This window comes from Aedes albopictus, chromosome 1 (assembly GCF_035046485.1).
Source record: "Aedes albopictus strain Foshan chromosome 1, AalbF5, whole genome shotgun sequence".
NCBI classification, from domain to species: Eukaryota; Metazoa; Arthropoda; class Insecta; order Diptera; family Culicidae; genus Aedes; species Aedes albopictus.
The window spans coordinates 119,810,300-119,877,490 of NC_085136.1; the positions used below are offsets into that span (position 1 = coordinate 119,810,300).

The following is a 67,191-nucleotide window of genomic DNA, read 5'->3' on the forward strand; positions in this document are numbered from 1 at the left end:
CATTTTGTTTACCAAAGATCACAAAGATAGAATTTATGTGTGGGCTGTTATTATTTTTAACTATAGGACGATAATTATACTTTTTATGTTTGACCAAACATAAAAAGCATTGATATAGTTTTAAGATTTATGTTTGCAAATATAACAATAATCCTCGAATGGTCTTATAAAAGGTATGTTTCGTGGTCCAATAAATTTTAACTTTGCATTTTTATCGGTGTAGAAGCTTCAGTTTTGGCCAGTCCGGAGTTTTGGTCATAGTGCGGTATTGAGCCTGTTGCGATCTAAATCAGCGTAAATTTATTTTTTACTAGTAGATCCTAATACAATATGATGATAACAGCTGTGAAAACCACACATTTTGATTAAAAACTGGAAGAAAAAAATATATTTCCTTAAAAAATCTGCTCCCATATATCTATTTTGGCCAGGGTGCTTCTAATTTGGCCACTCCCATAAGAAATACACGTTATTGGCCAAAATAGAAACCAAACTTAAGAATATGGCCAAAACTGCGGCAGAGCTTCTATTTTGGCCAGTGCCACTTTTAATACAAAAATCAAGTATTGGCATGATTTCTGCATTTTTCCTTCAAAATATAGATTGAAACCTTTCTTTTGCGTCGGTTGTTTTCATAGGATTATTGGTTATTTTTATAAAAATGATTTCCCTTAGACTGGCCAAAACCGGTGCCCGCACCCTATTTATATTTTCTTACTTTTCCAGTTGATTTTCGTAACTTTTTGTACATATAAACACAACCACCACCAATACGAATCGAACCGTGCAAGAGTCATGCTTATCGGTTCATCCGTTCTTGAGTTTTGTTGCCTCAAAGGAACTTCAAACTCATTTTTATATACATAGATAGATTATTATCTTGTCTAACATTAATTGAATTATAGTTATATGCTAATTTGTAGGAGTAAGCCTAAAATACACTAATTTGTAGCGATTAAGGTCAGAAGCAGGTCGGAGACTGAATTGTAAGTGCAACGTATATCTACACTGAGGGGATTTTCCGTATAGTTAATATGTGTGAAACTACATATTTTTTTGCAATTTGCCATCACCTTTAAAAAATATACCCAGAAACATAAATGTTATAAAATTTCTCACAAATGAAAATTATGTTTAAATGAAATGAAGTTTATGAGAATGCTTAATAAAGTTTATGTGTAGGATTTATAACATTTATACATACGTCATATATAACAATTATGAATCAGTTGCACATAAAAATCATATTTCAAGCAATAATCTAACAAAAAAACAAAAAATCTTACCAAAAATCTATAATTGTTTATTTATTAACGATTAAAAATAAAAAATTTCATTATGAACAACACAAATTGTAAACATTTCTGCTATTCCCGTGTTGCAGAAACTAGTGATTATGTTTATCATATTCCACTAGGGACCACACTCCGGACTAGGTACCGATTGCTGGTGTCCACGGAAGGTCGTCGTTCCGGACAGGATTCCGGACACGTTTCCGGAGGATGCTGCCAACCTAGTCAAACCACCAGATTCTTTGCAGCGTTTCGGGGATGTCTCACAACACTATACGAGGAAGGAGGAGAACGGTAAAAGGATTGATTCCGGATTGTCCATGTTTCGAGTATACCTGTTGCACCCAAAGTTCCCCTGTCGGTTCCAACGTGTTTTTCGTTGATTCTGAAATAAATCCAGGATGATGTTTTTTTTTTTTCATTCCGTGGGTTCTAGGAGGCATACTGGCGTGATTCCGTTCCTTTCCACATGGAGGTTCAACCAGGCATTTTGGTCCTCGCGTTCTGGTTGAATTGATGCTGGAAATAATCGAAAACTTTAAACAAACCCGATCGATACATAAGATATTGAAATTACCTGCTAGAAAATGGAGATCAGGTTGTGAAAATTGTGCACAACTGCTCTCAGTTTCTCCTTGTGGCCATTTTGTTTACCAAAGATCACAAAGATAGAATTTATGTGTGGGCTGTTATTATTTTTAACTATAGGACGATAATTATACTTTTTATGTTTGACCAAACATAAAAAGCATTGATATAGTTTTAAGATTTATGTTTGCAAATATAACAATAATCCTCGAATGGTCTTATAAAAGGTATGTTTCGTGGTCCAATAAATTTTAACTTTGCATTTTTATCGGTGTATCCTAACTGTAAACATATCTAAATAAGTATATTACATGTTTTAGCTTTAAGCTGATTATCACCGAATCGGGAGCAATTTGATATCTGATGGAAGAACTCCATCGACCTATCGCAACAATAATGGATAACTGACACTGAGGAAGATTACAAGTGGTAGTCGCGTATCTGTCAAAGGATAAGCATTTAGGGCGGAATTAAGAGGTACAAAACTGATAACACTCATTCGAAGAGGGTATTCTGCTCGGTACAAGGAAACAAACTCATTTAGACGGTCGTCCAAGGCGTGCATTGCATTGGTCGCATTACCAAGAAAACCAACTGATCCAAACGGTCGTCCAACGCTTTGGTTCTATCACCATGAAAACCAGCTTATTCATATGTAGATCTAGATGGCTAGATGGTCTAGGTTGCATTGCCAGGAAATCCAACTATTCAGACGGTCGTTAAAATCGGTAAACAAACTCACTCACATAGTCGTATCGACTGCATTGGCAAGGAAACCAACCGATTCAGACGGTCGTCCAGCGTTTCTATAAGTTCTATCACTTATGTGAAGAATTAGCTTAAGTTATACCGCATTTAGTCCACCACTGGACTGCGCTCAGTGCAGTCTTCATAAGTGCGAAAACGTAAATAAAACTGCGCGATTGCATCAAATCAAATTTATGTCTTCGGCGCACTAATTCTTTGATGTACGCTGAATAAGTGCTCTGAAGACACCGATTCGATTGGATGCAATCGCGCACTTTTATTTGCGTTTTCGCATTCTTGAAAACTAGTGCGATAATCCAGTGATGAACTGAATGCGCTATAATATTCACGAAAAACAACACCACCACCAGGAAAACCAAGGACGGTCGTCCAACTCGTCTATACACTGAACGAAACCCCCCGCCTAAGATCGACTGAGAGGCGATACGATCACGCCCCTTAACGACATTTGGTCGCAAACCGTATGGTCCACCGACCGAATGATGTCATCCTAAAACCGGATGACAGTGATATGAAAATTGAATGTCGACCATATGGTCGAGCAACCATGTTTTTTAGCGATTGATAATAATAATGTCACCGCTATCTTTTGCAAAAAAAAATGATGTGCTTAGTGACCAGGATACCCTCGCGGGCATCCTTTTCAAAAAAAGTTAGTATGTCCAAGACATGCGATGCGAAATCGTCAACGACCCGGGTGTCACGATCAAGGAACATGTTACGCTATCGATGAATAAATTCGGTGTATCTGAGCGTCCTTCGCTCTGCAGCTAATATTCATTCACATGGCGTGCGTCGACTCATACGGGAACAAGATGATCGTCATCCGCTTTTTAGGATGATTGCCGTATGACTGATCCGTCATTCGAAAACACGATTTTGGTAATTTGGAATGGATGGTCGGACAAATCAGTCGATTTCGGGATGGGGTTTTCGTTCAGTGTAGATTCGATCACCAGGAAAACTACCTAATCCAGGTAGTCCAACGCGTAATTATTGTTCCTAACCGTCGTCGTCTATCGTATATCGAACACCATGGATATGGGCTCAATAAGAGGGGTCGTCCAACGCGTCTATCAGATGATCACCATAAACTCTAACTATTCACGTGGTCGTACAAATCGTTTTTACATCATTAGATAAAACAGTTTATTTAGGCGGTCGTCCAACGCTTCTATCGGTTTTCACTAGAGGAAAAAATCACTTAGACGATCCAATGAATCACGGCACATCCAATGCGTTTGACACTAGCCAATCAGAAGGCCGGCTCCAGTCTGGAGCCTCCAGAAGCACGTTATTCTCCATTTGGGACATTTCTGCAATTTTGCTGATTGAGTAAATGTTTAAAACTGTATTGGCTGCTGACAAGGCGATTTTTACATTGACCATTACAGGGCATTATGTACCGCAGCCGCACCATGCGGACAAATGCCCGTCGGTCAAGTCCCGAAATAAACATGTCACGGTGGTGCAGTGTAACCAAAGAACGAAATTGAAACAAAAACTGGTGGCTGACAAGTGTCCTCTTGCACATGATTTGCTTTGAAATCCTTTACTTCTGTGAAAAGAAAAAAAAAACGTCAAAGAAATAGATCCAACATAATCGGTTTTTATCCTTTCGTTATGTAACCGGACTTAATACTAAATAATAGAAGAGTAAGGAAGGGAGGGTCGCAAGCTGTTTCGGGTGCTAAAATCTCTGACCGGATCATTGGCTTTGGGTTCGGTGGGTATGAAATCAAAACGATTGTGTTGCTCGTTCTGTTATTTTTCTTTCTCTTGTTTCTTTGTAAAACTGCTGGACTTGACCTGACTTGAGGATGATAGCACGAGCAGGATGCTGGGGACAAAAAAGAAACGGAGAAGACATCAAAGTTTATGAGGATTGTCTTTGACTTGTTTTGGCGGTTGAACTTTCCGTCGAAAGGGCCCACCAACCATCATCATCCAGATTGAGCGGCGGCAACCAGGCAGAAAGTTTCCACCCCTATCTGTTGCAAGAAAAAATCCGGTTGATTGATTTAGGGTTCGATTCTTCCCCTAAGCCCTTTTAGGTGTCAAAGAGATGTTTTGAAGGGTGGATTTTCACTTTATTGAATTGATGGTGTTGAACCAGCGCAGATTAAGCTTGTTATAATAATGACGATAATTCGCTTGGACGTTTTTGAACGTTTCAGCATCATTGATTTAGATTTGAGGCTTTGATTGACGCATTTGTGTCAGTCGTTGCTAATTCACTAGACATGGGATGGTTTTATCAGTTTTATCAGGTGAATAGACTCTTGGAATTCATCGAATTGCTCCATGTATTCACTGAGCGTGACTTTAAGGTGTGCTGTAATTGAAATTGACAGCAGATGTTACTTGGTTGGAACATTCAGCTCACCAGAAACGTACCCAATAAACATTATTGCTGTACAACAGATGAAAAAGCCGCTCTTAAGCTTGATTTTGGCTGAATTAGCTGTTACAAGCTGTTAGAAAATCACGTAAAAAAATGTTGCAAAATGAAATTGCGTAGAAAAGTCGTGTAAACAAAGAATTAGTGCATTATAACTCATTTCAGCACAATTTTATTGTCGAATCTGAAAACTGTCGAAAAGACAAAGAAATGCAAACATGAAACGCTTGAAAAAAACAAATCACTTCTCCAGTCTCATGCTGCTCAGCTCCAGATCCTTCAGGGTGATACCGTACTTGGCCAACTTGGCTTCCATCATCGACAGCAAGTCGTCGTACATCTTGCTGACGCGGGCCAGCTCGTACCGCAGGTCCTGGATTTTGTCGTTCTTCTGTACCAGAAGCTTTTCGATGCGAATGCTCAACGATTGCGGTTCGATACCTGCCAGCGAAAGCACCTCCCCTAAAATGGCTTCCCGTTGTTCCGTTTGCTTCTCGATGTACTCCAGTTTTCGTTCCAGTAGGGAATTTTTCAAACCTTTCGGAAAGAAGAAATATAAGAAACGTCATACAGTCGTTACAAACATTCTTTAACATTACCTGATTTCTGCTGCAACTCCAGTATAGACTTCTCGAACATGTTCTTCAGCTGATCGCGTTCTTCGACCAACTTTTCACAGCGCATCTGCAGCACGTCCGATTCAAGCTTCAAGCTACTGAGCTGTTTCTGCGTTGCGCCGAGGCGAGTTTTCACTCGATTAAGCGTAGCCTTATCGCGGTCGTAGTACTGCAACTTCTTGCGCAGCTCCACCAACTCTGATTGGGACTGTTTCAACGGTTCAACGAGCCTCCTGTTTTCGGCCATCACCTCCGAATTGTTCTTCAAATCCTTGTCCGACTGAATTCGCAACTCTTCCATCTGTTCCTTCATGCTGTTGATCAGTGCCAAATTGTTCAGGGTAATGTCGTTGTAGTAACCCTTCATCTCTTTGTAGGCGTTCTCGTTGGTTTGAATCAGTTCCGAAATCTGGCCGTTCTTTCGTTCTTCAACCTCTGACAACTCCATTTCGTGGCGCACTTCAGCTTCTTCCTTGTAGCTCTGTAGCCGCTGCTCGAACAGCTTTGTCATGGCGTCGATTTCCTCTTTAAACTTGGCACGCTCTTGGCTCAGCAGTTCGCTGTGCTTCAGCTTGAGCTGCTGCACCTCCAACTCGGAGTTTTCTTCCTTCTCACGCAGCAACCGTCGCAAGTCCCGTTTGTCGTTGAGCAGCTCCCGCTCCTGCAGAGAGTGATCTTCCTGGGCCATCTTCAGCTGTGTCATCATTTCCGCCTTCAGCTCCCCGATGTGCGACTGATGCTCGTACTGGAGATGTTTCATCTCCTGCATCACGTTCTTCGTGTCCTGATCGGCCAGTTCCTGGGCCACCTCAACGTCACGTTCTTTGTTGCGAATCACGGCCTTCGCCTCCTCCAGCTGTTTGCGCGTGATTTCCCAGAACGTGCGCAGTTTGTCCCGCTCCAGCTGGAAGAAGTTTCGCTCCTCGCGTTCCCGTTCCATCTCGTTGCGAAGCCGGAGCGCAAACTGCTCTAGCTGCTCGCGGGACATACTGGATGTGTCCACCCCATCGATGACCGCTTTTTTTTGTTTTGGATTAAGGATAGATAAGGAATATAAAAACGCATATTTTTCAGGTTATTCGTGATCTAAAATTATACTCACTGCTTCCTTTCGCTTTTTTGGGTCCCTGTTGAATAAATGTAAAGAAAATTAGCTTTAGCTGATAATCATAAAAGGGCATGGAAATTACTATTAAAATTAGAAATCTCTAGAAGCCATTCATTTCAGCAACGAGGAGACAGCTATAATGTATGTAGCTGCATAAAAAAACTCATCAACTACCAAGACAAAAAAATATATTGGAAAGAAACGATTGCAAAAATAGAGCATATGTATCGAAACTAAGCACATCTTAGGATGACCTCCAAGCACTCTTTGAGTGTTCGACTCTAGACCCAAAACATTATATTAAACGGTGTTGAACGGTCCAATTTGTTCAACTACTTCGGCAGAATTCGAACAAAAGTTTCGAATCTTCATTCCGGCCATGGAAAATTTACTTCTTGAATCAGTTCCACTTTTACCGTATCTGCGCTGTCGAGGTAGTCATCAACGCAGTGCTCTTCGATTAATGCTTTTGTCGCTTCGGGAAACTGTTCTGCATATTCCTTCTGCAGTGGCCATATAATACGTGTATCCTTTCTCAACGTACTCCGCTATTTGTTCCCAAACATTTCTGTCCAGAAAACTGTATTTTGTCAATTTCCTCTACGGAGCCACCATTCGTCAAACCGACGCACCTGGGACAACTATCCGGCAGATACGGTTCTTCATATCGCCACAGCTGTCCAGTTTCAAATCTTCCATTTACTCGTCGGAGAAAGCGACTCGTTAGGTCCTACTACACCAAGCAGGTTGGCTACCTCGGCCTCAAGCATGGTTGACGAAGAACCATCATCATCATCTAGAATCGCGTATTGATCCACGCTCTCGCCGGCGATAGCGCTCTCACCGTTCCCATACAACATGACGGCATCGTAGTAAGGCAAAGGAGGCTGATAAAAAAACACTTTTGGAACTGGAAGAAGCTGTACTGGACTCAGATGGTCTGATGTGCAGCATTGGGTAATGGCGCATGCGACAGTCTTCAACTCCACTTTCCTGCTTGGAACGACTCGGCCATGCTCGATGAGGTATTGGCGCCGTCTGCAATACGATGGGTTGTTTTGCAGCAATTCGTGCGCGGTTTAGCAGCTAGAATGGGCGATTGGGTTCACTCAATCCGGATGGCTTCAAAGATTGTTGGTGGACATCACGTATGGCATGGACTCAGGAGTTGTTGAAAAAGCTGAAGAATAGAGGCACAGGTAAATTTGCATTCTGAGCATGTCAGGGCTAGCCTCTGTGACCGTCTTGATGGCTACTGTCGGGATACCGTCCGGACCCGGAGCCTTGTTCAGCTTAACCTTCCTTGTTAGTTGGGGTTGTTGTTGCTGTTAGGGTCATTTTTTACCCAAACCGTACACTACGTCAGCGAGCTGTTTACAACATGATGCATTAGGAAGGTTAAGCGACTTCGCTATTGTGATGAGCTCGTCGTTTGTCACCGTGGCGAACTCGCTTTGGCTGGTTTGGCCATAGGAGACGGCGGTCTATGGTCCTATATGTAGATATAGTGATGCGGGAACTATGCGGGAAAATATTGCTTCGTTATTTAATAAAAAATCAAAAACCAAAAAGTGAGGAAATGCTTCCAGTTTCGCCTTAAGTGGTCGCGGAGAGGAAGTCCTGGAAGCGGTGCTGTCGTGGCGTAGGTCTACTGGGTTGGATCCGAGCCCGCGGTTAGAAAGGGGTCCCCGGTAGGGGCCCGGGCAGGTGGAGACCCTACTGTCAGCAACCTTCTGGTGCAGCTGATAGGGCCTGAAGGGTAGTGATATCCTTGCCTTCAACAGGTCAGATCTGGTTGCACGTAGGCATCAGTTGTTGATGTTTGCAAAACAGTTGAGCGCGGGCGTGAGGTTGACCCTGCCCACCTTCCAATGTCAAAGGGAATGGTGAGGACCACTCAAGAAACTGGCTAAGCACCAGCATGCTACCGTGATGGACTCTCCAAAGCGAGTCATCGATGGTCGTTGCTGCAGACTACGCAGCTAACCTTGGAGGTGCGATGTTCACTACCCCTCTCTGAAACAATGCCATCTTGGTGATTCTGGAGAGACGAAGGGTTTGGCGACCATAGGAATGTTGTTTAGTGGGTCGAGGAGAGAGTAGTCCTGGCTTTTACTTTTGTTATAAAAGACGGTGGGTTACACTACCCGGACCTTCCTGTTCAGGTGTCTCCCTCATCGGTGCGAGCTCTTTGTATCCTCCTTCTTGCTCTTAGGCAGGATCAGTAGGTCGGCTCCAGAGGCAGGATACGTTGAGTTCTGCGATTTCTGGATACCACCAGTATATCGGTTTGCGTCCATTTCTGAATAAGGATCGCCTTGGCATTGTGGCTTTACATGCACAGCTTAGGGTGCCGACTAGATCATCGCTGGATAGATCTCGTTGTTACCAATGTTGTTACCCTCCATAAGTAATCGCTCCACAAATTCCGGCTTATCAAAGCGCGAGGTCAGCCATCCCCGATGACCTTCGGCTGTGGCCGTCTTTCTCCGTGATCCATCCTGTATCGAATCGCCATATGGTCACTGTGTGTGTATCCATCGACAACCCTCCAGTCCGAGCTAGGGTTTAGGTCCGGGCTCCATAAGGTCACATCAATGATGGAATCTGCACCGTTACTACCGTAGATTTTCTGTCGCCTACGTGTGTGACATCCACGCTCAGTCTTGCTATAGCTTCGAGTAAAGCCCAGCCACTCGCGTTAGTTGAGCGTCTATCCCACTCAATCGCTCAAACGTTGAAGGCTCCACCGATGACCACGGGACTCGCGGTTGGTTCGACCTCCACGTCCGTCTGGATAGTTGGGCCCGCCCGTCATGTGGCATTTGTCGTGCAAATCAGGTGTTTTAGTGTCGAGTTGCACTCCCTCAAGATGTGGCCTTCCACTCCTCACTTCCTGCAAAGTTTGCTCTAGTCAGAGCCTGTACACGCCTACGACTAGTGTCCTTGCTCTTGAGCAAGCACTTGAAACACGCCACTAGTGGCTCGTATATGCTGAGCGGGCACACTGATCAGCCTACCTTGATCTTGCCGACAGCAGTCGCCTTACGTTCACCTTCCCTACAGGGAGCTTGACCGTGGCGATCAGCGTGCCTGCCGGGCCCTTTCGCAGGCACATCGATGCACTTGGTGCATCTATCTCGCACTGCTGTTTAAGTGCGTCTGTGAGCTTCTCTGCGTCCAGGTTTTGGCACTGGAGAGTCACCTCCACCGTTAGGGCTCTCACCTGCACCTTTTCGCCCAATACCTCCTGAGTTAGTGCCTAGTAGCCTTTCTTGGACGCACTAGCACCATCTCTCCAGTCCTGGTGCATCATTTGATGCATTGTACTTCCGCCCCTAGCGTTGAGAGACGATTTTTGCCTCGCACGGCCCTCAGCACCTTAGCGTATGTACGCGCCTTAGTGTAGCGTATGTACGCGCCTTAGTGTTGAAGACCAACGCGTCGCTCCGTTCACGCAACTTCTTCTTTCTAATCAGGGTTCTTCCCTTGGTCCGGTTGGCCCTTGTTTCTCTTAGGGTTGGCCTCCTATGGCTTTGCTTCTCTTCGAATTTCCGCCCGCCTCATGCAGCTCGAGCCGTAGGGCGGTTTGACTTTCCCGTTAAGGCTCCGGCGAGCTGCATGATCTCATGCGCCATCGTCGTGTTACCAGCAAAACAGAAGCTGTCCGTTTGGGTGGAACGCTTTTCCCTGCCGTATTTCGCACTTCGAGTAGGAGATCGTACTCCTTCTTGGCCAAAGCTAGCAATTTTTGGAGCTTCAGCAGGCCTTGTTACAGGGCTTGTGATGCCGATCATCTCATTCAGCTGTTCGGCTGTTCAGCTGCTCGGCTACTACCAGCTCCTGTTGCGGTTTAGCGTAAGATCAGCATTTGCGTTTCCTCGGCCGGTGCTATGCCACCTTGTACTCTTCCTGTTGGATCTCCTGCAGCTTGCTCGCTAGTAGGTACACCCCCTCTTAATGGCGATCTCGCCTATTCTCCCTGCACGAACGGGTTCAGCGCCGTTCCCGTTTTCGATCACTTGGATATGGGATTTAGTGCTCATTGTTGTTGGGTCCCCCCTGGAGCCACTATTCCTCGCTGCCAGTGAAGTAGTCGCCAATGATTCTTCTTCTTCTTCTTATTTATGGCTCTACGTCCCCACTGGGACTTGGCCTGCCTCGCTTCAACTTGGTGTTCTTTGAGCATTTCCACAGTTATTAATTGAAGGGCATTCTTTGCCTGCCATTGCATGAATTGTGAGGCAAGTACAATGATACACTATGCCCAGGGAGTCGAGAAAATTTCCCCGACCGGAACGGGAATCGAACCCGCCGTCTCCGGATTGGCGATCCATAGCCTTAACCACTAGGCTAACTGGAGACCCCCGCCAATGATCCTGATGGTTATCTACGCAAGCAAGGAGGCCACCCGAGGGTCGGCACAGTCCCTTATGGGGAATGAGCTCAGAGCCGGATCAGCGCTAATCAGGAGTGTTCATTCCACCCAGTTAGTGTCCCAAGCTGGGTACAAATCAGGAACGTATTTAAGGGCCACGCCACGGTTATATAGGACTTAAGATAGCGCCGCTATTGGCCCATTCGCCGTTTCAAGTCAGTTCAACCAATATTACTAAGATTATAGAATGCCGTCCCTACCAGTACACTTGTGCGTAGTTACCCAAACGTGTAGTGTCTCAGTTACTAAATATAAAGCAAGACAAGTATGCCGTAGTCAGGAACTTACTAGCGTCGTTTATGATGTGCCCGAGACACTACCAGCTGGTCTGTAACACTTTGAAAGCGGTGCCGTATCGATTTTACAAAGTTGCTTCCGGAATTGTGGAATTACTGAGAAGAGGCCCAGCAGATCCTATTGCTGGGCCCCCGCCACGCCTAGGATTACTGCGTTTGCCCGGTGCCGACTGACTGATCGGACTGACTCTTTACTTACCTTACCGATCAGGTTGAGGCCTGGGTGGCCTCTGCTCTACATAGTAGCCGTCACTATTCTACTCGGCCCATGGCTATATGTCTATAGTTCCACACTCTGCGAAGGGTCCGCAAAACGTCCTCCACTTGATCGACCCACCTAGCTCGCTGCGCACCACGTCTTCTTGTACCGGTCGGATGACTCACGAGAACTATTTTAGTTGGGTTGCTATCCGTCATCCTGATGACGTGACCTGCCCACTGTAGCCTCCTGATTTTCGCGGTGTGGATGATGGTTGGTTCTCTCCGTAGCTGATACAGTTCGGAGTTCATTCGCCTCCTCCAAGTCCCGTCTTCCATCTGCACTCCGTCGTTGATGGTACGCAGCATCTTCTTCCGGGTGGCGGGCGCGGTGATTCATCCCTGGAGCCCTTTGCCATAATGTACTTTAACTTCGACACATTAATGACTAATCCGATTCGCCTGGCTTCATTCTTCAGTCGGATGTACGTTTCCGCCATCGTCTCAAATTTACGAGCTATAATATCAATATCATCAGCGAAACCAAGCAGCTGAACAGACTTCGTGAAAATCGTTCCACTCATGTTTACCCCCGCTTTCCTTATTACACCCTCTAAAGTAATGTTGAACAGCAAGCACGACAGACCATCGTATCAGTTTATCCGGGAATCCGTATTCATGCATAATCTGTCATAGCGGAACATGATACGCCGATTTATAATCGATGAACAAGTGATGTGTGGGCACTAGAGATGGGAAAACTGATTCAATTTTGAGAGTGAATCGCTACCGATTCACTCTCAAAAAGGAGTCGACTCTTTTGATCGATTCAGTAACTCATTTCCGGGATTTGAAGAAAATGTCGATTTTCGATGTGAGTCAACTTCTTTTCGTACAAAATTTACTTGCATGGCATGGTATATTGACGATTTGCACAAACGTCTGAGCTTAACGTAGTGAAATACACAATTCGCAGGTTTTCGTTAATTTTTCCGAAGAATCGAATTGTTGGTGCGAGCCAGTCATATAATATAAGTACCTATGGAAACAAAATTCATTCTCAAAGATTGCAATGTTCTGCGTCGAATCATCATGAAGTGCGTAGTCATACACACATACACATCGTAATGAACATCAGCGAATCGTGACTCTTTTTAAAAGAGTCATGGCTCACTCACTCGGTTTAGCGAATCGATTCTTTGAGTCGATTCGCGAGTGAGTTACCCACCTCTAGTGGGCACGTTGTATTCACGGCATTTCTGCAACACCTGGCGGATGGCGAACATCTGGTCCGTTGTGGCGCGTTCACGCATGAATCCAGCCTGATATTGTCCCACGAACACTCTTGCAATCGGTGATAAACGGCGGCATAAAATTTGAGAGAGTATTTTGTAGGCAGGGCTTAGTAGTGTGATCGCACGATAGTTCCCGCAATCTAACTTGTCACCCTTTTTTTTTCTCCGGTAAGACTTTCTCCTCCCAAATCTTGATAATGGCCCAGTGTAGTGCTCTCTCCAGTGCTTTTCCACCGTATTTTAGAAGCTCGCTTGGAAGTTGGTCTCCTCCAGCGGCTTTGTTGTTTTTCAACCGGCCAACCTGCTCCTCAATCTCTAGGAGATTAGGGGCCGGAAGTCATTTGCCCTGCGCACGTACTCCTAAATCGTGGAGAGTTTAGGAAACCTGCCATTCATCATTAGGAACGTAGTCAATTTGTGATTCCGTCTGCTGAACAGGTACGAGCTCCACAAATTGAGAGAGAGTCAAAAGAACTTTTCCTAAAACCTTACCTACATTGTATGCATAATATAGTGAAGAATTCTATGCCAAGGCATAACCATACTCTAGCATCAACTAACATGGCATTCTCCACACATTGTACCTTGAAATGACATCCGTTCAATACACCTCTATTAATTCTTTTCATTCATTCTTGTTGTAAAAAATAACAACTCCTAATGTAGGCAAAGGCCATTTCTGGTTAGAACTATGCCAAGGCTCCTTCCATATATACCAATGATAAAGGGCAATCAACTTCACTTTCCGCTGTTATTTAATCGGGAGTAACCATAGCAGTATACTATAGTCATTTGTCCGTGGAACGAAGGGTGAGGGTAGCTTGATATGAGAAGGTTTTTCGCGAATCATTGCTGTATGGTTTTATATTTATTGTGAATTGCCGGATAATGCCGTTGTTTCTCTGGATCGAACACGTTATGAATATAACTAGTTCTTCCAGGATACGATATTGTAACCTGAAAAAAATGGAATGCACAAATTTTAATAGCAATAACGCAACTGAAAAATTCGACTAATCCGGCACATGCCAATCAGCTTCATAAACTACTTCAGATCCTGCTGATGGCAGCGAACTTTGCATTCGCTGAATTAGATTAACGCAATTAAACAAATCGAAAAACCGCCAATGCTGCGAACTTTGTGCGATTGTGACCGAGCAAAATCCAACGGGCAACGTCATTGTCTGTCCCTCTTTGCATGGCAGGCAAGGACACATATGGCATTGTGGCCATACATATGCAACACGATGTATCCGCTCACCGCGTTCGTTACGACCTTTCACGGTAAAAGTCAGACACTGCAAAACGTTATTCTAGGGGAGGGGTTCGCAACCAAAGAACTCGGGAACCTGGATATTAGAGTGGCCCACATATGAAAAACAAAAACATTGAAAAATGCTAACCCAACTAACAATCGCAAGCCGCAAACAAGCATGCATGCTGAATTGTTGCTCAATAATAGTTATTATAGCTGAACTAAAATTATGCTGTACACATTACTGTACAAATGCATTTTCAATTGAAAAAGTAGCCAATGTTCAACTTTTCGTATCGGTATTAACAATGATAATTTAAATCACTTTTCAAGCGTTTAATAAGATTTTCATTCGACTCGCAGTAATTCCTTTACAATATAGTTTAACAAGACCCTTTTATGCTTCTTGTTAAGTTCATGTAAAAATTAGCACATGTATCTGTATAATGTGTTTTTCACAAGTCAAATAAGCGCTTTCATTTCATCATACTTCGACTTATGATGATACATGATGAAAACACGTGTTTTTTTTTCTCTGAATAACAGCTGAATTAATCTGTTGTTCAGTTGTTAACCATAATGTTCTGTGCTAATTCACCAGTGCTGATCCTTATTAAACCACGGGAAGTTTATGTTTTGATTTGAGCGCTGCAATTCATCATCTCTATGATGACGTAGTTGGCACGGTAAAGGCTGGGTATGCTGCGCAATTCAGATCCCATTGTGATCCACTAGCCTCTGCCCAGCAACTCCTATCCCTACCTCCACGCGGTACCGGCCGGAAACTATGAGCAACCTTAGGGAAGATCGGGTAACCAACCCCGGTGGGAACTTTGGTCGTAGGCTGACAGGGAAGGGGGGGTTTGCTTCGGCAAACCTGAGCGTCTGTTCTCCAGGAGGAGCGGCTCACAACAGCGTCTGATCCCCATGTTAGGGGCGGCTGATCTACGTCCGAGTGCCAGGGAAGGACTCTAAGCTCAACTGTGCACTATGGTCCTCCGGAAAGTAGGGGGTTGGTGTCAGGCCCTACGAGCCAGCCGTAAAAAAACATTGTAACGGAAAATCAGCAACAGAATAATACGAACCGAGACCAACGGCAACGACCCCAGCGAACAAAAAGGACTTGCGATTGGAAACTCGGTACGTGGAACTGCGATCTCTCAACTTCATTGGGAGCACCCGCATACTCGCCGATCTACTGAAGGACCGCGGGTTCAGCATCGTAGCGCTGCAGGAGGTGTGTTGGACAGGATCCATGGTGCGAACGTTTAGAGGTAATCATACCATCTACCAGAGCTGCGGCAACACACGCGAGCTGGGAACAGCTTTCATCGTGATGGGTGATATGCAGAGGCGCGTGATCGGTTGGTGGCCGATCGACGAAAGAATGTGCAGGTTGAGGATCAAGGGCCGATTCTTCAACTTCAGCATAATAAACGTGCACAGCCCACACTCCGGAAGTACTGATGATGACAAGGACGCATTTTACGCGCAGCTCGAACGCGAGTACGATCGCTGCCCAAGCCACGACGTCAAGATCATCATAGGAGATTTGAACGCTCAGGTAGGCCAGGAGGAGGAATTCAGACCGACGATTGGTAAGTTCAGCGCCCACCAGCAAACGAACGAAAACGGCCTTTGACTCATTGATTTCGCCGCCTCCAAAAATATGGCCATACGTAGCACCTTTTTCCAACACAGCCTCCCTTATCGTTACACCTGGAGATCACCACAGCAGACGGAATCTCAAATCGCCCACGTTCTGATTGACGGACGGCACTTCTCCGACATTATCGACGTCAGGACCTATCGTGGCGCCAACATCGACTCCGATCACTATCTGGTGATGGTCAAACTGCGCCCAAAACTCTCTGTCATCAACAATGTACGGTACCGGCGACCGCCACGGTACAACCTAGAGCGACTGAAGCAACCGGATGTCGCCTCAGCATACGCGCAGAATCTCGAAGCCGCGTTGCCAGACGAGGGCGAGCTCGATGAGGCCCCTCTAGAGGACTGCTGGAGTACAGTGAAAGCAGCCATCAACGACGCAGCCGAGAGCACCATCGGATACGTGGAACGGAATCGACGGAACGAATGGTTCGACGAAGAATGCAGAACGGTTTTGGAGGAGAAGAACGCAGCGAGGGCGGTAATGCTGCAGCAAGGGACTCGACAGAACGTGGAACGTTACAAACAGAAGCGGAAACAGCAGACCCGCCTCTTTCGGGAGAAAAAGCGCCGCCTGGAAGAAGCGGAGTGTGAAGAAATGGAACTGCTGTGCCGTTCCCAAGAAACACGGAAGTTCTATCAGAAGCTCAACGCATCCCGCAACGGCTTCGTGCCGCGAGCCGAAATATGCAGGGATAAAGACGGAGGCCTCTTGACGTACGGACGTGAGGTGATCGAAAGGTGGAAGCAGCACTTCGATCAGCACCTGAACGGCGTGGAGAACGTAGGCACGGGAGCCCACGGCAACGGAAGGAACGACGACGCCAGTGCAGCGGAGGACGGAAATGAACCAACTCCCACGCTGAGGGAAGTTAAGGATGCCATTCACCAGCTCAAAACCAACAAAGCAGCTGGTAAGGATGGTATCGCAGCTGAACTCATCAAGATGGGCCCAGAAAAGTTGGCCACCTGTCTGCATCGGCTGATAGTCAGGATCTGGGAAACCGAACAGCTACCGGAGGAGTGGAAGGAAGGGGTAATCTGCCCCATTCACAAGAAAGGCGACCATTTGGAATGTGAGAACTTCAGGGCGATCACTATTTTCAATGCTGCCTACAAAGTGCTATCCCAGATCATCTTCCGTCGTCTGTCACCTAAAACAAATGAGTTCGTGGGAAGTTATCAAGCCGGCTTCATCGACGGCCGGTCGACAACGGACCAGATCTTTACCATACGGCAAATCCTCCAGAAATGCCGTGAATACCAGGTCCCAACGCACCACCTGTTCATCGACTTCAAAGCGGCATACGATAGTATCGACCGCGCAGAGCTATGGAGAATCATGGACGAAAACGGCTTTCCTGGGAAGCTGACTAGACTGATTAAAGCAACGATGGACGGTGTGCAAAACTGCGTAAGGGTGCCGTTATAGTTACGCGTGAGAGTGGGAGTGCGCGTGTGCGAAGCCGCAAAGAAGAATATCAACAATAGCAAATTCACGAAAATCCTATGTACGCGCACTTTCACTCTCACTTTGAAGCGGCACTATGTCATCGCCGTAAGGGTTTCGGGTGAACTATCTAGTTCATTCGAATCTCGCCGGGGACTGCGACAAGGTGACGGACTCTCATGTCTACTCTTCAACATCGCGCTGGAAGGTGTGATGCGACGAGCCGGGCTCAACAGCCGGGGAACGATTTTCACAAAATCCGGTCAATTTGTGTGCTTTGCGGACGACATGGACATTATCGCTAGAACATTTGGAACGGTGGCAGAACTGTACACCCGCCTGAAACGCGAAGCAGCAAAGGTCGGACTGGTGGTGAATGCCTCAAAAACAAAGTACATGCTGGTAGGCGGAACCGAAAACGACCGGATCCGTCTGGGTAGTAATGTTACGATAGACGGGGATACTTTCGAGGTGGCGGAGGAATTCGTCTACCTCGGATCCTTACTGACGGCTGACAACAACGTGAGCCGAGAAATTCGGAGGCGCATCATCAGCGGAAGTCGGGCCTACTACGGGCTCCAGAAGAAACTGCGGTCGAAAAAGATTCACCCACGCACCAAATGCACCATGTACAAAACGCTGATAAGACCGGTGATCCTCTACGGGCACGAGACATGGACCATGCTCGAGGAGGACCTGCAAGCACTCGGAGTTTTCGAGCGACGCGTGCTAAGGACGATCTTCGGCGGTGTGTGGCGGAGAAGAATGAACCACGAGCTCGCTGCACTTTACGGCGAACCCAGCATCCAGAAGGTGGCTAAAGCCGGAAGGATACGTTGGGCAGGGCATGTTGCAAGAATGCCGGACAACAACCCTGCAAAGCTGGTGTTTGCAACGGATCCGGTTGGCACAAGAAGGCGTGGAGCGCAGAGAGCACGATGGGCGGACCAGGTGGAGCGTGACTTGGCGAGCATTGGGCGCGACCGAGGATGGAGAGCGGCAGCCACAAACCGAGTATTGTGGCGTACTATTGTTGATTATGTCTTGTCTTAATGATGTTGAACAAATAAATGTATGTATGTATGTATGATGACGTAGTTAGGAAGGCATGCGGCTGGCAATCGATGAGACCCAGGTTCGAATCTTGAATTAGGTAAATTTATGTGTAGTTATTATTTCACAATAGTTGTTCACAGCATAAGTGCCAACCATAAACTCTCGTGGAAATTGAAAAAAATTGCATTTTATTTTTAATCAAACAACAACAACAAACAGTTCAGTTGGTACACAACACTATGCACAGTGTACAAATTCGAGCAAAAAAACGGACGCAATTCAGTTCCGGCCGCTAAGCAAACGACAGATACCCATTCCTAAGCAAAAAACTCCGGGGAATCGAATGGTGCCAACCCCTTTCCTGAAAACCATCGCCAAGTGTCTCATTTTTGCCATTTTCCCCTAAATTTGTCAAAAATACTTGAATATATCAAACTTAAATCCAAAAAAGTTGGGAGAAACAATGAATATTTCAATAAATTCCATGTAGCAATGTTAGACTACTTGGTTTAGTAAATGTTTTTCACTTTTGATCACAATAAGTGTCTCATTTTGTCCAATATCCCCTATAAAATGAGAATATTTCAGAATTTCGGATGAATTGGAACAAAATACCATGAAAAGTCGTTAAAAATCATGCTACTGCATGGAGCAACGCCAAACGGGTTGTGTCTTGTCCATCACATTCAGAGATGATGTCCCATTTTGTCCAATATCCCCTATAAATAAGGAATATTTGAGAATTTTGAATGAATTTCAACAAGAAACCATGCAAAGCCAACTTTTGAACGTGGTACTGAATGGAGAAACTCTAAACAAATCATCTCTTGTCCATCGCATTCAATGATGTTGTCTCATTTCGCCCAACATCCCCTATTAATTAAGAATATTTAAGAATGTCAGATAAATTTCAATAAAAACCATACAAAGTCGTTCAAAAATCTGATATTTTTTGTCTTTGAATATTTTTTAATTTGTAGGGGAAAAAGGACAGAATGAGACATCGAATATAATAAACAAGAGATGATCTGTTTGGGGTTTTACCATTAAGTAGCACGACTTTTTGGTTTTTGATTTTTTATAAAATAACGAAGCAATATTTTCAAAATCGGTTTTCGTGCACATGTAGAGGATGAATCAAGGTATCTCCTGATTTTTTTCCAGATGGAAAATATTTTTCGTTTTTTCAGAAACCATTTTTAAACAAAAAAACATTTTCTATCTGGAAAAAAATTAGGAGATACCTTGATCCACCCTCTACATGTGCACGAAACCCGATTTTGAAAATATTGCTTCGTTATTTTATAAAAAAAATCAAAAAACAAAAATATGAGGAAATGCTTCCAGTTTCGCCTGAAGTTAAAATTCACAAATAAAAAAATGAAATTCATCTGAAATTCTCAAATATTTTTAATTTATAGGGGATGTTAGATAAAATGAGACAACATCATTGAATGTAATAGACAAGAGACGATCTATTTGGGGTTTCTCCATTCAGTATCACGACTTTTGAACGACTTGGCATGGTTTTCTATTGTAATTCATCTGAAATTCTCAAATATTCTTTATTTATAGGGGATAGTGGACAAAATGGGACATCATCTCTGAATGTGATGGACAAGACACGATTCGTTTCGGGGTTTACCATTAAGTAGCATGACTTTTGAAAGACTTTGCATGGTTTTTATTGAAATTCATCAGAAATTCTCAAATATCCTTAATTTATGGGGATACTGGACAAAATGGAACACCATCTCTGATTGTGATTGACGAGACACGACCCGTCATCATTTCTGGATGCGATGGACAATAGATGATTTGTTTAGAGTTTCTCCATTCAGTATCACGTTCAAAAGTCGGCTTTGCATGGTTTTTTGTTGAAATTCATTCAAAATTCTCAAATATTCCTTATTTATAGGGGATATTGGACAAAATGGGACATCATCTCTGAATGTGATGGACAAGACACAACCCGTTTGGCGTTTCTCCATGCAGTAGCATGATTTTTAACGACTTTGCATGGTATTTTGTTCCAATTCATCAGAAATTCTCAAATATTATTTATTTATAGGGGATATTGGACAAAATGGGACATCATCTCTGAATGTGATGCACAAGAGACGATCTGTTTGGCATTTCTCCATACAGTAGCACAACTTTTGAACGGTTTTACATGGTTTTCATTGAAAATCATCCGAACTTCTCAAATATTCTCATTTTATAGGGGATATTGGACAAAATGAGACACTTATTGTGATCAAAAGTGAAAAATATTTGCTAAACCAAGTTGCTTGTCATTGGTACATGAAGTTTTTTGAAATATTCAGGGTTCCTCCCAACTTTTTTGGGTTTAAGTTTGATATGTTCAAGTATTTTTAACAAATTTAGGGGAAAATGGCCAAAATGAGACACTTGGCGACGTTTTTATGGAAAGGGGTTGGCACCATTCGATTCCCCGGCGTTTTTTGCTTAGGAATGGGTATCTGTCGTTTGCTTAGCGACCGGAACTGAATTGCGTCCGTTTTTTTGATCGAATTTGTACACTGTGCTATGCTTTATAGTTTCTCCAAATTTGTGTGAATAAACCCCGATCGAATTATCCAAATGTTATCCAGCATCATGCTGAAAAAGTTCGTCGAAATGGTGCTTGTAAAAGGAGTGATTGTTACTGAATCGGTTGTTTTGAACTCCCTGAAGCTACGTTCTAAATTTGAGCAAAATCGATTAAGTCTAAGGGGGCGCTCAAAGTGCTTGAAGTTTGTATGAGAAAACGTGGTCAAATGTATGCAGAAATTTTAAGTTTAATATTTTTACCGCTATGTGGCGCTGTTAGCGTTTAGTGATAAAACCCTTTGGTATTTGTAGGTATTTGTATGCCAAACAACTTTGTCGATGACCACAAAGTGAAACGACGCCTATTAAAAAAGTTACACCCTGGATAAAGTGAGGCGAGACATAATGGTTTTTATCCAGTAGGTACATGTAAAGGAATAATATCAATAGTGAATTCTCAATACTTCGCTTCACTTTTCCTAGGGTATTACTTTTCTCACAGGCGTCGGATCACTTTGCGGTCTTCGACAAAGTTGTTTGGCATATAGTCACCTACAATAATACCTAAGGGTTTTATCATTAAACGCTTACAGCGCCACCTAGCGGCAAAATCGAAAACATAAGATTTATGCATACATTTGGCCACGTTTTGCCATACAAACTTTAAGCATTTTGAGCGCCCCCTTAGGCTTAATCGATTTTGCTCAAATTTTGAATGTAGCTTCTGGGAGTCCAAAAAAACGATTCCTGAATCGTAAGAATTGGCATTTTTCAAAGTTTTTGTTTTTCATATAAGTTTGGGCCACCCTACTGGATACCAATCAATTTCAACAGAAATGGATCCTGGACAGCACCCGTTTGGGAACCTCTGAACCAAACAGCCATCGGAATAATCGGTCAAGCATCCCCCGAAACAAAAAAAAATCAAAAATTGCAAAAGCTTACCATTTTTATTGTTTAGCTGCGAGCTGATATTTGCTTATAATCCCGTTTTATTGCACTGCGTGTCGTCGTAGCTCTAGTATCCTAGTGTTTGCTCTTTGTGTCCACCACTATTGGCGGCGGGTATCTCCGCCGGACGGGAACCGACTTTCCCGGGCCTGTCGAACCGTCTCTAAAAACTGTCCAGCACTAATTCCTATCGGCGATGAATTTGAAGCAAAAAAAAACGATAGAAACGTCCGTTAAAAATTGTGCAAACTTAATTGGACCATATTCTATGGTGCGCGCGCGGGACACAAACGACGACGGCAGCCCAGAAGAGGAGAGTCAAGCGAAACAGTGCGTTCGGTTTGACCAGCAGTAGAAAAATAAATTGATAAATCACATAAATAAATAATCCGACCGTTGGGACCAATTTGCAAACGCGCGGTAGTCTTCGGTTGTCTCCGCACCGCCGAACTGACGACACACGGGACGTTTTGATAAGTTGATTTTACTTTTTCTCCAGCTTGCGAGAGCGGAGAAAAAACGGATTGCATCGACGACCAACACGCGGACTAAACTGAAATCTTCTGCCACCGTTGTTGTCAACGCGGTTCCGAACGTTTATTGATAAAACGAACGTTACCCCAAGGCGGTTGTCATGGCGCGCGCTATGATCGATGTTGGGCAGCAGTAGCGCAGTAGGCTAGCGACATGGGATGTCGCGGAGGCGGATGCGGTCGAGAACGCGCGCGCTTTTCCGTGAGTAGCACGTGGTCGACGATTGTTCGTCTAACGAAACAGAATATGTTTCAGTAAACAACTGCAGTGCGTTCTAAGCTGAGACGAGACTCGCGAAGAGGAAAAAAAGCAACGTCAAGTGCAGCCCAACTGAGCTGTCAGTTGTAGCCCGTTTGATTACGTTACCTAAAACGAGGAAAGTATAGCTATCTCAGATAAATTCTGAAGCCAAAATTCACTCCGAGCAGCATTTTCTCCTCCTGTACTGTCAAAAATAAATTGAAAACAAAATATTCCAATGATTACTTTGCTTGGCGATGCAAAATTTCACCTCAACATGATTTTGTGCGTGAATGGGGTTCAGTCACACTGCATGTGAGGTGATGCGGTCACGTACGTGTTTGAACCACCAGCCCAAAATATAATGTCAACACAGATAGGAAGAAGAAAAAAATAACAAAGTGGAGAAAAAGAAGACCGTCTTCGCGAGTCTCGTCTCAGGTTCTAAGGTAATCAATTGAACGCCCAACAATGTATTTCATTTACGCATTTAGTCCAACATCAAATACATCAAATTCATGATAACACTGCACCAGACTGTGGCTGGCACTGAGTCAACAATTTGTCGCCGCATCGTACTTAGCACGCGTCGTTCGGAAACTCCAAGTGTTTACAGCTTTTTCCTCGAGCATGGTCCATGTTTCATAGAGGACCACCGGTCTTATAAACGTTTTGTACATGGACTGCAAAAGGGTGAGTCGATAAGGAGAGCGTCCAACATAGCTCTGGTCCTTACAAGTTCCTACCTCATGCTTCCATGAATCAAGCGATGGCAAAGACTGCCGACTAAGAATTGTGAGCTTAGCTGGTAGTGCAGCCTGGGCATTGCTGTCTTTCTAACTTCAGCTAGATTGAGGAGATACGACCCTAGCGTCTGTTCACCAAGGAACAGCGTCTGCTGTGGCATCCAGCGGCTGAGTAAGAAATGCTGCATCACGCCCAGTTAGATCAAAGGTGGTAGCCCCATTTGCGTCGTTGTCCCAGTGTTGGTTGAGACGCTAAACAGAACTGACACGATGGCCCTCCGGCAAGACAGGAGTATTAACGTAGTCCCAATAAGCCACCCGTAAAAATCCCCATTACGACTAACATCCCAAGCAACACATTTTGTTATATAAATGTATAAAATACACGCTTCATACAAATCCCCATGTAAGATCACGAATACAAAAAACTGAAATTTATACACTTAAGTTACCGAACCTCCATACCCGATCCCGGACTTGTCCGACATTATAGAACGGATGAGGAACACACAACACCAAACACAACAACAACAACAACAACAGCCACAAGCATGAACCGACTCGACTCATCAAAAAGCTAAACTCCACCGACCAGCAGAACGTGACGGGATGTACGACTCGCATTTCACAGTTTGATAGCGTAAGCATTTATACAGGAACGGTTACCACAACAAGCTAGGCCTTTGTAATTTCGAACTCAATAAATCAGTCTTAGTCTTTCTTTCGAACCGTCCACTTGGGATTTTCCTTTTTTAAAAACATATACCGGTAGCCCCGACTTATCGCTCTTATATCACCGAAAAAGCGCAAAAAATGGCGGATTATACAACATCTTTGATGTTTTACAAGATGTTTTTCAATACATCGTTAGAACATGTTTTATGTATTTCAGAAGTATCTTATAACATCGCCAATACCTTCACTTTGTGATCATGTTAGCAGGAAGTAAATTATTACCAATTGCAAACTATTCAAAATATCTGACAGCTACAGTCCAAAAATACACAATTTTACTTTCAGCTCCTCCTTTACGAAATGCTGAAGCTATCAAATAAAATATTCATGTTGTCATTGCCTAGTACCGTAATTAGACTGACCATCCGTCCCGTATTTAACGGGACAACCAAATTTTCAAACACTCGTCATTGGAACATAGATAACGTTTTTGACATAATTATACGTTCTTTCTAACTGAAATGGCATTATTAATATCATGCAGTTCTGTTTTTGGACATTGATTTTCTTTTTGTTGAGTTTCCGAAATGTGTCCCGTATTTAAACGGGACAAACATGGTCAGCCTAACCGTAATCAAATCTTATGTGCGAGACCAGATTTATGGTGAAGTAATAGTCTTTAGTAGCCATAAATTCATGCGCTTTTAATCAAATGGTTAATGTCACAAATATTCAGCTTATTTTTTTTACATTTTGAATACTTTTCAACCAAGTTTGCGTGAAGGCAACATGGCGACATTCTAATACAGTGCCGTCAAAATATGTTGAACATGAAAATATTTCCAAAAGTATCATCTAGTATAGAAATTTCACATTGATTATGTGATATTTTTTAATATAGAAAATAAAAATAATTTCCAAATTTTATCTCCCACAATATAACAAGGAATTTTCGACATATTTTTTCTTTAATATGATGAAAATGTGTGTTTTTTTAGCAGCCACTGTAAGTTTAGACTTAAATTGATTATGAATAGCCTAATAAAGGAAGATATGACTGCAACACGTTTAAACTACACCTTTTGAACATCTTAGTAACATATTATTTCGTTTGTCATTAAATACCTTGAAATAACATCATTTTGATGTATTTTGAACAACCAGCAAAAGAAGTTATAATGCGCAGCTGAGAGTTGTATTTTCGTGGTGCTGTATCCTTTGTTTCAACAACAATAGAACAAAATTGTAAGTGCAAGGCAGCTGCAGCAAAATCAAAACAAACCGATCTGCTGTCAATACTGAAGATTCAGTTTTTAGACCATTTTTACCTTTTAGTTTGAGTTTGTGAGTGTAAATAATTATCCAGGAAAATATACGAGGAAAGTATGCTCCAGGTAAGTACCTGAGTTTAATCAAACACCTGCCATCGAGTTGTATTCTTTGTGAAATTTTCGGTCATTGAATACACGCCACAATGTTGATGTCAAAATACTCAACTTTCCAGGCTATCAAGCTCTTCTACGGGCGTTACAACGTTTGCTTAATTTTATTATCGCAGCACCAGAATGTGTTTTTCTGCAAATTATTATCAGCCAATGTTGGAGCTGAGCATGAATAGTGCCACTAGGTCCAAATTCCCTTGTGATGATGAAGTGATAGTGATGAATTAGGAAATATCTCATTTGAGGACGCATGGAGATATTTGTATCATCAACGTACTTGCGACGTTAATATAACATATTTTAACAGTCGAGGATAAATTTTGTTTGAATGATGTTTCACAACGCCCTTCAAAAGGTAAACGATAATACTCCCAACATGTTTACTCGGTGTATTTTAAACGTAAAATTAACTTCGAAAATTGTTGATGACTTTATTTATCAGCTTCCCTGATGAAAAATATCATAAAAATACGATAAATTTTATTGTTACAACACCATTTTTTCGAAAAATATTCACCATTAAACATATTGTAATTTACACGGCACACTCACCATCACCCCTATTGTTCTATACCATTCAGCGAATGGTAAATGACACTTTTACAATAAAAAATGGTGGTCGTTATGTATCTAAACCATAAAATTTCGAGAAAATTTTCATACACTTTTTCGCGAAAAACAATAGAATGTATTGTGTTTTTATGAGACATTTTTAGGGTAATTTTCAAAAGAAAACAATATATTTTAATGTTTTTTCATTGTTCTTACAATACAAATACAATTAATTGAATGGCGTCAAATGAATCGTTGTTACAATAAAAATACAATAATATTTGTTGTTATTTGTAAGCAGTTTTTGCTTTTGAAAATCCATATAATTTATATTTCCCGCTAACATTTGTATCCAACATTTACGAGCACTAACGGCCGCCAGAATGATATGCACATTTTATGATAAAGCGCAGTTTCGAGTTCGAAAGGAATCGCTCAAGAAACTTCTTGAGTGATTCCTGGCAGAAACTTTCTTCGGTGACTGCCATTTGAACTGTCATTTCTTCGCTACTGCGTACTGCGATCGAAGAAAAACCGGTTTCTTGAGCGATTCAGGCAAGGAATTTCCCATGCATCAAGATAGGCTGAGAAATTCCTTCTGATCTGCAAACAGCGCTTAAGAGTCAAACACTCTGATGTCTGTCTGGTATGTGTTGCTTGGCAGCTGTTGATAAGATCTATCATCAATCTTTTCAAATATGAAATAACTGCCAAATATCACAAGTCAGACCTCAGGTCGTATGATCCATACCATAAATCGTTCACAATTCATGTGGCCATTACAGGGTTGTTACAAGAAACATGGAAAAAAATCCGCGCCGAATCCGCGCGAGCAAAATTTGAATCCGCGCCAAATCCGCGCGATTGTGAAAATGAATTCGCGCCAAATCCGCGTAAGTTTCATTTTTCTATATTACGTATAGGGTCTGGGGCCATTTGGGCAGGAGCATCTATTTTAGGCACTTGCTGCTATAACTCAGTCAATTTCAAACCGAACCGAACTTGAACTTTAAAACATGGCTAGCTACTGTGCCGAGTTGATCGTGTCTCAAAAATTAAGCCAATCGATTCAAAATTGACTTAGTTATAGCAGCAAGTGCCTTGGCAAGTGCCCAAAATAGGTGCTCCTGCCCAAATGGTCCCAGACCCTATATTGAAAATTAAATTTGAACACTCTACAATAATGCATGAAGTAAGGGTGCTTGAAAATGAAAGATTGAAGAAATAGCTAGCAAAGAACACATTGGAGAATTAAAAAAACTACTAAAATTTATTCACCCTAAAAACTCTTAAAAATACCTGAATGAAACGGGAAGAATTTCTGAAGTTTTTAAATACAATGCCTGATACAAACTTTTTCGAGCAATTCCTAAGATAATGAGCATGCATTCTAGTAGAGTATTGGGGGGGTTGTTTTTATATCTTAACTTTGCGATATTCTTTAGTAATGTCTGAAGAATCTCAGTGAGACATTCTTGAAAAAAAAACTTAAGATGAGTATTCTATAGAATACTTTAAGGCCCATCCATGAACTGTATAGACTCTAAGGAGCAGGGAGTGGCCTGGGTTAAGTCTACACTTTATACTAATGTCAATAATTTTGTTGAGCTTGAGCTTAAGCTTAATATTGTATGGACAAAGTCCTTAACGGTGGATGGGGCGATGATGGCTCTGAAATCAACGATCAACGATCAATTCTGACTATACATGTCAATGGTTGCTCCTCCGTGATTGATCTGAACTGGTACCAGTTGCACTGAGATCCAACTGAATAAGGGGCTGGGACATTCCACTTATTCTCAAAGTGCAATTTAAACAGCTCATACATTTTGGATCAATAACGGCGCCGGCCACGTCCTTATAGTCAGCTGGGAAGGGAAAGGAATGTTAGAGTGTACTGGTTGTTGCTACTAGAGACCGAGAGCACTCTGCGTCCCCACAACCCGCACGGACTGGGGTATTTGTTAGACGGAAAGGATGGGAGATCTGGGAGTCACCGTTGGGTCGGTGATGCGATCCATGGATAGGGGATTATTTATAGTGTTCGTGATAGATTGTGTGGTGAATAAGGTGAATAAGGTCAAGCGGCACAGCTCGCTTTGGTTGCATAACTTATAGGCGTTATATATACACTGTGCTGTGAGTGGAAGTTGGAAGGGAGGGAAACGATTTTTTTTTTCAATTCGTTTCTGGTTCTAGCGATGGCTATGAACATATGAATATACATGAGTTGTATATGTAGAGAAGAGAGAGCGAGAGAAAGTGGATAGAAAGATACAAAGTGGGATGAAAAGGACGGGCCAGGGATTGAACCCATGACCTTCTGCATACGAATCAGAAGCGGTAACCACTAGACCACCAAGCCCGTCTTGGGGCGATGATGGCTCTGAAATGCCCAAAAATTAGTTTACGTAGTTTATGGACAGCGCAGCGCCTCTGATAAATATTGAAGAAATGCCAAGAGGAAGGAGATGCCTGTGAAAACCTTAAAATGCCTTCCTCCGCAGTTATACACTAAAAAATCCCTACAGCAACTCTGTGAAGGTTCCTGAAAGACAATGTTGCAATTTTTCTTAAAGATATAATCGCTGGTTGAATTTTTTTTAAATTTTTTCAAGATTTTTTAAAGAATTTTTCCAGTTTTTTGTCCATGAATTCTTTCGAAGATTCGCCAGGGGTTTTCTTCAATTTTTTCGTTATAATTCTCACACGGATTTACATGTAATTTCCTTCATGGTACCTTGACAGATTTTTCTAAAATGATCTAAGGATTTCTAGGGTAAATGTACCAATAGTGGTGCTATTAGTAGCTCCTTGTAGTAAAATAATTGAATAAAATTGATAAAACCACAAAATAAAAAGTCTGAAAACGTTAATCGGTAGTTTTTCACTTAAATTTGCTAGAAAAAAATGTAAAAACCATTGTTTATTTCAGTTTTTGCTAATAAATCACTTGCACCAACTATAGGTACACGGTTCCTATTATGGAGGTAAAATTTAATATTGGTTCCTATAGAGGCGCAACCCATTGAATTCTTATGGGACCCACCACTATAGGAACACTACCACCACTATAGGTGCAAAGGAGCAAAAAAATTAAGGAAAATAATTGCTTAAAATAGTTTTTTCGGCAAATCCTGAACACAAACCCTAATTAATGTTATTAATTAGGTATGATGCATCTATTAAAAATGTCATTTACAAGCATTTTGGTCGAAATAGTGCTAAATTGCCACTACCACCACTATTGGTACTACCTCCACTAAGGGAGCTTTTACCCTACTAGATTTGCCTCTAGAACTATGTGTTGGGCCACTGTGAAAATCTATTCTTACGGAAACTCTTTTAGTGGCTTCTGATGGATGGATTATTCCAGCCATGGATTCCTTAGAAATATTTGTAAAAAAAAAATCAGAAACAAATTTGAATGTTTTTATTTTTTATGTTTAAGAAACTTGCATTCAAAGGATCAATCGTGCCATATCCATAATGCGTAACTACAGCGCATTTGTTCCCTCTGCTCCAATGCCGAGCGTGCTTGTTATGCACTACAGCAAGCGTGCACAACTTGGGAGATAAATGCGTTGTAGTTACGTGCATGATCATCTTGGAGAAATTGTTGCAGAAAGAATTTCTCCAGAGAAATATTTTGTGGAGTTTCATCCAATTTTATAAGAGACTAGCTGTCCCGGCAAACGTCGTACTGCCTGCCCACTGTGTTTTTTGACATGCAGCTCTATAGGGACGTCCCCCGCGAAGTCATCTGTATGGGAGCCCACCCTTCCCGAGGCCGGAGAGGTCTCACACCAAGCTAAGAACCTTCCCCGACCCCAAAAGCACCCACATACAAAATTTCACACCGATCCGTACAGTAGTTTCTGAATGCATAGCGGTGAGACAGACAGACAGACAGAAATTCATTTTTATATATAAAGATACCAGTAATTCAGAAATGCTTCACATGACAATTCAATTCAAATTCTTATAGTTTTGTCAGATAAACTCTTTCGAGAATTTTCTTTAGTAATTTCTTGCGGTATATATACCACAGGATTTTTACATATACATACCACAGGATTTTTTTACAGAAAATTTTCAAGCATTCCGAAACAATTCATTTGAGATTTTTTAAGGTGAAAGCATTAATCCAAAAAAGAAAAAAGATGAAAGTTCATTCACAAAGGTCTTAATCCTTAGATAAATTCTTGGGATGCACTTTGAAGAAGACCCTTGATGATTTCCTGGATTTTGTTATGAAACTTCTGACAAGTATTCGGAGTAGAGCTCAAAGTTTAGTACATTCCTGTAAATCCAATACATAGATATTATATGTTATGTCAGATGATCATTTATAAAGGTGAGAGAGTGCTAGCTATGCAAAAAAAAATTGCATGACGGAATAGCAAAACCAATTCCGCGCCAAATCCGCGCGAGGGCCGAATTCTAGTGGCAAATTCGCGCCAAATCCGCGAAAATCGCGAAATCCGCGAAATTCGCAAAATCCGCGCTGTTGTAGTATCTGTAAATGCCGAAGAAAAATGTTACCGAGAAATATGAATTCTTTGGTTTTTCAAAGGCGAAATCTGTTTACATAACAACAAATATGATTGCATGTTTTTTAACATCGGTTCAATTGACCCCATTAAACAAATTGTATTTGTATTGTTATCAATGGTAGTTTACTATTTACTAGATTCCTTTAATTTATTGGAAAACATTAGAAAAGTCATTGTTCATCTTTTTCTTGTCGTAAACGTCCTCACTTGGCTAAAACCTGCTTTTCAGCTAGTTTTCTATAAGGCAGCGTCCATTTATTACGTAACGCTAAAATCGAGATTTTTTGACCCCAATCGATCATTAAAAGCGTTTTGTGTTGGTTTTGTGCTTGCATTTTGGTCCGGGTTGTTTCATAAACATCTATATTTTCACTTCACCGACTAAAAATGGGTGAAAATAATTATTTCTCGCATTCACACTTAAATTAAATCGCCGACCTCAGCAAACGGATTGCCGAGAATCCGGTAATAATTTTTACTGAATCTCGGTAAAAAATTTACCGAGATGTCGTGAAAACTTTGCCGAGATCTCGGTAATCCAACTTTTTACCGAGATCTCGGCAAAGTTCACCGAGACTCGGTAATGGTTTACCAAAATCTCGGTAAAAATTTTACCGAGAATCAGTAAAAATTTTACCGAGATAGCTGTTGGATTCTCGGTAAACCGTCTACCGAGATCAATTTCTAAATTTAAGTGTGTTGGCCATATATGTATCTTGCAAAACGTATCAGTTTTGCTCTAAATGAAAAACAAATTGAAAAATTTAACTTTTTACTTCCAACCTAACATGATTTAAAAAAAATAATGCGCACGCCCCTTGTGCTGCTGTCACTTCACCCAACTAGCGAATCGAATTCGTTGGTTGGGTGGAGGTTGTGGCTCAACTAGCGGGTCCACGCCCCTTGTGCTGCTGTCACTTCACCCAACTAGCGAATCGAATTCGTTGGTTGGGTGGAGGTTGTGGCTCAACTAGCGGGTTCCGACTGTATTTGATTTTACAAACATGATCCAAGGAACAATAATATTTATTGTTATTTATTTGTTACGAATTGTTTTTAAGTGTAATTGAGAAATAAACTCTTTTTTAATACAAAGTCCATGAGAACATTGCAGGCACTTTTGCAACTATATAAAAACAACTTAAATTAATTTTTACTGATGGTAACATTAACCCTCGAACGATCGCGCTGTTGTATTTTGTACAACACGTTGAAAAAATCTCGCTTTTTGTACTCAGAATTAGCGTGGTGCTGACGCAGGTAGTCAACCGCGCGAGTTACGGAAGGTTAAATTACTATAGAACTATTGAAAAACAATCGAATCAATTAGTCACTAATAAAGCTAATGTTCACTTATTGTACGAACTATATGGGCTTGATTTCTATTGTAAAAAGTAACAATATATCTACTATGTGTTTTATTGTGAACAATAAAACCAGTCATATGTTAATAATATTTACCATGTAATGAATGGTAATTTTTTATCCGGGTAGTCCCTAACACATACTTTGAGTGATTTTTTTTCACCGTGTATGTCAGATAGAAACATTGAATTCCCAGTGCGAAAAATGTCGAGCTCCGTCACACAAGGTTGACCTCAAGTGTCAAAGTAGAACTATTTACCATTTTACTTATTTCGAATTTTCTCATTATTCCTTCGTTTTTCAAGTACGAGTAAAGTACAAACCCAATTAGAATACCATGCCTGATCGCATTATTCAATATAAGCGAGATTTCGTCATTAATTTTAGGACCCTATTAACATCTAAATTAACGACTCATGCAAACTATTTCTTTTTACCTATTCAAATTTGATAGTTTTAACACAGAGAACAGACATCCAGGCTACAACAAATTTCATTCGGAAAGTTGTGTAAGGATTTGAATCTTTACTTGAGTAAGGTTGCAAACCAATACACGATGACAACACTAACGCCACCAAACACCATATTGCCACAGTCAGTGGTGAATTGAAACATTTCAAGTGGTGAATTAAATTAGTAAGGGAATTTAACCGATTGCAGCGTCACGCTATTGCCACTTGTGTTGCCGATTTCAAATGGCCGTTAAATTCCTTACACAGTTTCGGAACTGGACTTGGATGTCTGTTCTCTGTGGTTTTAAATGATTTATGTTAGGTACAATATTTCCCATACAAGTCACCCTCCAAAAGTGGCATGCCAGTTTACTTACTAACATTAAATGCTCAAATCTAGCGAATTTGATTTGGATAAACGAAATATTTTGCATGAGTCGTTAATTTAGATGTTAATAGGGTCCTAAAATTAAAGACGAAATCTCGCATATATTGAATAATACGATCAAGCATGGTATTCTAATCGGAATTGTACTTTACTCGAACTTGAAAAACAAAGGAATAATGAGAAAATTCGAAATAAGAAAAATGGTAAATAGTTCTACTTTGACATTTGAGGTCAACCTTGTGTGACTGAGCTCGACATTTTTCGCACTGGGATTTCAAAAATGTTCCTATCTGACATACACGGTGAAAAAAAATCACTCAAAGTATGTGTTATAAGCTAGGGACAAGACAAAAGGCTAAAAAAGTAAAAATTATATATTTTCAACTACGGTTAATAAAAACGTCAAAAAATGAGTAAATATGTACTCTTGAACCATATATTGTGGTTTAAAACAAGAATCCCGATAGGACTTTAGGAGCCTATTGACCAATTTAACCTTTGATTGCTTAAAAAAATATTTCCATGCCTAATGGCATGCGATAAAAAAGCCCAAAATCACATATTTTGCCCTATAAATCGAGGTATAGCTCAAAATTGTGACGTGCTGGAGTAAATCTGAGCCCGGATTCGGAATCAGCGGCCCAAAATCTGTCGGAGACACATAAGTTTTCCCTTGAGACAGACCAATACAAGGTGATTTTACTTACCTTGGACCAATAGTTATTTTTTGTTGCGCTGTGTACTCGTACCTGGACGCTATCTGAGCGTTCAACCACGAATTGGGTTGTTTCAAGGGGTTGGTCATTCAGCACACTTCATTTGTGCCGTGATTTTTGAGCGTGTGCCAATATGTGCTTAAACTGTGCCGGTTGTTTTTCAGTGTGTGCCAGAGGTGTGCCGAAGTGTGCCGGAGGTGTGCCGAATGTGCCCAGTGGAATATTTTCTTTAAATGTTTTTGCGCTAATTATAATCCTGTCTATTTTTGGCGAATGTTATTAGTCTAGTCGGAGTTTACCGACAAAATTCCACCCAAAACACTTGTCTAGAATCTGTATGAAGGGATTTTTGCAATCGTGAGAATGTTGACAGTTTGATTCCATAACGAAAAGTTGGATTTCTATGTTGTGCCCATGTGTGCCGGATTGTGCCGGCATGTGTGCCGAGATGTGCCGGCATGTGTGCCGGGCACAATGTGCCGAGTGACCAGCCCCTTGGGTTGTTTAGTGAATTAAATATTGCCATTTTCTTTAGCCTAATCGATAGAGCTCATTTTTCTGAGTATTAGATGATTTTGTTGCGTTCCAATTCCTTTGTTTTGATGGTTAAATAAACAAAACAGTTTTAATTTCCGTGGATAGAATGACAGTTCAATCGATAAAGTGACAGTTCACCCCGACCAAAAAATTTTCTCCATACAAACTTTGGATGCATTTTAAAAATAGTTCCCGGTCACCAAAAATGATGAAATTTTGGATTTCGACTAATTTTAGGACGGAGATTCCGATTATGCAATAATCTGGATACCCCTAAAGAACCCAATTCGCTTCCAACAGCGACGTCTGATTCTCTGTGCTTTGCGATTGCGTAAAAAGAGCTCAAATTTGGGTTGTTTGGCGGTTCAGTGTAAACACATTCACACCTTCCTTCACACTTTCCTTCACATTATTTGACAGCACAAAATTTATCCCACCTCGTCACCACAATCCCATCTTGGCATTTTGAAACCCAAACGTCAACAACAGTAAACCAAAAAACTGCGAAAATTTCTAACCGTCGCTGTTTACCTTTCAGATTTTTTGTAAAATCTCTGCAAAAACGTAGATTTTCCTCTAAAAATCTTAGAAATTTGCGTGCCATAAACTGAGTGATTGTTGTTTGAAAGTGTACAAGTGAAAACCGCTTCAAATTCCGCCAAAAAAAGCGTTGATCGTTAGTGCTTGCAAAAAACCGGGCGCGTCGCGACACCGAAAAAGTTCACAGTGCAAAACCATGTCCACGAGGGCCCGGCGTGCCGCTACCAAGGCTCCCATCGTGATCGAATCCGACACGGAATCGGAGCAGGAGGACAGCGACCCGGATGGGATCTTCTCCAGCCCGGATCAGCCGAAGAAGGCTAAACGGGCGGCCAAGCGGCCGCGGGCTGCCGGCAGCGATGATTCCGATTTCGACGAGAGCAAGGTGGCGGAACTGTGAGTAGTGTGGGGGTAGGTCGATTGTGTGGTATAACCAGTGTATTCGTTGTTTTTAGGAAACATCCAGTTAAAAGGAAAGCGGCTGCAAAGTCCACAGAAACTCCGGTTAAAAAGCCGAAGGCGGAACCGAAGCCCAAGGCAGTGAGGAAGCCGCGGGAGCCAAAGGCTCCAAAAGCGCCGAAAGTTCCTAAAGAGCCAAAAGCCCCTAAGGTGCCGAAGGCTCCTAAAGCGACAACGGGTGTGAAGCGCAGTCGGAAGAAAGTTGACACTGCTTCTGAACAGCCCATTGAGGAGAACGCCGTTGCAGAAATCAAGAGTGAAGAAAAAACAGAAGATGCCCCAATGTCCTTCGATACTTCCTTGGAAAGTTTGCCGGAAGAGCCGGTAAAGACGGAATCCGTTCCCTCTCAGTTTGTTCCTGAACCGGTGAAACCGGATCCGATCAAGCATGAAATACCAGATGAAGTGGACAGTCGGCCAAAGTACAAGAAACGAATCAGCATGACGGTTCGCGAGCAGTGGGATGACTTTGAGCTTCTGGCGGAAATGCAAAATATTGACCGAAGAACGGCCCGGACCATCATAAAGCTGTTCGAGGAGGAAAACACCATTCCCTTCATCTGCCGGTACCGAAAGGAACTGATCGGGGACATGAGCCCCGACGATTTGCGAGACGTCAAGCTCGCGTACAATCAGATCTTGTCCATCAAGTCCAAAGCGGACACGATTATCAAAAACCTAGAGAAAGAAGAAAAGCTCACGGAAGACATCAAGCAGGATCTCCTGTGTGCCAAAAGCTTGGACGAACTGGATCACATGTATGCACCGTTCAAACCGGCCAACAAGGGTTCCCTGGCTGACCGAGCCAAAGCACTCGGGCTGGACAGCTTTGCGGAAGGCATTCTCATCGGAAGCATGCCCACAATTGATTTGCCCGAGCTGGTCCAACCGGAAGTGGAAGGGCTTGAAACGGTGGAAAAGATCGAGGAAGGCATCAAGCATCTGATGGCGCACAACTTTAGCAAGAATACGGCCGTTTTGGAGGAAATCCGGAGACTGTAAGTAGTACACGCTAATGAAAGCTTGGAAGAGGTTGCATCTTTTGTCACAGTTAGATATCAGGGTATCTTCTACATAGGAAATATCAATTTTCTACATTTTAATATCAAACCAATCAGTTGGAAGCAGGTGTATATTTATCGTAATCTCTGATCCCGATGCCTCGGCTCGGTTCGACAGAGAATTATCTGTATGTCTGTGGAGGGTATTTGCGTATTTGTACAGATGTCCGCAGAATTGTCACCAGATCAAAACTGATTCTAAATCGGGCTATCAAATCTTGGTGTTTTTCAATGACAGATCCTGACACCGTAGGGGTCTCATGTTAGCCTAGTAGCTAAGGTTATGGATCGCCAATCCGGAGACGGCGGGTTCGATTCCTGTTCCTGTCGGGAAAACTTTCTCGACTCGCTGGGCATAGTGTATCATTGGCCCGTATGAATAAAAAGTAGTAATCCACAGTTTACTACAATTTTGTAGTAAATACTACTTTTATTGGTATGAATAAAAGTAAATAAGGCATTTACTACACTACAACTTTCGAACTTACTACTTTTTATTGGAGAGACAATTTTCGTGCCATCCCTATCGAGTGTACGATTTGCGTGCACACCCCTACACGCGCATCAGCGGTGGCAACCCCACAGCAGCAGCAGCAGCAGCAGCAAGGCGTAACGGGCGTAACGCAAGAGGCGCCATTTTATCAAAACCAAAAGTGCTCTCGCTGTGTAAACATCGTTCGTTGAATATATTTCTTTATTTCGTTTTACTAATTAAATACTGCGTTTTAATTCCACTGGAACAGTCGTCCCAATACTTTTGTGGAACATGTTCCACAATCGGTATGAATAAAAGCAGTATTTACTACATGAAATTTGTAGTCTGCTCAAGAGGTTGCTACAAAGTCTGCGATGCGTATGCCTGAAATCATAACTTATATTATAAACTGCAAAGCATGAGTTATTACACAGTTAGTTATTATTTTTCTTTAGGCTATTCCATTTTCTTCCGGAAAATCCTCCAGATATAATTTACACAAAAAAAACTAACATTCAAATGTAAATTCCGACGGACTTGACATAGGTATAACCCGCTGGAGATGGTGCGGCGTTTATCATGGATTTTGTTGGAAAATAGTGGTTATGTTGAGTTGAGGGTACTGGGAGTGTTCTGGATTTTATGACCGTGGTGCGGCGGCGGCCGTGGGCACGCCAACACGGGAGAATGCGGATGCACATGGCTCGTTTGAGACAAATATATTCTACCATACTGTCGAGGGCCGCGGCACCGTATGCGTCGAATGTGGAGTACTCTTTTTGTATTTTATAACTTAAATGCATTGTTAATGTAGAAAATGCTGCGAAAAGTGCGAAAACCAATATTTTTCAATAATAATTTATTTGGTCTGGATTGTTTATTAGTCGAAGAGCAACCAAGATTTAGCAACCAAAACAAAAACAACGTACATTTTGACAAATGCTCAATGTAGTAAATACTACATCGAAATTTTCGAAAGTAGTATCTACTACAATGTTCGAAAAATGGTTTTATTCATACCAAAGCTACTACTTTGGCGTGGATCATGTTTCAAAGTAGTAACTACAAATCACGGTTTTGGGGCAAGATGGCCATATGGGGCAAGATGGCCACCCTGTCTTTTAAGCATTAATTCGCAACACAAAAATATTTTCTACATGGGTTGTGATTATAAACAATGCTTTATGTTTATAATGTGCGAAAAAGTTACTATTAGTTTAAAAAATCTGATATAAAATAGTGTTTGAAGTTTGGGTGTTCAAAAACAGTGTTTTCTTATAGTATCAGGTCATCTGATTTTAAGGATTAGTAATGAAATAACATCGTTTTAAAAAATATTTTTAAATTGTAATGGTGTCTTTATGTGACTGTTGTTCAGCCTCGACAATAAAATTTCAATGTTTTAAATTAATTATGTCATATAAAAAATAACATATCGTAATCAATCGGGGCAAGATGGCCACCTGTGGTAAGGCCTATGTCGCCATCCAAAAATCAATCTAAAGCAGCCTTAAAACTGTTATTGATGTTTAGAAATATTGCAAAACCACAGAAAATTGCTTTTCGTATTAGTTGAAGCTGTTAAAATTAATTACGATGGCGATGATACATCAGAAATACTTTGAAGTTAATAGCTGTTGAACGGTAATTGGTTTCATTGAATATTTTGGCACAGGGATGGAAAATCGTAGCTAAGACCGCAATAAGGGTTCGTTACAAGACGTTGAATTACAGTATTATGCATGAAAAGAGTAGTAATGTATCTAAATCGTTTCGAGAAAAACAAGTTTGCTGAAAAAATAGACCAAATCATAGAACATTTCCAAATAAATTTCTATCAATTTTATTTCAAACATTATCATAAAGAAAATGGTGGCAAATACTACACCATCTGTAGGCAAAGTGTTGCGGATGATTCGACCTTGGTTTATTGAACGTTGCTTAGGGATTAAAACATACTAATTGTAAAAAATTAGCTCTGTGGCCGTCTTGCCCCATATGGCAAAAATTCTATGTCGAAAGTAACATTTTTCAAATGAATTTATTTTGCAATGGTAGTGCAAAATAAAATGCTTTTTTGTTATTATTGTTGTTAAGATAGAAAAGACATGAAACAAAGGGAATGAGTGTTAAATAGCCATATTCTAATGAAAGTATATGCTCCCAAGGCGCCTAAGCTTAGGGTGGCCATCTTGCCCCACAACCCCCTAGTTACTACTTTTTATTCATACGGGCCATTGTGCTTGCCTCACAATGTACAAATTCACTCAATGATAGGCAAAGTAATCCCTGTGGAACTGTGGAAGTGTTCAAAAAACAGTTGAAGAGAGAGGCAGGCCAAGATCCGGTTGGAACGTCGAGCCAGAAAAAAAAGAAGATCCTGACACCGTGCCAGTGGATCTTGACCACTGGGGGATAGATCTACGTTAGCTACCCCTCTGAAGATCCTTTCACTTCCTGTATGGGTGCTGCACCGGGTTGGATTTTCTGTCATACTAATGCGTTTCCAACACAGTCTGAGAGCATCCCTTAAGAAGTACGTCACGGTAAAATATGACCTTTTCAACGCCCTCTCCACCCTTCGTATGGGTTTTTCCTTTACTTAACCTTTCAGGACTCGCGCCTGGTTTATCCTAAAACAGCAGACCACCAACTACCCTAGTAACAATGATAGCTAAACAACAGCTTATCCAGCTATTTTTTTAAAGGGCGATACGGTCAAAATTTGGTCACACAATTTTTTTCATAACTTTAGACTGCGTACACCAAAACAGCTGATTTTTGGACCAGTAATGCTACATTATATGTAGCTTATACCATAAAATTTTCATCAAAATCGATTAAGTATTGGTTGATATATAGATAAAACCATCGACCTACCTTTTTAAAATTTTGTACAAAGGCGCTCCATAGTAAATTTTCGGAAATTTAAGGTCAGTAAAGCACAATTTTGATTATAGAACTACCAATACTGCTCGGATTTTTATCAAAATTTTACAGTTATTATGAAAATATGTTCTTAGTAAAATTTTGAGCCATTTTGTATGAATACTTTTAAAGTTGTAGCAGTTTGAATATGAAAAAAACTGACCGGGTGCCACTCTACTCGAAGCTATGGCTACACTGGACATGGATGTCGCGACCGTAGGCGACAGAAAATCTACAGTAGGAATGGTGCAGAGTCCATCATCGATGTGACCCTCTGGAGCCCGGGTCTAAACCCTAGCTCAGACTGGAGGGTCGACGATGGATACACGCATAGTGACAATCTGGCGATTCGGTCGCGGGCGGTTGAACTGGCACTGAACAAGGAGATTAAGAATCTTAAGCGGGTGTGCTTCGAAAATCTCTGCCAGGCTGCCAACATGACCCCTTGGGGTGATGCCTACAGAACGTCCCAGGAATGGCTGTGCAGATGTGCCTAGACAGAAGCGAATTTCCGGAGAGGTGGGAAAGGCAAAGTTAGTTCTCTACTGCCCAACCCCGGGAAGCCACCTGGCGATCCGTCGTCATACAAACCTATCTGCCTTCTGGACACCTCCGGGAAACTGTTTGAATAGATCATTAGATGATTTGACAAATCATTTTGATGCCAAGGACTATGATCATGATGCGGAAAAAGCCCCTCGATGATCCCCCTCCAACAGCCATTACACTACACCTCTTGTATTAGCCATCACGATCCTGTAGGCGTCACCCCACGGGTTCGCATTGGCACTCTGACAGAGACCCTCAAAGCAGGTCTTTTTGCTTGTTCTTATCTCAGTCTTCAGCGCGGCTTTTGCAGCGGCGAACACCACCCGCCGTTCGTTTCGCTCTTCATCTGATCGCAATCGCGTAGGTCCACGAGTAAGCCGGTGGTCTCCCATTTCTAGGTGGACTAGCCTAGACATGGTCGCATCGCACGCACGCGAAAGCACCGCTACACAGTGGTACCGCCATAGGCCAAAAATCGAAAAATTGATTGTCTAATTTATGAGTTTGTATAATTTTTATAAATCAATAATGTTCCCAAGAATGCAGAAAATCCATTATTATGTAAGTTTCTGTTGCATATTTTGCGTGAGAGCGTGGCTATTGTTATGCAATTTCACAATTTTTAAATTTGTCGAAAAATCACATGACTTTTGAGTTGTACTCCGTGTCTTCGTATAACAAAAGCAAGTCGATTTTCAATTGGTTTTCAACGCAGAGAGTCAGAATAGATGTTTATCTTCCAATTCGAAGCGCTAAAAACCGGATCTGGGTGTTTTTGGACCAATGGGGATGTGAGTAATAGGCACATAATTTTACCAATAGAATAATTACATAATAAAAAATCATGTAACATTTCAAACATGTTCTTAACCACATATAATCAATCGTCCGCCAGCAAATGATCAGATTTGAGTAGGAGAATCAATCTGTGAAGGTTGTAGCTGCAAATATCTGCATACAAGGTTGCAGGATGTATTGGAAGTTACCCGTTATTTTTATAAAAAATATGTATTAAAATAACTACAAAATTATATATATACTAGTTTTTCTGTAATTGTCTGGAATGCGTACCCAAATGACTGAAATTTTTACAGGAGATATTTCAAAGCTTTTTACAATAATTGAGGGATATTTTATTTGAAAACAATCTCTGATTTTTTTTTTAATTATGAACAAAAAATACACTTCTGGAGGTGTTCAGGTATTCATACCTCAATAGCTGCATAACAACCATTCTTATGTGGCCTCGTCAAAACTTACCTCTGTAATTGTCGAATTTGATGACAAGTTTTGCATTTACTGCCAACATTTAAAAAATTTCCTTAAAATTCATTCAGTACCTAATACTGTAGTGCTGGAAGAAGAAGGAGTAAATACGCTCTTTTAGTAATATTTACTAAAAGAGCGTATGTACTCCTTATATTCCCTTCCCAAATCGGAATATTTAATAAATCCATTAACGTTAAATCTTAGAGTACAAATTGATTTCTTTTGAAATAGCAGGCACTGATTAAATTGCAATGACGAGGGGTATTGGTATATTTTTTTTTTTTATTGGGTTAGAGCTATACATGATTAAAATTCTATGTACTATATTACTGTATAGCAGTTGCAATGCAATTGTAAGAAACAAATACGACAGATACTTGAATCTTTTTTATTGTGCAAAACGCAGGCCCATGAATTATATGACATATAACTGTGTAAAGCAATATTTGTATGGTTGAAAAAATTCCTTTTACGTACGTTTTGTGCATTAATCCTGAATATTTGTTTGAAATAATTTTAGAAGTAATTGATTCTGTAATTGCACTATTGTTACTATTGTTACACAATTATCGCTTTTGGGCATTAGGAACTGTAGTTATACATACTAATTCGATATGTGATGATTTTTTTGTGTTTCGACAATGCAAACTACCTTATTTCCGCAAAAAATATTCAGTTTCATATATTTATTTTATTGCAGTAGAAATAGAACCTACTAATAAAATCACAATTATAATGCTAATACTGATTCTATTCACAAGAATCTATTATGATACAGTCGTACTATACATGTTTTAACGTGCAATACTTAGCAGAAATTCCTCAGAATTCGACCCACTCTTCATAATAATAAAAATATTTGATTACTGATTTCTGTGCAAAATAAAGGTTTTTTAATGATATTTTCATTTATCATAAATAAAAATGTTCAAAGTTCATATTTTTCAAGTGATGATCATGAAAATGAACTGGAATATCCTTTTTCAGTCATAACATGCTATTTCTGATCACTTATAATGATTCTGCCCTTCAAAAAACGAAGAAAATGATTTATGACCGCTTCCCTGAACAAATGGAACCACTGTGCGCTACCAGCTTGTTGCTGTCTAAACCAAGTAAGTTCCGATCGCGGCGGAGCGCCTCCCTAAATACCCCTTCGTCGAAGTATGGTGTCTTCCACTTGCGAGGGCTTGGCCTTAGCCTAGCTGCTTCTTCCTCTACCCGCTGCCTGCTGTTGTTGTAGTCGATACTGTAGCAAACCGCCAGGTGATCGCTGTGAGTGTAACTATCGTTTACTCTCCAGTTCGACTACTTGTTAGGCCAGGACTACAAAAAAAAGTAACGTCAATTATCGACTCCGCGCCGTTCCGACTAAAGGTACTCTTGGTACCGACATCAGCCAAGTCGACATCTAATATGACCAGTGTCTCTAGCAGGATCTGACCCCGCTGGTCCGTGAAACGGCTTCCCCATTCCACGGCCCAGGCATTAAAGTCACCTGCTATTATCATCGGCCTTCGGCTTGTTAGCACGGTCGTTATGCGGTCCAGCATTTGAGTGAACTGCTCGATCGGCCACCGCGGAGGCGCATAACAGCTACAGAAGAAGACCCCGTTTACTTTGGCGACCACGAAGCCCTCATAGGTAGTACACACCAACTCCTGGACGGGGTATTTACCCATCGACCATATCGCCGCCATCTTTCTGGACCCATCCGCGACCCAATTGCCGTTGCCGGCGGGTACTCGGTGTGGGTCCGCTATGATAGCGATATCCGTCTCCCACTCAAAAAGCGTCTGACAAAGCAGTTGCTGAGCCGCGTCACAGTGGTTCAGGTTCATCGGCGTTACCTGCACTATGACTTGTTCACTGCGGCTTTCTTAAAAGCCGGGCACCTTGGGCCACCCGTATGATACCTGTTGTTCTCGGATTTCTGGGTATAGATCATACAAATGGGTGGACTCGTGCAGCCTCGCGCCTTATGGCCTTCAGCGCCGCATCTTCTGCACAGCTTGCGCCTGTCAGGGTCTTTGCAGTCACATGACTTGTGTTCTGATTCCAGACACCTAAAGAAAACCTCCGGTGGCTCGTGGAATGTCAGGTGACATACGCACCAGCCAACCTTTACCCTCCCTACTTTAACGTCCGCTTGCCCCTTCCGTAGCCTAACGGCTGCGGCGGCCACCTGCACCTCGTACTGTTGCCGCAATGCCGTGACGAGCTCTTCCACTTCGGTGAACTCGTCTAGGTCTTTGACCTTTAGAGTCGCCTCTTGTGTGAAAGCCCTCACTCTACTCCTTCACCAAGCACCTCGTCCGCCAACCTCTTGCAGGCGGCGCTCTTGTGGTCCTTATCGCGCTACAGCTCCAGGATCATCTCGCCCGTACGAGTACGTCTAATATTGTGCACGTCATTTCCCAGACCCTCGAGCTTGGCGTCGCTTCGCATCGCCTTCAAGACGTCCGAGTACTTCGAATGTTCTGTCTTGATGACAGAAACCTAGCTCAGGTCCGGCTTACCGGCATTGCTGCCGATCTAAGGGGTAGGTATACGCCTAGTCTTACGGGCATCACCAAACAGCTTCTCGCCTGACGGCTACCTCGCCCGCTTCTGCGAGTGCTTGTCACGAGCAGTCGCATCCGCTACATCTCTTGAACTACCTGAGAAAGCGAAGGCCTCCGTCTGGGTAGACTTCGTATCTTTTTCCTTCACAGATTCCGCCGCTGCTGCACTCATTATCGCGTGTTCCTGCTTGGCATCGTCCATCGACATACAAAGTCGAAACAAGGCCGTTTTCAGGTCCTTGCTGATGTTCGACTTCTTGGACACAAAGTCGATGATCTTGCCAAGTTGCTGCTCGGCCACCTCGATTGCGGGCAGTCCTTTTCTGTTTTAGTTGACGGCCTTCAACAACCACACTCCATCCAATATCTCCACCGGCTGGCTTGTAGGGGTGTGGACCGGAGCTCCCACGCTGGAGCTACGTACGCAGCTTCTCGCACCTACCTCCTCACTTCTTCTTGCCGGAGACCTCGCAAACCCACTCCTTGCGAAGGGATTAGCATCACCACTACCGCTACCTCCTGCTTTTTTATTTTTCTGATTTTTTTTTTTGCTTCATGATTAAATCCCACGAGTCGCACAGGAAAAGAAGTCCACCACGTCAGAGCCCTGCAATAACGCGGTAAGGGACGAAATATTGTGGGGGTGCCCAGGCTCCATTAAAGGTCGAGCATCTTTTTCAGCCCTTCGATCACTCATTGCTCGGCAAGGGTCGCCTGACACCTTGCATTGGGGTTAGTTTTAGTCCTATTCTTAGCCGGCGACTACGCGGTTGACTCGCAAGCGGGGGGGTTCGTCAGGCCCCGGAACTATAATCCCTGCTGCAAGGATGGGAACACTCACTTGCGAAGAGTTACACTCACTTGCTGTTTTCTCAGCTCAGAAGCGTGCTATCAAGAAACGATGTATGAACGACTTTTGGCTTGTGGCTTTGTCTTAAAGTTTGTCGAATAGAGTACGGGTCGCAAACCCATACCTAAGTCGTGACAGAGCTGCGAAAGCGACTCCACGAGGTGAGTGTAATTTACATTCACCTCGTGGAGAGTTGCCTTCGCAGCTCCCTCATGCCTTCGATATGCGTGTGCGACCCATACTTTGTTCGGCAAACTTTTAGACAAAACCAAAAGGCAAAAGTCGTCTATACATCGTTTTTTGATAGCACGCTTCTGAGCTGAGAAAACAGCAAGTGAGTGTAACTCTTCGCAAGTGAGTGTTCCCATCCCTGCCCTGCTGCCCTTGCCCTTGATCCGTGCACCTGTGTCGATCTTGGTGTCACCATCGGCCGCCATTTGACTACCAAGATATTGGAAGCTTCAACATTCTCCACTGTTTGCCAAGCTACCGTAAAGCTAGAAGGGTTGACCTTGTTTGTATCCAACGATTTGGCCCGGACAAACAGACGTAACACTCTTCAAAACGGCTTGGCATATGCATTTAACGATCAATTCAAATTTCATTAGATTTGCGCGATCGTTCCACCAGATGCGCTAGTGTTCGATCGCTTTCACGTTTTCCAGTGTACACGTTGCTGAATGATGCAAACGAAAGTTACAGGCAATTTGTGTAGTAGTGTGCGTGTCAGCAAAACGTCAAATCAAAATCCATCATGGCTGACAGTGTCGCGCGCGGTTCTACCAACAGGTGGCAGTGTGCTCATGAAAATGACACCGGGCAAAAGTTTTCGATGAATTTCCTCTAAGAGTAACGTCTGTACTGCGCTTCAATGAGGCCGATAATTTTCTCAGGGACACCCTTGCACCTGAGGGCATCCCACATGTTTTCGTGATTGAGACGGTCGAAAGGTTTTTTGTAATCAATGAACTCCAGGTAGAGAGACTCTTGGAATTCGCTGATGTGCTCCAAAATGATACGGAGCGTGACAATACGGTCCACAACGAATCATCCGGCACGGACTCCTGCTTGCTGCCGTGGGAGTGTTGCGTTAATCTTCTCCTGTATCCGGTTAAGTGTCACTTTGCAGAGGACTTTGAGAACGATGCACAGCAACACTATGCCCGCCATTTATCGCATATAGTCAGGTCACCCTTTTTGGGTACCTTTACAAAGATGCGTTGCATCCAGTCCAACAATCAATACGAAACTGGCGAATTTTTTGTGACGCCAGTCGTTCCCCCAGTACATTCGCCCAATACTGTTGATTTGGACGCAACGCTTTTAATGTCGGTTGGGTGACCATGACAACGAGAAAAAAAGTTTGTTTATTTACTCATTACGTTCCGAGGGAGGAAAAAAAACCAACGCCAAACGAGAGAAATGGAGAAAGGTCACTGCTATTGCACACTCTTTGTCCTTTGCGTGTACCCACACGGCTGCTCCTTCACTACTGTGCGGCCGGAATCTCCTCGCCGGGCCAACTTGCGATCGGTAGGTTTGGGATCGTACTCGGCCAATGGGAACCAGCGAGCCTAACCGGGTGCGATTCAGGTCTATCGATCGATGACCAACACTGGCAACGGAGATGGATGGGAGAGCTTTTACACTGGATCGGTCGCAGTTATCGATACCTGACCGCCACGGGTGACTTGGGCTGATGGGATGATTGCTCACCGTTTTCTCCAACGTGGTAATATCCCGAGTTTTCCGACGTGGTTATCGGTCCCTGACCGAATACTCTGAATTAAGATAAATAGTGTTTGAGAATCTGAAGTTGTAGTCCGATCATTCATTAGGCCCACTTCCTGATGGTGTCCGGGGCTCTGCAGGGCCTCAGAGGGTCTGAATTCTATAAGGATACCTTATGAAAATTGACTGGGCAAGTTATGACTAATTTTTATAACATCTATATATATAAAAATGCAGTGGCATACGTGGGACCGCGCATAACTTGCGAACGGAAGGTCCGATTTTGGTCGTCTTAGTTTTGTTCTGTTAGTTTTCACCCAAAGAAGGTTTATGAGGCATAAAACATGAAAAAAATGATAGTTTTTGAAATTCGATCTTCCATACCGGGGACCGGGGATTTGGTCTTGGCTAGAAACTTAAAACGTCAAAAAACGCAGTAGGCAAGACAAAGTTTGCCGGGTACAGCTAGTAAATTTATAAAAAAAATGCCAAACTGTGCAGACAACAGGGGATTTGTGCAGACAACTTATCACAATGATCCGTGCAAAAAGATTGTACAACTATGCAGACTAGAATCGAACCATAAACGTCGAGATCACAGAGCTCTTGTTTAACCCACACGGTTATCAAAGCTTGAAGATATGGTGTTGCTAAATATGTATAAAAACCAATCTGTCAGTTGACACTGCGTCATTGGGGAATCTTTCTCGTTGTCATGGTCACTAAATTGGCGAACTCAGTCTTGCTTTGATGAAAACGGGCGGAGCCAACTGACATTGAAAGCGTCGCTTTAAGAAAACCAGTATTGGGCGATTTTACTGGGGGAAACATGGGGGAAAAACTGGCGTCAGAAATCGAACTGAATTTGTTCCTGACATTTATGTCTTAGTATTAAGTCTATGATCCAGTCGGCCGCAAATGTCGTGGTTTCCCATACGTTGCAGAATAATTGATGCAACAGTTGAGCAGATACTACGGGGTCAGCTTTGAGCATCTCGGCTGATATGCGATCGACCCCCGGGCCCTGCTCGATTTCATGGCTGTTTCTTTCTCCTGCAATGATGGAGCTTTGGTGTTAACACGGGTAATGTGTCGAACCCTTGGCGGATCATGCTGAGGTGTTGATGACGTGGCCGACACTTGAAAAAGGTTTCCAAATTGCTCGAATCAGGGTTGCAACTGGTCAGCCGGATCGGTCAGTAATTGTCCAGACGTGTCTTTCACGGGCATTGTAACATTCATCTTAGTCCCACTAAGGTGACGTGAGACATCGTAGAGGAGACGAATGTCGCCGGTATTTGCGACTTTCTCACCTTCGTCGGCTAGGGAGTCCACCCTCGCTCTTCTATCTCGTCTACATGAGCGTTTCACTTCCTTCTCGACAGCCAAATAGCGCTGACGGACTACGGCTTTGACTCCTGGTGTTTTCGCTCGCTCTATCGTGGATTTGGCGTTCCTTCGCTCCTCTATCTTCCTCCAGGTATCATCTGTGATCCACTGTTTTCTCCGGGTGCGTAGCTCACCCGGACATTATTCGGTGGCGATAAAGGCGTTCATGATGGCGCTCCATTGATCTTCTACGCTTCCACCTTCCGAAATATCCTCAGCACGGTTCTCTAGTTCCTCGACGAAGGACCTTTTGACCGCAGCGTGTTCCAGTCGGCGTGTGTTGAACCGGCGCCCGATTTTCTCCTCCTGTCGCGCAGTCGGATCTCGCCTATCGTTGAGCACATAGTGGCTGAGGTGCGATGCAAAGAGATAAGAGATCGGATAAGCGTCGAAGCACACTCTGTGGAATCTATATGCAGAACGCATGAACCGTACATAGTAGATGAGTTGCGATGAGTGCGGAGATGCGATGGAGCTGCTTCGACGCATGTGATCGCAAGAGAACGCAAGAGAATGCTTGTCGGGTATGGATTTTATGATTGCGCTCGTTGTGTATGTAAAGCAATGCGGATTTAATGTGTTGGGAATGCTAGTAGGTAATATAAAATGCCTTAATATGTTGTTGTTTTTAAACATAACTCAATGCTTTTTTACATGACATGCATTTTGATGGACCGGACGTAATAAAAAATTATCATATTGTCTATCGATCACTATGTAAAATAACATATTTCATTGCATATAAAATAGTATTCCATCAAATCGTTTAAGTTTTTTACAGCATAATTTTGTTATTATATGTGTATAAGAAAACATTTTATTTTCTCTGTGTTATGTGTTGCTAGCGTTGTAAACAAAAGATAACCTTCATTAAAAGTTAAAGTTTTTCCTCGAGTGGAGCAACGCGAGTGTTTACGGATGAGAAGCGAAAATCGATCGTGACCAGGTACTGCTATGAAAAATGATTATCGCTAAGAAAATTAGCAAAAGCTGGAGGTGTTCGCGTTTTTTCTGTCCAAAATGCTGTCAAACGATTCGGTATGCATAACACACTGATAGACTCACCTGGACGCGACAGAAAACCAGGTGCGTCCGGGTTTGCAAAATCTTCAAAAGAAAAAAAGGAGGTATTCATCATAGATTGCGCAAAAAGGTGTGGAACGACTATTGGTATGGTTCAGCGCGCCAAACGATCATTTCACATCCAAAGAAGCGCTTCAACATACAAGCGACTTCATCGATCAAATCACGCGAGTCGTTGATGCGCACGAAATAGGCGAAAAAGGATGTGAAAACAACATGCTCACCCTCATTGAAAACCTCATGCACTATGGCCTATCAAACATCCCTCTTCTCATCTCATAACTTATCGTATCCGATCGCATCTCACCTTACCCACTATGGTCACAGCCTATTAGGAGATGATTTTCGGACGCAATGACGGCGCTACGTATGTTCCGCTCATTAAGAAGGCTTCGTCTCCATTTTCGGCTGATGCAAATGTGGTCGATTTGATTTTCCATGACGCCATCACGGGAAGCCCATGTCACTTCGTGCACTGGTCGATGAGAAAAGAGCGAACCTCCAATCACCATGTCATTGTTGCCACAAAACTCTGCAAACAGCTCTCCGTTTTCGCTCATTTCTGCGACACCATGGCGTCCCATGACGTGCTCATAGTCCGAGTTGTCGGAACCAATCTTCGCGTTGAAGTCTCCCATGAGGATCTTGATATCACTTTTTGGAATCTTGTCCACGACAGCATTCAGTTGATTGTAAAATTTTATTTGTCTTGCAGTTCGGCTGCATTGGTGGGCGTGTAACATTGGATCATGGTAAGGTTTCGAACCCGTGTTCTGAACCTGGCTACAATTATCCGCTCATTCCCACTTCATGAGCGCCGCGTGGACGTGAGCGCTGAGCAGGAGAACAACTCTACGGTGTTGGCGAGGAACGTGTTCACCTCGTATGCCAGAGTATAGCAAAATTGGGCCCGACGCCAATCTGTGTTCTCCAAAGTTTGGCCAACGGATTTCGCTCAGTCCTAGGATCCCAAGATTCATACAGCATACCTCTTTAGCTAGTTGTGCCAGTTTACCCTGCTGGGCTAGGGTTCATACATTAAAAATTCCAATTCTTGTTCGTTGTTTCGCACTAATAGTCGTTGCCGTTGAATCAATTCATTTTCGGTTTCTGTAACGGTTTTTGGGTTTCGAGAACAGTAGGCTGTTTGCCTAAGGTCCCCTATCCACAGTGGTGGACTGCCACCTTAGGCATAGCTTCCGGTGGTGGAGAACTTCATACTCAGCCGCTGGATGCCAGAACAGACCTCCTTGGTGTTGTACCTCCTCATTCTAGCTGAAGTCAGAAGGACAACAGTGCCCAGGCTGCACTACCACCTAATCATACAACTCTTAGCTGGCGGTCTTTGTCATCGCTTGACCCGTGGAAGCATGAGGTTGAAACTTGTGAGGTCCAGAGCTATGTTGCACGCTCTCCTTATTGACTCACCGTTCTGCAGCCCGTAGTATTTACATCGTTATTACAATAAAACTGAATCAACAATTCCTCGCCACAACACACGGTTACTGGAGGCAGTTCTCCATCCTCGTCCGCTTCCCACATTTTCCAGATCGTTCTGCAGCTGTTTCGCCCATGCACACATGCTTATTTCAGCTCGCATCCCGAAGCCGTCGCGGGATGCGTTGAACTTCTGATAGAGCTTCTGTGTCTCTTGAATATGTCATTTCTGACAGCGTTTTTTTTTTCTCGAAACAGGCGGGTCTGCTATTTGACTACTATGTGTAACGTTCTGCGTTCCTTGCTGCAGCACTACCGCCAAGGCTGCGTTCTTCTCTAAAATCGCTCTGCACTCCTTGTCGTCGACTCCTTTCCACCCGATAATGCTTTCGGCTGATGACTTCTTTTACTGTATTCCAGCGGGCCTCTAGAGGGGATATATGGAACTCGACCATTGTCTGGCAATGCTGCTTAGAGGTTTTGCACGTCTGTTGAGGTGATATGCGATTGCTTCAGCCGCTTTAGATTGCTCCATGGCGGTCGCCGGTACCGTACATTATTGTTGATGACGGAAAGTTTTAGACCTTACTAAACTGTAACAAAAGATGCATTTATCAAGTTTTCATCAACATTTGGAAATAGAAAAAAATAATACAACAAAATCTTCTATTTTATCTTTCATCAGCATAACAAAATACGACATTGTCCTGAGTTCGAGTCAAATAACGAGAAAACCGGCAGCTAAAGAAAAGGAAGAATCCAACAACAACCGCAACAGCAAAGGGATCAGCGGCATGAAACGGATTCCGAAGAAAGTCGACGAACACAAATTCGAGCATTACTTCAGCTTCACCTGCTGCACCAAGTATCTCCGACCGCACCAGATTATGGCCCTCAATCGGGGCGAGAATCAAAAGGTGCTCAGTATTAAGCTACAGTTCAAGGACAACGTCAAGGGAGATCTGTACTGGTTTCTCAAGAAGGAATACCTCCAGGAGGGTACGGCCTCCCGAAAGCGAACGGAACTGTTCGAGGCATCGTTCGACGAGGCGTTTACCAAAAAGTGTAAGTATCGGTGTTTGGAAGGTCTACCTAATTCGATATCTAACTTTTGCGTGTCTTCCCCAGTGGTACCACTGATGAGCCGCACCGTCCGATCGGATCTGACGAAGCGGGCGGAAAAGGCTTCCGTCGAAGTGTTCGCTAACAATCTCAAGCAGCTGCTGCTGACCGCTCCGGTTAAGGGCGAGAAAATCCTGGGCATCGATCCCGGTTTCAACAACGGCTGCAAGCTAGCCCTCATCTCGGAGTGTGGCGATCTGTTGGATACGGCCACCATCTATCCGCACATTGGTGGCGATCGGTCCAAGGTAGCTCCGGGCATTCTGGCCAATATGATGCGAAAGCATAGTTGTGCATTGATTGCACTTGGCAACGGAACGGCTTGCAGGGAAACCGAATCCATGCTGTCGTACATGATGGAAGAAGGCATTCTGGACAAACGGTTCGTCCGGTACAGTATTGTACCGGAACAGGGGGCGTCTATCTACTCGTGTAGCGAGGTAGCCAAGAAGGAGTTTCCCAAAATGGACGTCAATCTGATTAGCGCAGGTAAGATTGACATTATTCAATTACATGTATCCACTTAACATTTTAGTGAAAGGACTTAAAAAATCCTACCACATCTTCCAACATCGCATCTGTCCCAAAATTCGCCAGATCACGCATAACTAGGTTCTTTTACGTGCTCATCTCTAGGTTTTAATGTTTTCGTGGGTACACACTGTTTATTGCAGAAAATAGACTAGAGATTTCTCAAAAATTTATCCAGGAATTTCTTAAAACTGTTGTACAAAAATCCAAGCATTGCTTCAATTTTTCCTTCAAATTTGTCAAGAAATTACTGCAGACATGAATTTCTTCCATTTTTTTTATCCAGGGATTCCTACAGAAATTCTTCCAGGAATTCGCTAAGAAATCTCTTCTGAGATTCGCTGTGGAATTCCTCTTGGGATTGCTTTCGGAATTTATCATGGAATTTCTTCACAAATTCCTACAAGAATTCCTTCACGGATTCACCCAGGACTTCCTTCTACGATTCTCTCAGGAACAACTTCCAGTATTATTTTAAAACTGCCCCCAAGAACTTTTCTTGGGATTCCTTCAGGAATTCCTCCTGAAATTCTTTCAGAAACTTCATCAAGAATCAATCAAAGACTTCTTCCAGCAACTGTGTAGATTCCCTTAAGAATTCATCTTGGAATTGCTGCCGAGATTCCTCCTGGATTGTTTTCTCAGGAACTCTGCCAAGGATTCCTTCAGGAACTGCTACAGGGATACCTCCAAGAGTTCCTCTACGTACTCTTTTTTAGATTCCTTCAGGATTTCCTCAGGAATTTCAACGGGTTCTTCACAGTTTCGATTTCTACAGTACTTCCTCGTGAGATTTCTCCAGAAACTCCTCCTAGAATTGCATCAGAAATTGATCTTTGGATTTCTTCAGGAATTTTTCCAGGTTTGTTTTATCTGTATTAACGAGATTTTTAGCCCTAGGCTTCTAGGAATTTCTCCAGGCATTCCTCCAAGAGTTCCTCCAGGGATTTTTGAAGAGAATCTTCTACGATTTCATTCAGAGAATCTTCTAGGATTTCATTCAGAGACTCCTTCAGGAATATCTTCAAGAATTCCATCAGGAATCAACCCAGCAATTCCTTCAGATATTCCTCCAGGAATTCCTTCAAAAATAACTACAACAATTTCGCCAGAAATTTCTCCAGGAAATCCTCTAGGGATTCCTTCAAAAATTTCTCCCGGAATTTATCCAATAATTATTCCAACAATTTCTTCAGGGATTCCTGCATGAGTTCCTCTCGACATTCCTCTAGAAATTCTTCCAATTCCCCCATGAATTTCTTCTGGAAGTTATCCAGCAATTATGCCAGGTATTCCTCCAGGCTCTCCTCCATGATTTCATCCTGGAATTTCTCCAGGAACTGCTCCAGGAATTCTACCACGAGTTCCGCCAGGAATTCCCCCAGCTATTTTCTTCAGGAATTCCTCAATTCCCTCGGAAATTCTCAAAAAAAAAATCCTTCCAGGAATTCCTCCCGAAAATCCTCCATGGATACCTTCAGAAATTATTTCAGGAATTTATTCAGGGATTCCCCCTGGAATTTTTCCAGGGAATTCTCCAAGCATTCTTCCAGGATTTTCTCCAGAAGTTTATCCAGAAATTTTTGTACAAGAGATTCCTTCAGAAATTCCTTTAAAAAAATCTTCTGAAATTTCTCTAGGGATTTCTCTTAGGATTCTTCCAGAGATTCCTCCAGGAATTCCTCCGATGATTCCTCCAGAAATACCTTCAAAAATTCCTCCTGAAATTCCTCTGCGAAATCCTCTAGGGAATTTATTTAGGATTTTTATCAGAAATTTCTCCAGGGATTCCTCCAGAAATTCTTCTAGGAATTTCTTCAGAAACTTTTCCAGGGATTCCTCCCAGAATTCCTCCAGAGATTCCTACAAGTATTCCTCTAGAGATACCTCAATGAATTCCTCTAGAGATTCCTGTAGGGATTCATCCAGGAATTCCTCCAGGAATTCATTCAGGGATTCCTCCTGAAAGTGTTCCATTGGTTCTTCAAGGAAATTCTCTAGGGATTCCTCCACGATTTCCTCTAGAGATTTCTCAAGGGAATTTTCTAGAGATTCCTCCAAGAATTCCTACAGGCATGACTCCACGAATTTCTTCAGGCATTCCTCCAAGAGTTCCTCCAGGGATTTCTATAGGGATTCCTCTAGGATTTCATTCAGGGGCTCCTTTAGGAATATCTTCATGAATTCCACCAGGAATTCCTTCAGATATTCCTCCAGAATCCCTTCAGGAATTCCCTCATGAATTTCTCCTGGAATTTATCCAGGTATTAGTTCAGGCATTCCTCCATGATTTCATCCACGAATTTCTCCAGGAACTCCTCCAGGAATTCTACCAAAAATTCCGCCAGGGATTTCCCCAGATATTTCTTTAGGAATTCCTCCAGAAATTTATCCAAGAACTGATTCAGGAATTCATTCGGTAATTCCCAAAGAAATTTCTCCAGGGATTTCTCCAGGAAATCCTTCATGGATTCCTTCAGAAATTATTTCAGGAATTTATTCAAGGATTCCTCCTGGATTTTTCCCAGAGATTTCCCCGGAAATTCTTCCAGGATTTCCTCCAGGAGTTTATCCATAAATTTTTCTACAAGAGATTCTTCCAGAAGTTCCCTTAGGAAATTCTTCAGAAATTCCTTTAGAAAATTCTTCAGAAATTTCTCTAGGGAATCCTCTTAGGATTATTCCAGATATTCCTCCAGAAATTCCTCCGATGATTCCTCCAGAAGTAGCTTCAAGATTTCCTCCAGAAATTCCTCTGCGAAATCCTCTAGGGAATTTATCTAGGATTTTTATCAGAAATTTCTCCTGGAATTGCTCCAAAAATTCCTCTAGGAATTTCTTTAGAAACTTCCAGGGAATTCCTCTAGAGATTCCTCTTGGAATTCATTCATGGATTCCTTCAGGAATTCTTCCAGGGATACTTCCACGGAATTTCTCCTAGTATTCCTGTAGGGATTTCTCCAGGAATTCCTCCTGGGATTCCGCCAGGAGTTTGTCCAGCAGTTCCTCCAGGCATTCCTCCTGAAATTCCTTCAAAAATAGCTTCAGAGATTCCTCCAAGGATTTCCCAAGAATTCCTTCTAAAATTTCTCTAAGGATTCGTCCAGGAATTCTTCAAGAGGTTTCTTCAGAAATTATTCAAGGTATTCCGCCCAGATTTCCTCTAGGGATTCCTCCAGGAATTCATCAAGGGATTCCTTAAGTATTTCTTCCAGGGTTTCCAGGGTTCCAGAAATTTCTCCTGGGAATCGTACAAGGATTCCTCCAGAGATTTCTCAAATTCAGCTAGGGATTGCTCCAGGAATTCTACCAGAGGTTCCTCTTATAGTTCCTCTAGAGATTCCACCAGGGATTGCTCCAGGTATTCTACCTGAAATTTCTTCAAGGATTATTCCTTCTTCAAATTATTTCATCAGAAATTTCTTCATGGATTCCTCCAAGAATTCCTCTAGCGATTTCTCCAGGAATTCCTTCAGGTATATTTCCAGAAATTGCTCCAAGAATTCCGCCAAGATTTTGTCAAGAAGTTCCCCCAGGAGTTCAAGGATTTCTACGATTTCTAGGGATTCCGCCAGGAATACCTACTAGAATTCCGCCAGAAATATGTCCAGAAGTTCCTCCATACACTTCTCCTGGGATTCCTCCAGAAATTGCTTCATAGATTCCTCCAGGAATTCTTTCAGGGATTTTTCCATGAATTTTCCCAGGGATTTCTCCAGAAATTTCTCTAAGGATTACTCCAAGAATTCTTCAAGGGATTCCTCAGACATTTTTACAAGATTTCCCCTAGGAATTATTCCAAGAATTTCTTCAGAAATTTCTCTAAGGATTCCTCCAGGAATTCCTCAAGAGGTTTCTTCAGTAATTTTTCCAGGGATTCCTCTCAGATTTCCTCTAGGGAATCCTCCAGAAATTCATCGACGGATTCCTTCAGAATTTCTTCCAGGGTTTGCTACAGGAATTCATCCAGGAATTTCTTCAAGGAATCCTCCAGGAATTTCTCCTGGAAATCCTACAGGGGTTCCCTCAAGGTTTCTAGAGATCTAGAGATTGCTATACTTCTCCAAATTATTTCTTCACAAATTACTCCAGAGATTCCTCCAAGAATTCCTCTAGCGATTTCTCCTGGGATTCCTCCAGGTATACTTACAGAAATTTCTCCAGGGATTACGCCAAGAATTTGTCAAGTAGTTGCATCAAGGATTCCTCAACGAATTTCTCTAAGGATTTCGCCAGGAATTCCTCCTGAGATTTCTTCAGAAAATGCTTCAGAGATTCCTCCAGGGATTTTTCCATGAATTCTCCCAGGAATTTGTTCAGAAATTTCACTACGCATTCCTCCGGGAATTCCTCAAGGCATTTTTCCAAGAATTCCCCCAGGAATTCTTCAAAGAATTTCTTCAGAAATTTCTATAAGGATTTCTCCAGGATTTCCTCAAGAGGTTTTTCTTCAGAAATTTTTCCAGGGACTCCTCCCAGATTTCTTCTAGGGAATCCTCCAGAAATTCATCGAGGGATTCCTTCAGAATTTCTTACAGAGTTTGCTACTGGAATTCATCCAGGAATTTCTTCAGGGAGTCCTTCCAAAATTTCTTCTGGAAATCGTTCAAGGATTCCTCCAGGGTTTCCTTCAAAAATTCCTCCAAGGATTCATCCAGGAATTCCTGCAGAGGTTTCTCAAGGAATTCATCTAGAGATTGCTCCAGGAATTTTACCAGAGGTCACTCCCAGAGTTCCTCTAGAGATTCCAAATTTCTCCAAGGATTATTCCATCTCCAAATTATTTCTTCAGAAATTCCTCCAGGGATTCCCCCAAGAATTCCTCTAGCGATTTCTCCAGGAATTCCTCCAGGTATATTTTCAGAAATTGCTCCAGGAATTCCGCCAAGATTTTGTCAAGAAGTTCCTCCAGCGAGTTCAAGGATTTCTTAAAGAATTTCTCCAGGGATTCCGCCAAAAATTTCTCTAGGGTTTCCGCCAGAAATTTGTCCTGAGATTCCTCCAGAAATTGCTCCAGGAATTCCTCCAGAAGCATTATTCCAAGAATTTCCCCAGGAATTCTTCCAAGAATTTATTCAGAAATTTATCTAAGGATTCCTCCAGGAATTCCTCAAGAGGTTTCTTCAGTATTTTTTCCAGGGATTCCTCCCAGATTTCCTCTAGGGAATCCTCCAGGAATTCATCGAGGGATTCCTTCAGAATTTCTTCCAGGGTTTGCTACAGGAGTTCATCCAGGAATTTCTTCAGGGAGTACTCCAGGAATTTCTCCAGATATTTCTTTATGGTTTCCTTCAGGTAATCCTTCAGGAATTCTTCTACAAATTTATCCAGGTATTCCTACAGGACTTTCTCTAGGAATTCATCTAGGGATTGCTTTGTAATTCTGCCAGAAGTCCCTCCCAGAATTCCTCTAGAGATTCCACTAGGAATTCATCTAGGGATTGCTCCAGGCATTCGTCCAGGAATTTCTCTAAGGATGCCTCCAAGAAATAAAATATTATTTCAGAAATTCCTCCGGGGATTCCTCCAAGAGTTCCCCTAGCGATTTCTCCAAGAGCTCCTCCAGGTATACTTTCATAAATTCCTCCAAATTTTTTCCAGAGATTCCGTCAAGAATTCGTCCAAAAGGTCCTCCAGGATTTCCTCCAGCGATTTCTCAAGGAGTTGTTCCAGGTATTTCTCCAGAAACTCCTCCAAGGGGTTTCTCCAAGAATTCCTAGCTCCTGGAATTCGTCCAGAAGCTCCTCCAACTATTCGTCCAGAAATTTGTCTAGGAACTCCTTTAAAAATTCCTCAAGCAATTTGTTTAGAAATTTCTCCAGGGATTGCACCCATAATTGCCCTAGGCGTCCCCTCTAGCTACGCCAATGTGGCACTCTTTCAATGTCGAATCTATCCGACATACGCCAGATCACGCCTAACTAGGTTCTCTTAGTTACTCCAGGTCTTTACGTTTTTGGTAGGTGCACACTGTGCACTGCACAGTTTGATGAAGTGCATATTTTAGGAATGATAACCAATTCACAAAGTTGATCACTGGTTCTGCCTCTTTTACGTGAATCGGGAGCGTTTAGGGCCTTTTAAGGAGATTTCAGAAGAGTTTTAAGGGGTTTCAGGATATTTCTAGGGGTTTTTATGGCGGTTTCAGGAGAGTCTATCAGCATTTTAGGAGGTTTCAGTTTTAGGGCGTTTCAGGACGTTCCGGGAGCGTTTCTGATTTTTTTTTTCATGGAGTTTCGACAAGCGTTCAGCAGCACTGTTAGGATTTTAGAGGGGTTTTAGTGACGTTCAGGGAATTGTAAGGATTTTCGAGAACGTTCCTGTGGTTTTCATGGGTTCCCGGGGGATTTTACGAGCGTTCAGGGTACTTCAAGAGAGTTTCAGTGAGTTTTTTGAAACGTTAACCCTCCTTTTGCATCACGTTGGCAGCAGCTCGCTGACGTAGTGTACAGTTTGGGTCAAAAATGACCCTAATGCCGAAGGAGGGTTAAGAGGGATTTTAGAGCGTTTCAAGGGACTTTGTCGTTTCGTCGAGTTTGATTATCCTGTATGTATCCCAATGTTGCGTTGGATCTTCCTCGCGAGCATTCATTTTTGCATCTTCGCGATCCATTATTCACAAGCATTCGTTTTTTCATTTATGCTTCGCGAAGAACACTCTAGCAAGTCAATGGGAGCAGTGAACGAGGAAGTAAGTTGATCATTTGTGCAGACCACATGCGACTTCCATTATGGTGCTCACTCCTTCAATCGTCCTCTTCGTTGCGAGTACATTTTGACAGTTGCGTTGCGGCTAATCTGGTTGGGAAAGACCTGGCATCAGGCATTAAAATTCTACGCCGAAACCCGGATTTTCCGCAATCCTCGGTGACCGCTCCGGCTCCCCTTCTCAGTAGAAGGTGATTTTTTTAATCGAATTAGCCCAAGATTGGCTAGAATCGGCGATAAAATGGCAAAAATATGACCATTTTTATTTAGCAGGTACCAGGTTATCATGTTAGCTAGAGAGCCGTGCAGCGGGTGCCGTTCACGAAGCTGCTCGTGCGAATGGTTTTCTGATCTTCGCGAAGAGCACGCATGATGCATCGAAGCAATCATGTCTTCGGGCGATGAAGTTTTTTTTTCCAGTCGTAACGAGCGACGACGACGCTTTGATGATGACGAACAAAGCTCAAGCATTGGCAAACCTGTTCACTCGTAGTTCACATGTACATGGCGACTCAATATTCATCGCCCTTCGCATGTTTCATCAGTGTTCAGCAACATTGAGTATCCTATATCCCATTTTATGACTTTTCGGACCTGACTTCCGCAATTCATTCCATTTTAATATCAAGGTTTACGAAGCTGAAAAAGAGTTGTTGAATATACATTCGCTTTATAAAAAAAAAATCGCCTTATACTTTCAGTTTCAATCGCCCGCCGTCTACAAGATCCCTTATGCGAGTACGTCAAAATCGAACCCAAGCACCTGGGCGTTGGAATGTACCAGCATGACGTCAACGAAAAATCCCTCTCGGAAACCCTGGACGAAGTGGTAATGGAGTGCGTATCCTTTGTCGGTGTAGACATCAACACTGCCTCGGTCAGTCTGCTGAGTCACGTGTCCGGCTTGACGGCCAAACGAGCCGAACACATCGTTTCGCATCGGACCAAAAACGGACTATTCCGTAGCCGAGAGCAACTGCTAAAGGTGAAATTCATCGGCGATAAAACGTTCACCCAGTGCGCCGGATTCATCCGGATCGAACCGCTGACGGCCGGCATCCGAGATTACAACCTACTGGACTCAACGTGGGTCCATCCGGAAAGTTACACCCTGGCCGAAAGCATCATCACCAGGGCCGGTCTCTCCAACAAGGACATTGGCCGCATGGATTTTATCCTCGGAATCCGAGACTTTGCCTACCGTACCCCAAACAGCGCACTACCCGGCATGTTCAACCAGACGATCGAACGAATCGAATGCGTCCTCTCTGCCCTGCAGCGGGAGCTGCTCAGGGATTACCGAGCCGATATTAACAAGCCACCCATGTTCAAAAAGGGGCTCACCTCGATGGCCGATTTGGCAGAGGGAACCGTCCTAACCGGGGCGGTGAACAATGTGACCGACTTCGGTGCGTTCGTCGACATCGGTGTGGAGAACAATGGACTGATTCATCGCAGCAAGATGAACGGTATGCGTGTGAACATCGGGGACCAGGTCGAAGTGACGGTCCTCTCGGTGGACGTGTCCAAGGGACGCCTGGGACTGAAGTTGGAAAAGATTCTGAAGTAGGCGACCAACCAAGGTAGGTGGAGATACTCAACTGAACGCATCTTGACTCAAGTAGGTAGGTAGTAGGTGTTAACTAGGAATGCCACTCGCATTTTGTAAACCGTCTCGTAGGACAAAAAAAAGTGCGCTAGTTGTTGCAGTGTAGTGATGATTGGCGTTTTGTTTTCTTCGAAATCCCTGGTTGAGTTTTATCTATTACCTACTTTTTGGCTTGTGTCACCATTCAATCTTGCGATCAACAATACGCCGCGAATTCGGTCGACCTTCATCGGTATCAGGTATTAGAAGGTTCATCCCAGATGCACATAATCCTACATTTGGGATATTTGTGCCACTACGTTAAAAATAGCCTATTTTATTATCTCTGGGGGGAATGAAGAAAATTGATATTGGAATAAGGATAGGGGTAAGTATAAAATTAGGAAAAGTTCACCTGGAAGATGATGGAGGTTTGAGGTGGCTGAGAAGCAGCTTGGCAAGATCATCGTCTTTGCGTCCACGAAGTCCAACATAAGCAAGGACCTGAAAACGATCCTGTTGCGACTTCGTAAGTCGATAGACGATGCCAAGCAAGATCACGTGAGACTCGTTAAAATTGCAGCGGCGGGCGGCGGAATCGGCGAAGACAAAGGTTACGAAGTCTACCCAGACGGAGGCCTTCGCTTTCGCAGGAAGTCCAGAAGGTGTGGCGGATGCGACTGCTCGTGATAATCATTCGCAGAAGCGGGTGAGACAGCAGACAGGTAAGGAGCTAACTCCGGATACTAACTCCGAAGGTCGACAGTAATGCCGGCAAGTCGGACCCCAGCCAGACGCCTCGGAAAGCTTGGAAGGGTGGACCTGAAAAGGCTGACCCGTCCCGGATGGAAGGAAACAGCGGGTTGCGACCGTTGTTAGGCCCACAGCAACCACAGAGTAGGGCGAACCAAGGGGAGGACCCCCCTTGGACGGAGGTCTAGCGGAAGAAGAAGAAGCAGAAAAAGACGCAGGTCGAGGAAGGCAGGCACGTCAAACCAAGGCGTAAAAGAATAGGTGACTAGCGAGAGAAAGGCGACTCGCTCGTCAGCAAGATCGAACAGTCCAAGTTTTCGGACGTCTTGAAGGCTTCTTGGTCGTGCGGCTTGTGTCACCAAGCTCTTAGTCGCATCGTACTGAGGAGCGCGGGTTCGATTTCCGCCGCAGCTGTCGGGAAAAGTTTTCGGCTGTGCCACTGGGCGTTGCATGCTAGTCCGTTGTCTAGTGTCGTGCTCCCTTCAAAGGCGAATAGCTCACTGGAAGCTGAGACTGGAAGCATTGAACGTGTCCGTGTCTTTTAAGGCGATGTGAAGCGACGTCACGCTCGTGGATCTTGGAGCTGACTGCGCAGTATCAGACGTATTCGCACGGACGAGATGATCCTGGAGCTGAAGCGCGATAAGGAACGCAAGGCGCCGTCTACAAAAGTTTGGCAGAAGAGTTCCTTGGCGAGGTGGTAGAGGTGAGGACTCTCACACAAGAGGCGACACTGAAGGTGAAAAACCTAGACGAGGCCACCGAAGTGGAAGAGCTCGTCACGGCACTGAGGCAACAGTGCGACGTGCAGGTGGCCACCGCAGCCGTTAGGCTACGGAAAGGGCCGGCAGGGACACAGGTATTTTTGGTTCAGCTACCTGCGGCGAACGAAAAAGTTCGTTTAGTAGGGAGGAATAAGGTAGGCTGGTGCGTATGTCATCTAACGTTCCACGAGCCACCGGAGGTTTGTTTCGAGTGTCTGGAACCAGGACACATATCATGGGACTGCAAAGGCCCTGACACAAGTAAACTGTAGGAGATGCGGCGCCGAAGGCCAAAAGGGACAATGCTGCACGAGTCCACCCATTTGTCTGATTTGTACCGGGAAATCCGTGAACAATAGGCATCCAACGGGTGGTTCAAGATGCCTGGCCTTCGAGAAAGCCGCAGTGAACAAATCCCAGTGCAGGTAACGCAACTGAACCTGAACCACTGTGACGCGGCTCAGAAACTTCTTTGTCAGGCGGTTTCTGAGTGGAGGGCGGATATCACCATCATAGCGGTCCCATACCGAGTACCCGCCGGCAACGGCAATTGGGTTGCGGATGGGTCCAGAAAAATGGCTGCGATATGGACGACGGGTAAATTCCCCGTCCTGGAGTTGGTGTCAACTACCTATGAGGGCTTCGTGGTCGTCAAAATAAACGAGGTCTTCTTTTGTAGCTGTTATACGCCTCCGCGGTGGCCGATCACGCAGATGCTGAACTGTATGACGACCATGCTAACGGGACGAAGGCCGGTGGTAATATTTATTTATTTATTTATTTATTTATTTATTTATTTATTTATTTATTTATTTGTTTACATCAACAGACTTTCTGTAGTCCCAATGATATTAAAAACTTAAAACTATTTAAAAATGTCACAAATCACAAACAGAAATTACATTACGAATCACATGTGTACAATATTTCCTTCGCGGATGACTTTAATACCTGGGCCGTGGAATGAGGAAGCCGTTTTACGAACCAGCTAGGTCAGATCCTGCTAGAGACACTGGCCATATTAGATGTCGACTTGGCTAACGTCGGTACCAAGAGTACCTAGGGTAATTGATCCGATCATGGAGGAGTTAAGCGCTGGGTTCATGTTTAAACCACAATTGTATCGCCCCAAGCAAACTTTTTACATGGATTGAATTGAAAATAATAAAATCCATCCTTAATCTACGGGAAAATAACGAAATATTGCCACTTTGATGTTGTTATGAGCATTTTATTCGTTTTTATCTGAAAGATCATTGTGTTCCTAATGTTGCGGTATGTGTTCCTAATGTTGCGGTATTTTGTTCCTATTGTTGCGGTATCCCATTGAAATCATATGGGATACCGCAACATTAGGAACACTACCGCAACAATAGGAACACAGCAGCAAACACATTTATGAAAATATTTTTTTAAAATAGGTTTTTGGGCAAATCTTAAGCAAACAAATGGTGCAATCTCATAATTTAAGCACCATACATCTATTAAAAATACCTTTTGGTAACATTTCAGTCGAAAAAGTGCTCAATTGCCATTACCGCAACAATAGGTACTACCGCAACGATGGGAACAATTACCCTATAGTCGAAATGGAGCGCAGTCAATTATTGACGTTACTTTTTGTAGTCCTGGCCTAATAAGTAGTTCAAACTGGAGAGTAGATGATAGCTACACTCGCAGCGATCACCTGGCGATTCGCTACCGTGTATGTACCAAACTTTGCGCAGTTAAGAAAAATCAAATTTCTAGTCGTTATAAAAATTACAAACAAACAAAATATATATTGAACAACATGCTCATACGATAGACTAATGATCCTTCTTTGAGTCTGCAATATAAAAATAAAATCATAATATTAACCAAAAAATACTTAAAATAGAAAAACTATTCCATTGCCTTGTTCCTAACTTTGCGCACAAAATCTTCGATTGTTCCTAACTTTGCGCATGCTATGAATTGCTCAAAAGGTAATCAAAAATGCTATTATTTAATGTTTGCCCATTAAACTAAAGTTATTCAAATCAGGTAGTGTGCCCTTAATTGATCTTTGTTGAAATACTTTGTCCTACGAGAAAGGGAGAACGGAGGCCTCCGGAGTTCTTGATTTCGTCTGCGGTTCGTACTAGGCACCTACCGTGTGAACAATCCAAACTTCATGAGGGGTTGTTTCCTGTGGCTAACGATCAAAGGTTAAAGCTTTCTGATAAATGAAGTGACCGTTACGGATAGGAATAATAAAGGGTCATTTAAATATGACGTCCATCTTTGGGGGGAGGGGGCTGGGGTTGTCTGAGAAAGTGTGATATGCCATGTATTAGGTATACAGTCAAACCTCCATGAGTCGATGTTCCTTGACTCGATATCGACTCATGGAGGTATTTTTTTCCATACTGAAAAAATATTTCTGGGTTACTATGATGGTCCCCCCAAAAAGCTTCCCAACGGATTTTTGTTCCACTACTCGATATTTCCTTGAGTCGATGGTCCCTTCAATATCGACTCATGGAGGTTTTACTGTACTATGAAGCGTGACGGGGTGGCCCAGGGGAAGAGGGGGTTCTAAAAGTCTTAAAAATGGTGGACGTCATATTTGAATCGTCCCTAACATTGACCGCCGGAAAATCCAAATGAAGGACTGTTCACAAATCACGTCTCATTGTAGACAGACGGAGATTGCCTGACATAGTGCTACGGTTCATACAATTTTCTACTAATTTCTATACAAAATCTGCTACATGGCGGAGAGGCAGGCCTGAAATTATCAGTATTGGTGTTACATAATATTTAAATGGTTCATAAGTCATGTATTCACGTTCAACATGCATTTACTGAAAGTGCGCAAAAATTAGGAACACAGTGCAAATAATGGTTCCAAACATTGCGCACCACTATTTACTAATTAAATTGAAAAATTTCTTACGAACTGTGATTGATATTACTAGAATATCACCTTTTTTGTCAATTAACTGCAAAATAAATCATCGTTGCACAGTTTTATCGAGGAAAATGTTGATTTTTAGTAGAGTTACTTTTTGGCAACCGTGTTAAGGCGAGGCAAATTTTGTCATTTTTGTGTATTTTTTTGTTTATTATTCAACATAAACAAAGATTTTATGGACATTAAATATTTGTCAAATAATGTTTATGTTTACACAATGCTAGTGCAATGATTAAACTGGTGAATATATTGACATTTAGTTATTTGTTTCGTCATTTTACAAGAATGCGCAAAGTTTGGACCTGCGCAAAGTTAGGTGCGCACACGGTACAGTATCGACTACAGCAATAGCAGGCAGCGGGTAGAGGAAGAGGCGGCTATGCCAAGCCCTTGCAGATGGAAGACATCATACTTCGACGAAGGGATATTTAGGGAGGCGCTCCGCCATGAGAAAAACCGACTTGGTTTAGACGGCGACGAGCTGGTAGCGGCGCTCTCACGTGCGTGTGATGTGACCATGCCTAGGCGAGTCCACCCTAGAAATGGGAGGCCACCGGCTTACTGGTGGACTCAAGCGATTGCGGACCAGCGCCGGGCCTGCCTACAGGCTAAGCGGCGGATGCAAAAAGCACTCTCTGAGGAAGAGCGAAACGAACGGCAGGTGGGTTCGAGAAGCAAGCCTTAGAGCAAGTACGACCGCTAGTATTTGAGTATGCCATGAACTAATATTGCTAGAGTTAAATATAGTTTGGTTGAAATCACCGACTCGTCTAATCACCATTTATTTCTGCTCCAAGAGGTTCTGGGCCAGCAGGTGGTGCCCAAGCAACGAGTCAACAGTGAAGAAACATTTTTCCAACTAAAGCCCAAGATGGAGAAACTGGGAGTTCAAAAACTCAATGGGACGAACTACAATTCCTGGAAGTTCAGTGTGGAACTACTGCTCATCCGAGAGGATTTATGGAAGTTCGTTTGCGGAGCGAGACCTACCACGGAAACGGATATTGCCGTATGGAACCAGGGCGATCAACGGGCGCGTGCGACGATCGGGTTGCTGATGGGTGTACCCAACATGGACTCATTAAGCAAACGACCATGGCCAAGGAAGCCAGGGATAATTTGACCTAACGTCAAAAGTATCGTACCTGAGGAATTTGATCTTGATGCGGTATTCTGAAGAAGAAAACATGGAGTGGCACTTCATTCGTGACCTTCGCAACAATGGAACATTGAAGGTAAAATACTGCTCAATCGAATTTATGATAACTGATATCCTGACAAAACCCTTGGCGCGCATCAAGCATGGAATGCTGAGGGAATCTCTTGGTATACAACATATCGCACTTGAAGAGGAGTATTCGAGAAGCAAGCCTTAGAGCAAGTACGACCACTAGTATTTAAGTATGCCAAGAGCTAATATTGTTAGAGTTAAATATAGTTTTGTTGAAACCATCGACTCGTCTAGTCACCATTTATTTCTGCTCCAAGAGGTGGTGTTCGCCGCTGCCAAAGCCGCTCTAAAGACCGGAATAAGGGCAAGCAAAAGGACCTGCCTCAAGGGTGTCGGTCAGAGTGCCTATGCAAATCCGTGGGGTGATGCATACAGGATCGTGATGAACAAAGTAAGAGGTGTAATGCAGAGCAATCTCTAGAGATGTTGGAAGGATCATCGAGGGGCTTTTTCCTCTTCATGACCCTAGTCCTTGGCCTCCTTTCGTAGGTTAGCTGGGGACTGGGGCTGGCGATGAGGAGAGGGTCATCGATGAGGAACTTGCCGGGATAGCAAAGTCCCTTAGCGTAGGTAAGATCCCAGATCCGGACTGAGTTCCGATCCAGGCCTTAAAAGTAGCTATTGCAGAGGCTCCCGGATGTTCAGGTTCAGGTCTGCTATTCAAAAATGCCTGGACGAGGAAGTTTTCCCAGAGGTTTGGAAGCGACAGAGCCTGGTACTATTTCCAAAGGCAGAGACACTACCCGGAGACCCGTTAGACCAATATGCATAATCGACACGGCGTTGAAGGTGCTTGAGAGGCTCCCTCAACAGACTGTTAAGACACACCTAGGGTATAAATGGTCTCTCGAGTAACCAGTTCGGCTTCCGTAATGCCAGGTCGACCGTAGACGCTATCATGTCGGTAGTCCGCCGAAATAGCGCTTCAACGTAAGATGAAGGGGATTCGCTACTGTGCAGTAGTGACGATGAATGTGAGGACCGCGTTCAACAGTGTCAGTTGGGCGGCTATGCGCTCGATCCTGCGTCTAAGAATACCCGGGTACTTGCATAAGTTTCATCTAACTACTTGCATAAGTTT

General features: G+C 43.0%; 2 protein-coding genes across 2 annotated transcripts; one reads left to right on the top strand and one right to left on the bottom strand.

Annotated features, from left to right (window-relative positions):
• Positions 1 to 5,208: 5,208 nt before the first annotated feature.
• On the bottom strand, positions 5,209 to 22,529 carry LOC109402252 (dynein regulatory complex subunit 4). The gene is made up of 5 exons (XM_062846657.1): positions 22,332 to 22,529; positions 21,932 to 22,124; positions 6,769 to 6,793; positions 5,649 to 6,683; positions 5,209 to 5,586 (listed from the first exon to the last, which is right to left on the bottom strand). Exons 2-5 carry the CDS (start codon positions 21,932 to 21,934, stop codon positions 5,291 to 5,293), a joined length of 1,359 nt encoding a protein of 452 aa, XP_062702641.1. The 5' UTR covers positions 21,935 to 22,124; positions 22,332 to 22,529; the 3' UTR covers positions 5,209 to 5,290.
• A 12,087-nt stretch (positions 22,530 to 34,616) lies between these two features.
• LOC109402240 (uncharacterized protein YdcI) lies at positions 34,617 to 60,550 on the top strand. The gene is made up of 5 exons (XM_062845272.1): positions 34,617 to 35,076; positions 35,136 to 36,137; positions 51,161 to 51,540; positions 51,604 to 52,086; positions 59,538 to 60,550. Exons 1-5 carry the CDS (start codon positions 34,877 to 34,879, stop codon positions 60,404 to 60,406), a joined length of 2,934 nt encoding a protein of 977 aa, XP_062701256.1. The 5' UTR covers positions 34,617 to 34,876; the 3' UTR covers positions 60,407 to 60,550.
• Positions 60,551 to 67,191: the final 6,641 nt, after the last annotated feature.

What these genes read in the sequence shown, in the direction of transcription:
- LOC109402252 (XM_062846657.1), bottom strand. An exon ending in CAAAAAAGCGAAAGGAAGCA is followed by an intron (nt 6,684 to 6,768) that starts GTGAGTATAATT and finishes AACAAAAAAAAG; the next exon opens with CGGTCATCGATGGGGTGGAC. An exon ending in GGAGTTGCAGCAGAAATCAG is followed by an intron (nt 5,587 to 5,648) that starts GTAATGTTAAAG and finishes TCTTTCCGAAAG; the next exon opens with GTTTGAAAAATTCCCTACTG.
- LOC109402240 (XM_062845272.1), top strand. Translation starts at nt 34,877, where the DNA reads ATGTCCACGAGGGCCCGGCGTGCCGCTACCAAGGCTCCCATCGTGATC. An exon ending in TTGGAGGAAATCCGGAGACT is followed by an intron (nt 36,138 to 51,160) that starts GTAAGTAGTACA and finishes ATCTTTCATCAG; the next exon opens with CATAACAAAATACGACATTG. An exon ending in CGTCAATCTGATTAGCGCAG is followed by an intron (nt 52,087 to 59,537) that starts GTAAGATTGACA and finishes TTATACTTTCAG; the next exon opens with TTTCAATCGCCCGCCGTCTA.